Source organism: Myzus persicae, unplaced genomic scaffold (genome assembly GCF_001856785.1).
Source record: "Myzus persicae strain clone G006 unplaced genomic scaffold, MPER_G0061.0, whole genome shotgun sequence".
Classification (NCBI taxonomy): domain Eukaryota; kingdom Metazoa; phylum Arthropoda; class Insecta; order Hemiptera; family Aphididae; genus Myzus; species Myzus persicae.
This window is the reverse complement of record NW_019103990.1, coordinates 1-53,725: the sequence shown is the minus strand read 5'-3', so window position 1 is coordinate 53,725 and position 53,725 is coordinate 1. Positions and strand designations below refer to the sequence as shown.

Here is a 53,725-nt window from a genome sequence, read left to right as displayed (position 1 = left end):
AAAAAAATGTTTTGGTTATTGTGCAAATCACTATACTACGATAACACTATAACTACGTTGAATAACAATATCATACAAAATGTTAACCAGGCAGCATATTGCATGGTGGTTATCCAGATATAATAAGTCACAGAGTAAAATAATTAAACATTTTATTGAAATTATTAACTTGTATGTACAATACCTTGTATATTAGTTAATAGGTAGGTACTAGATTATTAGATGAGATCAGATTAAATAATATCGGCTTACCAACATTCACCAATATCGTTCTATAAATGTCGAAATTCGCTAGTAAATGTTTACAAACAGTACAAATTTAATTAATATGCTAACATTCACCAATGACTTTGGTGTATGACGACATTAACCGGTGACTGTCAGCACTCACCAATTGCAGACATTCACAGTAACATATACATTATATTAATATACAATGAGCACATACACTTTAAAAAACACCCAAAAATCTCAAATACACAGATCCAACATTTATTGTATAGGCATTTCAAGTACAAATTTCAAAGAAAATGGATATTTAAAAGACAAATAATGATTATAGTTTTTTTTTGTAGTACCCAAAAATTGTATTTGTACCAAAATTTCTTTCAACCCATCGTATTTACTAATAAAACATAAATTTCTAAGATTGTCTCCATTCAGAATTGTTTTTATCGTATTCAATTATTTATCATTGAATTCAAAATATGTAAATAACGCGTCGTATATAATGTTGACCGCTACTTAATGATGATGTAGACTCTACATTGTAGACCCTAAACTGTCTAAACCTACTATACAGCGAAGCGAATCCCTTGGTTTTTAAAAAAAATATTAAATCAAAAGTTATTTAAACCCAAAAATCTATCATTCAACCCAAATCATTTGTATTGCAATTTCAATCTTGATGGACAGTTTGGTATTTTTTAATTTAATATTTATTAATATAAATTGTAGTTCTAAATAATTACAATATTAATAAAAATAATGAATAGTTAACCATTTAAATATATGTATTCATTTATTTATTTATACCGACAAATGTCCAATTCACAATATATTTGAATAAATAACGATAATATAATATAATTTAAAATAATATGATGTTAAATAATAAAAGATACTAATAATAATAATAATAATAATACATACAATGATTATTTAAGTAATTGATTATTTCCAGAAGATATTAAAAAGTTTATTGGGTCGTTAGATGTGTACTTTTTAAAATGAGAAATATAAAATAAATGATTGTTGCGAGTGTAGTGTTTATTAAATTTGAAGTTTAATTTACTTAATAAAAATGAATCATCTATCTCATTACTCAGCAATATGGAAAGAAAGTTGTTGTATGATGAATTTCTACGTATTTTTAGAGTTTCTGAATTGAATAACTTTAAAATGTTTACATAACCATAGTGAGTAGTTCTTGGAATAATACATTTATGACTTATACATCTAAGAAATGTACTTGGCACTTTTTCAAGTTGCTCATTATTCCCTGCACTGTGGTGGTTCCAAATCAATGGAGAGTATTCTAATAAGGAACGAACTAATGAGGTACCTATATTAATATTTGAGAGTAGTAAGTGGACTATGAAAATCTGAGCAGTTTCTACTCCCCATACTAAATACTGGTATAAGATATGAATACAATTAATTATTGATTTTAAAATGAAAAAATGTATTATTATTTTTTTTTTTTTTATATAAAATTTTACAATTATATTGTTCTTATTCTTGTTTGTTGTCTTTCCGCCACTGATCCGTATACAATTTATCACTCTACCGCCATCTACGCACTATTTCATTTGTGTCTAGTTTGATCAGTAAAACTGTGTTTAAACTTTTAAAGTATTAAAACTAACTATATTTTTATGAAAGTCCCTTATTTTCTTACTTGTAGTTATGTTCCACAATTTATGTTGGTAATAGTTCAATAATTAATAGTTTAATATCACCATACGATAACGAAGTAATGATACACATATTTTGAAAAAACTTAATACAATTTATAATATACATTTATAATATTTTACCCGACAATCAGATATTATTTTGAATATTATAATCGCAGAAATTACATTGAAAACTACTTTTAATGGATTATTAAAACAGTTTATTAAAATAATAACAACATAAATGACATATTATGTCTTTAACATGACTTTATAAGGTGTAAAATACACCTAACGTTTACTTCCACAGTTCCACGGTAGACCTTTTTAGGTAGCTTTTTTCACATAATATTTTGGAATGGACCAGACAAAGCTTAATTTTATCAAAAAATGATTTGGACTGGATCTGACCGGGCTTGTAAAAAAATCCTTGGACTACAACTTTTTTTTTCACATCATTTTTTTAACTTGGCCTGACCGGGCTTCAGAAAAAATTAGTTTCACCTGGCTGGGCTGTAAATCGATGGCCCAGGCAATTCTATAAATTAGATGTATCCTCATAACATTTCAAACTGGGAAACTTCTCGCTGTGACGTCATATCACTTTTAATTGGGAGGTTGCAAAAGGTCTGACAATGGGCAACTTGAAAGCACATGGTCGAAGCGACTCGTAACCACATATTAATATTTCTTATTTTCCTTCACAAAACACATACATAGAAATTACAAGGTCTAAACATAAAAAAATCCAACTATAAGTTATTAATTACCAATTCATCAGTGTGTTAATAATTGGTCTATTTATTTGTGTGTGTGCTTGTCATTGCAAGGGACAGTAATAGTACTTCTATTTTCTATTTAAGCATAATTAAAAGTGAATATAGTTTGTACTTTTGGAGTTCAAAAGTTAAAAGAACACCAGTAGTTCTCAAAAGTCTCGGAAAAAACAAAAATAAACTAATGGAAAACGGAGATATTTACTTAAAAAGTTTTCGACTAAATTGATATTGTTTTTTTAGTGTAGGTAACTATTAAAAAAAACCGTATATACAAAAAACTTTTACCGAATTTTTATGCTTACATATTCTATACACCTTCCAACTTTTAAAATATTTTGACTTTTTTTGATTTATCTATAAGAACAATTTCGAATCGTATTAGTTTTTTTAAATTATCGATGAAAATAACTTTAGCCCTGTCAAAAAAATAAAAACATTAAAATTTAATTGAAGGTTTCTCGTAAGTTCTTGTTAGTGGAAATTTAAAAAAAGCTATTATATAATACAAGGATCAGCTATGGGCAGCCCACAGATGGGACTGTCAAAAATAATTCAATAATTCTGGTTTTGCCCACATTTTAGAATGCAGCATGTTTTTAAGTTTTTTTCCGGACATGGGTGAAGAATTGGTAAGCGATTCAAAGACTTTGCAGAAATTGTAAAACTGTCGTAATTTTTAAAATCCTTATAAAGTTTCTCCGACTGGAGAATGGATCTATGTAGCTACAAAATTGTTCAAAGTTCCAAAATGTTCACTTCAAATGGAAACTATTGTATTGCAAGAAGATATTTCATTGAAAATGTACAAAACTAACCTAACCTACTAAAGATTTTTGGGCAAAGCATGTTTTGGATAAGTTCATGAAATGTAAAACACTGGTCGTAAAATTATTTACCATGTTTGGCTCCACATACATAATATGTGAAACTTCATTCTCAAAATGACATTCTTAAAAAATAAATATCGTTCAAAATTAACCAATGTTCACCTTGAAAACACTGAGCATTAGTTGTTCTCCAAGGGTATAAAATCTTGAAAAACTGGCTCAAGACAAGACATGTCATTTTTCTCAATAACTTTTAAGAATACATTTGTTATTTTTAGTATGAAATACATAATTACTTTATAAATAATTAATTTTTCTTAAACTTTGATTTTAATACGAAAATAAATACATTCATTATAATTATAAAGTTTATAATGTTTAAATTTTTTTTGGCCCTCGAACATNTACATACAATGATTATTTAAGTAATTGATTATTTCCAGAAGATATTAAAAAGTTTATTGGGTCGTTAGATGTGTACTTTTTAAAATGAGAAATATAAAATAAATGATTGTTGCGAGTGTAGTGTTTATTAAATTTGAAGTTTAATTTACTTAATAAAAATGAATCATCTATCTCATTACTCAGCAATTTGGAAAGAAAGTTGTTGTATGATGAATTTCTACGTATTTTTAGAGTTTCTGAATTGAATAACTTTAAAATGTTTACATAACCATAGTGAGTAGTTCTTGGAATAATACATTTATGACTTATAGGAGGATGGAGTCCCTCTCATTTTTAGAACATATTATATGTGTACCTCTTCTAATTAAATCCTACTCAAAAAAACATTTAAATATTCAGGTACTTATTAGTGCACAAATGTGCACATTTTTTTAACACTTTTGTATCCTCCTTCTTATATACTCCCAATTTAAACACTGCTTTCATCCCTTACTAATTAACTGTCTTGTTTTTTCCATCATAAATTAAATTTAAAATAATTTAATAAGGTATAAAAACGCTTGTTAATATTTATCCAATAAAAAAGAAATCATATTTGTGATAGACAAAAACCTACACAAGAATAATTAACTATCTAATCGTTTTCTTGCGTTTTGAGAATCCATTAGTAAATTGTATACGATCTGTAATATTTTAATACATATTACTGATAGTATTGTTTAAATAATAAAATAAAAACCGATAAGACGTTTGAAACGTAATTACAATAAAAGTGTTTTCTTCCTCATGAACCTAAAGTGTGTACCTACATGAGTCATGATGTAAGAGTATGCTGTAGAAAAACTATATAAATTACCTACACCGACTATATTAATTATTATTGTGTTGCTCCACAATAAACACGTATGAACAGTAATTAAACCTTTTTTTTCATTTTTATAAAATAATAATGGTAAAATTCGTAATTTTGATATCTGTGGTATTACTGAGTGTATACCTTACAGAACAAGCACATTTCTTAAGTAAAGAGTATGTAAACAAAATTAACGAAGTTGCTAAGACTTGGAAGGTAAGATTCAAGTATTCCTATTTTAATGTACCAAAAATGTAATTGACTATCAAATATAGATTACATACATATTATTATACATAATAATAATATGTGTACGTAAATGTATAAAAAAATATTAATTTTTAAAAAGTATATAATACGTAACAGTTATTTTTTTACATCGTGTTTTAAATACAATTTAAATGGTTTTAGCTCAAGTACCTTAAATAATCTTGTAAATAAAAAAAAATGTAAATAACATAGACAATTAGGCGTGATGCATATTTGTAAACTAAATTAAATTAAAATACAACTATAGCATATTTGTAAAAATAAGATTTTGTAATACAATTTTTATAACACTAAAAAATGTATTATTAATGTTCTTTAGGCCAAACAAAATTTTCCTGAAAATACGCCAAGAGAAGATATCGTTCGGTTATTAGGCTCGAAGCGTCTCTTAGGTCTTAATAAAAGTCCAATCAAGGAAAATGATATATTGTACGTGGACAATGGCGAAGTTCCAGAATTTTTCGACTCAAGATTGGAATGGAAAAATTGCAAAACAATCGGGGAAGTCCGTAATCAAGGAAATTGTGGATCCTGTTGGGTAATGAACGAATAACGTTGTGCATAAAATATCTGTTGCACAAGTACTCACCAACTACACTCGATGTATTGTATTATATTATTACACTATGTTGTTCAATTAAATAAAATTAATGTACAGGCTCATGGTACTACCGGAGCGTTCGCTGACCGACTGTGTATAGCGACAGATGGAGAATTTAATGAACTCATATCCGCTGAAGAGCTAACGTTTTGCTGTCACACATGCGGTTTTGGATGTAACGGAGGTAACCCTTTGAAAGCTTGGAAATATTTCAAAAGACACGGCGTTGTCACCGGAGGCAACTACAACACTACCGACGTAAAATGATAAATAAATTAATAATAATAATGCCTTAATGTTTAAACTTTATCGACAATAAGTCATTTGAGCAATTTAACATAAAATATTTAAATACACATTCAAGTTTATAATGGTCTACAAATTAAAAATATCATAAATTCATAATGTATCATGTATAGGGATGCCAACCGTACAGAGTACCGCCTTGCGTGAGAGATGATGAGGGACATAATTCATGCTCGGGACAGCCAACCGAACGTAATCATAAATGTTCAAAGAAATGTTACGGTGACGAAACAATCAATTACAAGAAAAACCATTACAAAAGTAAATCGAAATGAACATATTCAAACGTTTCTTGTTAGGCCGGTCGTGTAATAGTTCACAAAATTAATTCCATTTTGTATGTTTATATAGCGAAAGACGCATACTACCTGAGCAACACTACCATGCAGAAAGACACGATGGTGTACGGACCCATTGAGGCGTCGTTCGACGTTTACGATGACTTTACGAGTTACGAATCTGGTACGTGTCTTATTTATTTATAATCTACAAACTTATTCATAACACTAACATAGACTACCATGGCTGGTAAGCTAAACTATTAATATTGTATTAATAATATGTGTAATTTTTTATAGTGGCAATTGCATGTTTGCAATATTTCCATCATGTATAATATTATAATAATATATATTTTTATAGGAGTCTACCAAAAGACCGAGAACGCATCGTACCTGGGAGGGCATGCAGTTAAAATGATCGGATGGGGCGTAGAAGAAGGTACACCGTATTGGCTGATGGTCAATTCTTGGGGTGAACAATGGGGTGACAAAGGAATGTTTAAAATTCTCAGAGGCACAGATGAATGTGGAGTTGAAAGTTCATGCACAGCAGGCGTGCCTTCAGTTTAAGATACCTACTATTTTATTGTGAATGGAAATACCCATTAATACTTCACCCACTATTCATCGATTTCATCAATATAATAAATTATACGAAATGTACACAATGTCAACCTATAATTAACCAAATACAATCTTATTAACTGAATTTAGAGTCATAAATGACAATATTATCTGGTTTTTGTCTATTTATTTATTTTTACAACATCAACTTGTAATAATAACGGGATATGGTATTTAAATGACTAATGTACAGTACGAAATTTTAAAAATAGAGTATAAATTTAAAAATTGTGTAATCATAAATAATTAATAAGTACTCAAAAAAGTTAACAAAAAGTGTTTATAACTTCTGACCCTATACAACTTTGACCATTGCCCTAAAAGTGTGTAAAATAGTAATATTTGTTAATTTCGACTTTAAAATACCTCCAAACAAATTATTATTCGTCTGTATTAAATAATAAACATATTTATTCAACTGTAGTTGCTATATTTCTCGCATTTCAACTGTTATAAGTTATAATATTTGATTAGAGGCTTAAATTTTCGATTTATTGCTCATTGATGTATAAATAAATTAAGTTATGCCTTATAATCAGTGTCGCACTACAATGATTATTTGCTATGCCGCTATGCGCCTATATGTTCACAAATACACTATCTATAACATGCCACTTGTCATATTGCCTATATTGAACTCCTGTAAATAGACGGTTAGCAATTCACACATCTAGAACTCAAAATTCATTAAATTTGTGTTATGGGTACTTTTGAATTAAACAAAAATAGCTCTATATAATATATGTAATGCAATATCCTCACATTCAATATTATTAACTGAAAATATGTGACAGTATTAAATTATACCATTTTTATTTAATTTTCAAAGCAAGATGACAGCCATATTTAGGTACTTGATGGTGGACGGTGGTGTACGAATTTTAATTTTTCCAATTAATCACTGAAGTCAAAATTCAAGACTGCCTTATTATGATTTGTGTCATTTTTTCGCTAATTAAAAACGTATTATCTTTTGATAATGTTGAATGCAAAACCTACTTAGTGTTGTGGAGATATTGCATTTTATAATTTGTGATATTGCAGTCATCTTGTATTTATAAACAGACATTTTTTACTGCCAAATTTCAAAATAAACATTGTGTTTAATTAAAAATGTGTAAAATGCTATACTTGTAAATCTAACTTTATGAGTTTATGAGAGTATTTCATGACATTTAAAAAAGTCTTATTATAAAGAGTGTTTGCAAGTATTTAAGTTTTTAGTTCTAAATGCATACTTAAAGAACTCTTTAAGATATCTTAGTTTTTTTTTTGCCCTGTTGAATTCCCTGAACAAATTAAAAATCCAAGCAACCATATTAATTATAAAGTACCTACTAAATATTTTAAATCCAATACAAAAGAAAGGTTCTATATAAAGATAATTTATAAATATTGAATAGCTATACACTATACAGTATAGCATTTGTCAACATTTTCAAGTCTCATATTTTATACAAATTTGACAACGTCAATGAATTAGTGTAAATACCGGGCAGTTCAAGTCTTCAATCAAAAACAATTTGATATAGCTTGCAAATACAAATTACAGGTTAACAACTTAGGAATATACTAATATAAAAATAAGGATTATAGTATATAATTTAATCATGTTTATTTTTGGTATCATTAACGATAAATGTATCTTAATAAATTGTGAGTTAGTAATTGAGATGTTAGCATCAATATGGACAAAAATAAAAATAATTCCATACTTTGAATAACGTATTGATGTGTGCAGGACAGTCAATGCATCATATTAAACATTTGTAATAAACTATATTAAAACTTGATTGTTTTAAAAATATTTTCCACATTTCGATATAAATATATTAATTTATGTATAAATTAATTTTTGAAATTTTATGATACTTATGATTTGCTCTAATGATACATTTTTGATAAGCAAAATAAACTATAATTTATCAATTGGCTGATAAATGAGATTTCATAAAATACAAAAGAAGTTCAGAAGAACTTTAATATGATCAATTTTAAATAATATTTGCTAAATAATACTTAAGTATGCATACACGTGCAAATTGCGAGATGAACAAACAATTAATAAGCATTAATATTCATCTGTATTTTGTAAAAATGTCTGTCATTATTTCATCCAGCATTTAAAATATGAATTGGCACAAAGTTGATATGCAAATATATTAACTTAATATTGGTGCATTTGTTTAACAATAACATAAAATAACTTATGAATATAATTTGAATATATTACTTCAATTTTTTATTCTTTATACATTTTTTTAAAAACTGCATACAAAATTTTTTTCACATTATTCCAATAAGCACAGCAAAATGTTAATGCTTCCATTTCCTGTGCTTATAGTACATACTAAAATACAAATAGTAAATGCTTCAAATTTTAAAATTATACAGGTATTATAACAATAGAATTTGGTAACTATAATGGGATATAAAACTAAAAAAAATATAATTCCCTTAACAAACAACCAATTAAACAAAATTAATTAAGGAATAATAATAAGTATTAAACACATTAATTTTAAGTAAAATAAAAAACACTAAATAAAAGCACCACAGAAACAATTGAATAGTTTATACTCTATATTTTTCTAGTACCCATCAGCTTTAAATCTAAAACAAAGATTACAATAATATTATAGGTACCTACAATAAAAGAGTTTCTCTAACCTAGCAGTTATAAATTACACCATTATCTAGTTATGATAAATCAAAATATTACTAGTTAAAAATAAGAATATTAATTATTGCTCAGGAATCATTAGGCTGGATGATGAAAAACTATAAGGGAGAAATCCTTTTTTGCATAAATCATCTGATATTTCGGATTCATCCTCAGAATCAAATTCATCCAATTGCTCGATGCCCGTTCGGTTCAAAAGATCTGCAAATAAGTACAAATTTAAAATACTAATGAAAAAAACAAATAAATTTTGTCAAAATTTGTATTATTCACCATTTGGTTCACTTCTATAAACTTCAGATCCATATATATGTCTCCATGACATTGAGAACACAAAAAATACAAAAAGAAGATTTGATCCAATTCCTAGACAAGCAGATAATATCGGCCAATGAAACATAAGGTATCGTAAGCCGCCCAAGTTAGCAATGATATTTATCTTGGCAGAATAAATTTGAATATCATGATTTAACATCTCAAAGTAAATGTCTGTAACTGGATGTAACTAATAGATAAAATTCATAATTCATAATTTATAATAAAATATTAATTCAAAACTATGCCAAAAAAAACGTATAAGTACTTGATCTTCTTCAAAATCTGTATACATTTCTAACTGGATTAATTGTTTTTCTGCGGATAATCCTGTCAAGTAAAATGGTACCATGAACAATGTATGAACAGCACGATACAGTTGGCTCTTGTACCTTAATCTACTGGACCGACAAGAAGATGATACAAGATAGCCGAATTTGTCACTCAAACGAACACAGAGCATAAACATTCCTTAAATAAAATTAAGCCAAAATTTAATAATTTTATATTGGTACTATTACACAGGACAGAATATTAAAGTGTACTGAAAAAACTTAACAACATTAGTTTTCAGTCAACTCACCGATTTCTTCATTCACTGGGGATTCTGGTAGCTCAACATAAACAGTAATTTTATATTTTTGACCAATCATTAGCAACTGGTGGTTTTTAGTTAACTGAACATGTGCTGATGGATAATCACATAAACCTTTATTGCTGTAACATGATCTGAAATCAAAATGGTACAAAAATTATTTAAAATCTAAACCATATAGAAATGCAATTACATTTTAAATTAATTTATATACATTTTCATATAAAAAATAAAAATAATAGATAAGATACCTGTTTTACATTTTTTTCTTTAGAAATCTAATTTATTTACTCTTCAATAATTTTATATAACTCTATTTCAAAAGTATTCAGATATTAAAAGTGTACCTACCTAATTCTATTCATTGTGAATAATAATCGGATTAATATTATAAATCATTTTACCAAACACTTCCATAAATAAATTATATATATATATATATATATTTACAGGAAACAAACAAAGGCTAGAGAAGCAGAAAAAATGTATGAAATAAGGATTACATATTCTTAAACATAGCCAATAGTAAAACTATATAAATAATAGTGAAATATTTTTGAATAAAGCAGCCATCCAATAGCAACACTCTCTCATTGATCGATTTTTTTTTTTTAAATGATTAATTTTACTAATGTTAGAAAATATATTAAAATTAGACATCAAGATCCATTCTGATCCATTCATTCTGTACTTCAATTATAATTTAATTATAAAACCCAATTATCAGTTAGGTATAATACAAATATAATTGTTACTATCATAGAAAGTAAAATAATCATTATTACTTTTAAATTAATTTCTCAACTAAGTATAATTAGTAACATAAAAAATAACGTATAATATAATTATTAATTACTATGATCATTAAAAGTTCATAATGATTCTTGGCTCATGGTTATTAAACAACTTTAATTTTATTTAGATACCTACCTTTTTGATAGTCTAAGCAGACCAGTCATTTAAGATAAAAACATAATAGATTGGGCTATAATAAAGCAATTATTCAGGCAGCATCTATATGTATACAGACAACAGTTACCTATCTAAAAAATGGTAAATAATTGACTAACATTAAACTTTGTATTATTATATTTTGTCCTACCCATAATTGTATAGGGGTGCAAGCTGTTTGGATGATTTTGTCCAGTTAGGTAGGTACCATACTTTTTCTACTAGAAATTTTAGTAGATTTTCAGTAATGTAAAAGCATACAGTTAATGTATAAGAATGACAAGACATTATAAGCCAATACTCACTTGAATTGCATGTGAATCGGGCGGCTGAACATGAGAGAAGGCATGTACGCATAATAGAATGCTATGTACAGAAATATGGACACCCATACTATGGTAACGATAATCATTGAGAATAATCCACCCTTGTACGTCGAGTCCAGTAAACAGTTCATAACGTCTGAAGCCATATTGACGGTTTTGTCGACCTTCTCGTCTACGATTCTCTTTAACCCAAACATTTTCATCGTATCCGACGGGTTTGTAATCTATTACTCTAGATTTCCGTTATAACTTATGATTGCAACAGGTAAAAAAAAAGCAACAAGTTATTGTACGTACTCTATGGCGTTCACGCCACACGCACTATTGTAATATTATTATTTATTATATTATTATAATATTATGGGGACTACATAATTTATAAAGGTTGGGCCACGTTAAACGATATCGGTAATAAATAATAACGATTGATGATTGATGATTAACACTATTATTCCAACTAAAATGATTAAAAACGACGAGTTTGAAAAAAAATTGATAACGGCTCAGCAGTCGGCGGGAGCTGCGAATATCGGAGATTACGACTACCGTGCTAGTGTGTGTGCGTACAGTGTAAGAGAAGGCGCTATAAAGGTTAAACGGTAAGACCGATTAAACGATAATAATAAAATAATACAGCAGCTAATGAATATTTTAATCTAAATAGGTGGTCTGCACTTTGCACCATATAACAATTATTATTTACGATAAGACATCAAGATCATCGGCCGTTGTAATAATATTATTTAGCGGCAAATGGCAATACTCGTAATAGTTAATACTACAATGATAATATTGTATAATAATATAAAGTGTTCGAATTGGAAAAAATTCAAATGTTAAGAGAAGATAAACTTACAATAGTATAATCGACAGACTTTTATAATTCACATAATAAAGCTCACATTGTATGATGAAGACGTGTATACAACCAACCTGGTTTATATAATATGTCACATCCATTTCGCGATCTGAGTTTCTGACCTGTTTTGTGAAATATATAGACATTTCATACAGTTCACGAAACGGGACTTCTTTTTTTACATATCGCGTAATTTCACAATGTGGATAACTTTTCACGAAATGGACACGAATTTTTAATAGTATGGAGCTCGTGGCATAATTTATATTACTCATCTGTAAGCAACGGAACTCATTTTATTGTATAATAATTTTAAGTATAATAATTGTAATAATCATTCATTCTAAGAAACTGATAAACTTATGTTGTGAATTATCAAAAAAAAAAAAAAATGAAAAATGTTAATAATTATAACTCAAACTGTAATAAACTTAAAGGTAAATTTATATTGTAAATTATTAATAAAAAACAATTATTATTTTTAAAAATTTAACTTAAAAGCATGCAGTTTATTATTTGTTTGAGCATGGGATAGTATATTATGACAACGGGCAACGGCTATTACATTTTAGATTTGATTTAAAACAGACACATTCTTTTGTTTCACATTTGCCCCTACAATTACAACTATGAAACCTTGCCCCCATTCACATTTCCCCCATGTCCTGTTCGCGTATGAAAATCTTTTAATTTTTTATATATTTCTAAATTTCTTCATATGGTACATAATACCTTAACAAAAAAAATTATAAAAATTTGGTAAGTGGATCTTGCTCTGCTGTACAGTATAGGTTACAAATAGGTCACTAGAATGGACGGAATTATTTTTCTGCACCCACAATTAGTACCATAAACTTTTGTACAGTTACAAAAAATCATATTTAGCAATTCTTCAGGTAATCATTTCTTAACAGGTTCCAAAATATTGTCATTCATAGCCCACCCCTACTGTTCAGGATTTAATGTGTTACCCAATACCCAGCCAAACTTGTATTTGACAATAAACACGAAAAGGATGCTGTTGGGTGGCACTAGTTGTGGGTGGAAGCGATGATAATTTGACAGGTTTATTATTTCTGCTCAATTTGGCAAAAGTCAAATACCTATAATTAATTATCAATGGAGACCTTTTGTTTTGGGCCACCATACACGACTAAAATAAATTGCAATCCATGTTTAAAAATGTCTGCGATTGGACAGTTTTTTGTTTTGAATATTGCTGCTGTTTTGGTAAGATCTGGACGTTGGTTTAATAGTTATAAATCGTTTACTTTTGCTTTATTGGAAAATTTAGACGTTGTATCACATCCAATGACAGCGTGCGAAAATAAAATTATATATCTTCCATAATTGTAGTGGTACTTGCAAACTGCAGGTGAGTATATTTTTGTTTCGACTTTTCTTTTTCCTGGTTTAAAAAAAAGTTGAAACAAAAATATATTAACTTAACTTGGTTAATATTCTAATCAACCAAATTATTTAAATTAATTTATGTTATTATATAATATTATTATGTACTCCTCAAAACTACTATTACTCTTTCTGTGTACCCAAAAACTTTAAATATAAGATTAAAAATCACACTATTGTCTTAAATACATTCAGAAATATACCTGAGATTTAAAAAATTCTAAAATATGAGTGTAAGTTGTTAAAAAACTATTTTGTAAATCAAGCATTTCGTATATGTAAATTAGCCAGCTAACTGACTGTAACAGTGCATAATTAGATGGGCGTAGGTACTATATTTATAATAATCAAATTCATTATCAGAATATAATAAATTACTTACACAATGATATAAATCATCAAATATTATTCAATTCAATTGTAATTCTACGAATGAATAAAAATATAATAATACCTAACTATTAATTAATAATTATTAATGAGTATACAAATGTGTATGGGATACTAAGTAGGCAAAATATTAAATAGTTATTATGTACTTTTTTGGAATGATTTGGTGGCCCTTAAATTTTTTTTGTTTAAAATAAAAATATATTATATAATTATTATATTCCTTGAGTATGCATTGTTATAAGCAATAAACATTATTATAAACGGTTATTTATTACTTATAATATTTATAAATAATATTTGATAGATCCGATGGATGTTACTTTTTTTCATAAAATTAATTTTACAAAGAAGAATGTATTAAAAATTTGAGGTTTTAGGAAAAAAATCAACTTAGCGTTGCAATAAAATGAATTAACTTATAAGTGACTTTATAATATGAAAACAATTTTAACTTGTTATGGCGTTAGAAGTTACAGTAGAACTCCGATTATCCGGACTAATTAATATCAATGGTGGTCCGAATAAGACATAAGTAAATGTCCAGATGATTGGTATATGACATATCAAAAGTTATATTGTAATATTATATGTATTTATCATTTATATGTATGTAATATAATTTGAAATTTGTAACAATAAACAAATAATTGCATAGTAATTTTTAACTGAAAACGGAACAACGAAATACGATTACGATTAATTACAATTTACGAGTTATTAAAAGACCAATCTTTTTTTTTCGTCCGGTTAATTTTATCTCCGGTTGATTGGCATTCGGATAATCGGAGCTTTACTGTAATTCTAAAAAAAGTAAATCGTTGTGTAACTTGATTAAAAGTAACTTAACTTTAACTTTCTAACTGGTTAGTGCCCAGCCTAGCAGGTACCTACCTAATATTCTACAGAATGTGATCTTTTATTCTTATTCGTCATCGTCGTCCCTCCTCTTTTTCTTCCTTTTTTGATGTCATTCTCCACCCCTATGACCATCGTCATTGCAACTGTCTTCCTATAGTTTTTTTCCGTATACATCTGCATCACTTTCAAAATACGCAAATATTCCCCCCCCTCACTTTGCCATAACCAAGGTCGTGGTTTCTTTGTGACACCACCCACCTGCACACACCTCAACGCGATAATATTACAATCTGCAAGGAAGCCACTTGGGGGTGGGAGGGCCCATGGCCTCAGTAGCCATAAATGTTTGTAGGTGCGTGCGCATGCTGGTGTGATCACCGTCGTACGGGGGTAGTCACCAGGGGGTGGGTGCGCTCATGCACAGTAAACCACCGAAACCACCGACGGGTGGGCGTCCGACGCAGAGTGGCCATGGACGTCGTGAACTACGAAGTGACCGATGCCGGTACCGTAGCCTCGGCGCTGTCTCTACTGCTGATCGTCCTAATTCTGTTGCAAGTGACCGCCTTCGCCTTTGGTTGTGGTCCCTGGATCACACGTCGACAACCGGTCCCTGCCAAGCTGGACGGCCCGACGTCGTTTCCAGTCATCGGGGCGCTGCACGCCATGAACGGACACCGCGACAGGCCGTTCCGCAGGTTCACTGAGCTGGCACGTCAGTACGGGCCCGTGTACGCCATGACCATGGGATCGATGCCATGCGTGATCGTCAACGATTATCCGTCCATCAAGGAGGTGCTCATCACCAACGGCTCCAAGTTCGGTGGACGGCCCGACTTTTTCCGGTACAACGTGCTTTTCTCCGGTGACCGGAACAATTGTGAGTATACTATATTATACCGACGACAATCTTCCTCTTCGACAACATTATAAACATGGTTCTGGATATCGGATTTGAATGCAAACGATTTTTATTTTTTATTTAATAATAGAAAAATAATATATCTATAAAAATGTGGTTCATTTAATATCCAAGATAATGGATGAATATTTGTTTAGCCCTTTTTTGATATTTTTACTTATAAATGCTTTTTTGTGTTTAACTTTAAATTCCTCTGCTAATTTTATATACGAATTAGTACATACGTGCTTATTAACATCAGTAGATGATAAAAAATCATACTAAAAATACAAAAATATTTTAACTCCAAACGGTTGAGGTTTTTTAAAAGAAAATGTATGTAAGTCTATGGTTTTTTTTCTACATAAACTAGTAAAATATGACATCACCTTTTACGTATTTGCATTGTTCTTTTTTTAATTGCTGTTTTTACAGATTAAAGTTTTTTTGATTTTTTTACTTTTTAAGTACTTTTTTATAGTTTATATTGCCTTTAAATCCGAGCCCTACAAAACCCTATACATCCGTCCCAATTAAGTTACTTTTTCAATGCGTTCTACATTCCTATATTGTTGAAGAATTGTTAAAAACGTTGATACAAATACCGATGTATCTGTCCAGTGTACATAATTACTAATTAGTTTTCTAGAAAGTTTATTAATGATCATCATTAAATACATAAATATTTAATAATAATTCAAATATATACATATTATTTCAAGTACTTTTTTAAAAAAGTTCTATATTAACGTAAATTGTAAACACAAAATGTAATATTGCTTTCATTATTAGTGGCGTTATTTACTATAGGTATGATATATTATTGGCCCCCGTAAAAATGTAGGGCTTAGTATAATGGTTTGTTTTAATGACATGAATAAGCCCATTCAAATATAAAATAATAATTAACATTCCAATAGGTATCAATATTTTATGGTAGATTTTACAGTTAGTTTTTTTTCTCCCCGTGGTAATACACTTGCTTATACAAGTTAAGAAGATATGTGCCTATATTTCAAAGAATATTTTTTTATATTTTATTAAATATTTATTTTTGATATTTTTATAATTATACTGTAATTCCAGTAAGGATATCTTATGTGAAATACTTAAAAGATAGAGTTAAATAGTGAATTTTTTGCATATAGAAATTTAAATCAAATTTAATAGTCTTTTCATTTATGATAATCGGACTAATCACGATGTGTACCCATATATAAATATTTTTTCAGCGTTGGCTCTGTGCGATTGGTCGTGGCTTCAAGAAACTAGGAGAAAAATTGCTCGAATATACTGTTCACCCAAAGTATGTTCAACCAACTACGGTATGCTGGATTCTATTGCGTCTGAAGAGCTGGAAGTGTTTTTGGAATCGTTGGCCGTGATCACCGTTCATGGTTTCGAGCATGAGGTGCAAATTAAGCCGCCTTTGTTGATGGCTTGCGCCAACATGTTCATGCGGTTCATGTGTTCGACGCAGTTTGATTATGATTACCACAAGTTCCAGACTATGGTCAGGACGTTTGACGAAATATTTTGGGACATCAACCAAGGTTACGTGGTAGACTTTTTACCGTGGCTGACGCCATTCTACAGAGGCCATATGCGAAAGCTGTCAGCGTGGTCGGCATACATTAGACAATTCATGATGGACGAGGTCGTGTCAAAGAGGAGCAGCTACGTGAAAGTTGTGGAGGCAGAGATCATTGGTGGCTACAAAAGCTATGACAAAGAAGATGATGATGAGGAAAACTCCATAGACTTTACAGACGCCTTGCTTATGAACCTGCGCTATGATCCCAGGCTCAAAATGGACCACGTGCTTTTCGAGTTGGAAGACTTCATTGGTGGGCATTCGGCCGTTGGTAACATGGTCATGCTCACCCTATCAATGGTGGCCACAAGACCACACGTGGCCCAAGCAATACGGGATGAGGCCGAACAAGTCACTGGTAGCCAACGTTTGGTACGCCTCTACGACAAGCCAGACATGCCGTACACCGAGGCTACTTTGTTAGAGACTCTGCGCATCATTTCGTCGCCCATTGTGCCCCGTGTTGCAACCGAAGACACTACCATCAAAGGTGAGAAAAACGATAGTCTTGAATAATTTGAGCAAAAATTACCTTAGAGACTCTTTCTAAACTTGAAAATGCTATAGAAAGGGGGGGTTTCTGTGAAAAGTCTGCTGAAATTATATAAATATATAATATAATTTATATTATATAAAACCCAAGTAGGACTGTTCCGAAAATTAAAAAAGTAGATAGTGTTGATTTACTAAATATTATGTACTGTAAACTCAGTTAGGATCAATAATAAAAAATAAACTTTTAATATTACATTCTTCCAATTTCATTGGCGACGTCGAAGCTTTTTGACCAAAAATGTGTCGATCATAATAATTACATTACAGTGATTAAATAAATAACCATAATATCAGACATAAAAATATAAAATGTCAATATGCCACTTTAAGAAATTATGAAAAACCCTTACAAAAATTGAATCTTGGTACCGCACTGCCGAGCACGTAATTTAGGAGAGTGAGTGGTGGATGCAATCGCCCCCCCCCCCCCAAAAAAAAAAATAAATAAGGAACTATCACGTGCCAGCGCACTTACGGTTAAATAATATATTATATTTATAGGTGAATATGGTGTTTTATTATAATATATATTCGTATAGGATTCAAAATATCAAAAGGCACGTGCATTATAATCAACAACTACGAAATAAACACCAGTCCAGCCTACTGGGACGATCCGAACGTGTTCGACCCCAATCGTTTCATACACTGCAGACCCGGCTCAAAGCCGAGCATTCGAAAACCTGAATACTTTCTGCCCTTCAGCACTGGTAAAAGGACGTGCATTGGACAGCAATTGGTTTCTGGAATCGGGTTTGTACTGCTGGCCGGCATACTACAGAGGTACAAAGTAAAGGCCACTCCTCAATTGGCGATACCCGAGGCCCGTCTGGCTCTCCCACCTGACACGTACCCGTTGATATTGATACCGCTCGACGGACCTCAATACAATCGAGTGTGATAGGTATATATGAATATTGAATAATATGGTATTCATCGTCGACATTAGGTTAAAATGACATTCATAATCACTACAAATTGAATTAATTAGTTTTTTTTTTTATACCCAAACAATATGTTGCATAGGTAGCCAGGTGGCAGGTAGGTAAACTGTTTCACAAAACTGTTTGATTTACAGTTTATTAGGAACTTCACAATATTTTTTCCACGTTGATGTTCGATTAAATTGCGTATTAATAGTTATATTATTTAAATAAAATTAAACTTATCATTTAAGATAAATTATTGACATTCGGTCCAAAATTGTTTGTACCTATAATGTACCTAACATGATAAAATTACAAGTATTTATACGAATTTGATTTAATTTTCATTTAAATACAATTTTTTTGTAAAATTTTATTTTATTTTATATTATTTTAAGTGACCACCAATAAAGAATTAAAAATAAACGTGTATAACAATTCAAATATATCCTTTTCTAAATACTATGTACAAATTGCAAAATCCATGGTCCCTGCAACAAACTAGTCTACAGAATACAATATACAAAGAAAAAATAGTGGACGGTGATTTTACACAAACGTATGATATGACACAAATGCGTAACGTGAACACAATTACGCACGTCATACCCGAATACATTTATCATGTCGATAGTATAGGTAATACTGTACAATACAAGTGGTTTGACGATTCGAAATCCAATTTTAAGTTGGTCAGTACTCAGTGGCACTAGTCACTGCCATGGCGCCATGCCTTTTAATAAATTATGTACCTATACAACAACTGAACAACGTGTCCTTAGTATTGACGCCTAAAATATAATATAAGCTTCCTGCAGTGCAAATCTGTGGACCACCTGAGAAGATTACAAAGAATTCTACTGTAGCTGTTTGTGTTCTGTATAGGTAGTTTTTGGCTCGAGGGATATATTTTACTTTACAAAACTAAATCGGCAATTGCGGGGTTCATAAAAATTTATTTTAAAATACATTGAATTCCAAACACATTTTATCATACTGTGTATATATTATTGATTATTTTATTAAGAGAAATAAACTAAATTTGAACAATACCTAATTATTGTAATATAATTTGTGTTTTGTATACATGTACAGAGTGATTCACTAGCCATTTTTTGTTTTATTAATAAGTAATAAGAATAACTAATTTATTCAAATTCTGATTATTGGAATTTTAAATTATTTTTCAATAGTTATATTTAAATAGTGGCGGTGCCAGGATTCTTTTCTAGGTATAGCCAATGAGAAGCAAACAATTTTAAGATATAGGGTTACAAACAATGAGATTTTAACAATAAATAAATAAATACATTTAAAAAAAACAATTAATACGAACTAATTACTATAATATTTTAAAACATTGAATGATTACAATACTATAACAATGTCGATATAGGGCCAAACAAGTATCTAACATTCTAACCTATGGCTAAAGATTTCAATGACGGGCATTGACGCATTGTAGAAACGAACGCACTTCTAAATACGTAGTTTGATTTCAATATATTTCATAGGTACAATATTATTTGTGTAAGTACCGTGTAGGAGATTAAAAAGGAGTTTGGCCCCTGTGGGCGGTGGGCAGTTACAAGACTACAAGAGTATAATAGTAAGTAGTTAGATCAGAGGCGAAACATAAATACCCTATTAAATACCTATGAGCCGGTTGTCGTTTTTGCTCATCACTATTGTTAATTGTGTAATGTAAGATGGTTGTGCATTGTTCGATTTTTTGGGTTATGAAATCGTTTTTGCATCGACCAAATTTTTACCTTACGTCAAAATGTCGTATATGATTTATTTAATGCATCAATATTATTTAACAATAGAGCTGAAAAAAGTTTTATCTATGTATGTTTTTATACAATTCATTTCAAACTAATTTTTACACGAAATTTATGTTTATCTGTATAACAACAACTATGACTATTATACGCCTAATTGAAGGAATGAAGACATGAACCAGCATGTACCCATTTCTCCTAGGTTCTCCTAACCTTAGACATTAAAATAATGTACCTACATTTGTTTGAAATGATCAATGTGTAAAATCAATAACACTTCATAACACTTTATACTAACTTGACAAGTTAAGACAGGTGTTTCTTAACGTCACTTGAGCTAGACAGTTCAATTAAAACCACCACAAAAATGTATTATTTTAACTGCTCACTGTTTTATTTTTTTTTAAGTTTAAGTTTAAAACTTTAAAAATATATAACAAAACGTTTAGAGATCAACATTTTTTGTAAGCAATCATATTATTATTTATGTGTGATGAATTCAAATTCCGATTTATGGCTTTTTTGGCATGTTAAAAAATAAAAATATATGACTCTAATCTGTGTGTTGTAGTAGCCAATAGGATAATATTAAATATACAGTATTTTAAAATCTGTTTGTGGTTTTATCCAATGCATTTTTGCACATTTGTGAGGTAATAGGCTACATATTTTGGAAGAATTAGCTCAATCTCAAATAGGGGAGGGGCGCCAGTGTTAACAGTTCGTTAAATAAAATTTTAAAAAAATTCTATGCGTCGTAGGCTATGACTATTTTTTTCAAATGCATCGAGTATCTAAATATTTAAAATGTAAGTATCGAGTATTCAGTATCTAAACACTTAAAATGTAAGTATCGAGTATCTAGTATTTCGATACTCCAAATCCAAGTATCTAGTATTGCGATACTGATTTTTGAGTATCTTGCCTATCCCTGATTATATTATAGAAACAACTTATAAGCAGTAGTAGACTGTAGTTGTAGTTGTAGTTAATATTATAGTATATGCTATAATATTTAGGAATCACGGAAAAAAGGACTATTAAAAAAAATTTTAAATATATTAATTGATTATGAAAATTAAAAAAAATATATACAAATATATAAAAGTGATCACCTACTACACACACATTTACACTGGCCGAATGCACATAGAAATTGCCTACATTGAACTCCTTCAAAACGGTTGGTTTCAAATCGCCTAAAGAAAATGTATATTTAATTTAAAATTTAAAAATATTGAAGTATAAAAAATTAATTTCTTTTTAAAAATCTTGTTTTTATTTCATAAAAACAGTGAAAAAAAAATAAATCTTTCATTCTTAATTTTTATAAAGGTAGTATATTATATTACCTAATTTATTATATTAAATATAATATAACTTGTGGTACAATACAGAGTAAAATACACTTTTATTAGGTACTGGAAATTCCCTATGTAAAATATTTTGTATTGTATGTTACAATGCATTTATGTGATTTATGCATTTTGCATTTTTGCTTTAATAATTTATAATTTTTTTAAAATGCGTTCATAACAAGTGATCACTTTACGTCTTTACCATTGATTACAAATGTGTTATTGTTTTAATTTTCATAATCAATTAGTATTATATTGTTAATTTTTAAGAATGTTTTATTACCTTATTATTCTTTTATGTTATTTTTTCCTTGGTCTTTTTTACCGATTACCATTGTTTAGTTTACTTTCGATTTCTGACCATTATCATTTGTCGGGTCCTTATCATTTTTTGAGCAAGTGCTTATCACTAATTTTGTATTAAGTAACGTACTTATTGTAAAATATGATTAAGCTTACATTAACTTATTAACATTAATTAATATTTACTTGAAATGTTCGAATAGTCATACAAATATAATTTCATTGTTTTATTAAATAAATCAGTTTAGTTCAATATGACTGATCTGAGTATGCTGGAGAACTTTTCATTGTTGATTCCAAGCAAAAATTATAAATCTTGGAAAGGATATATATCGCTAAATGTAAGTTAATTGATATGTATTTGACAATTCATAATTCAATGGTAGCCATAATGTTCTTTGAATGTGGAATATTTTATTTACTGTAATAAATACTTATAGGCGTACAGTGTTTACATAGAGATATCTTGCCCTAATATACCACTACTAGACAATTTAAAAGTTCAAATTCCAGAACTTGATGCCTTCAACTTCCATCAATTTGATTTGAAGGAAACAGTAGAAATAGTGAGTTATACAAATAATGTTGTCTATCTGTATATTAATTACAAACTTTTAACTTACGATATAAAGTAGAAATCGCTACAACTAGCAGTGGTTAGAATGAGATATATACTGCTTAAAACAAGTAAAACTAGACCATATATTTTTGGTATTTTCTTGCTATCCATTTTACAACAAAGACTTGTTTTAACAGTATAGAACTAAAAAAATCTTGCTTGCACTTGGAACTGTTTGAAATTGATTTCTATTCTATAGATATGGTTTGTAGTTTTGTACTCAAAATCATGTGTTGATATTTCCTTAAAACTTTAATATATTTTTTGTTTTTAGATTAAACAAAAAACTCATTCATTGCCAGAGTTTTTAAAGGAATTAATTCCAGTTTTGGTAATATAATTTCTAAATATTTTGTTTAATAAATTATGATATTATATTTATTATTTACTCTATTCACGTTTAGAAGAAGGTGACCAGTTTCCATCTGGCGGCCAACAGGAAACGCTAGTTTGTCACCTTTATCCAAGTTAATCATTTACACCTACTGTGTAGTAAAAACATACAAAGTTGGTCGCCAAGGTTCCTAATCGTGAATGGAGTTACGTTCTAAACACTTAAAAATTGTGTGAATACTTCCAACAAATATTGTTTATATAATATGTGGTTCACTGTTTGTGGCCTTTTACATAAATATTATACTAGATAGTATATGCCCTTTACAAGGAGGTAGTCCATTTAAAACAAGTTTTTTTTATGATGAAACTGTTTGACTTTTTTTTAAATTTGGACATTACTAATTGATTAAAAAAATATAAATTTTAAGTAGTAAAAGCTATAAGTAATAATTTATTATTATATTTAGTTAAATTAGTGAAATAGGAAATTAAATTTTATTTATTTATTTTGTATATTTTAATGGATTAAAATTTGTTAACTTCATCATTTTTTTATTTACGAAACAAATAATATTAGTACTTATATTGTCCAAAAAAAAAATGTTACCTAACATTTACCGGACAACCTTTTTTGTATCGTCAAATCTCTTATCTCTAACAAACACACTACCCCTAATATCAAACTCCTCATCTACAAACACTACAGAAACCAATCTGGACATACAGTATCAATAGTATCATCTATCTATGAGGAAGCGCAAAAAAACCAAACTTAAATAAAAATCTAGCATTCCAAAACATTGCTCTAAAACAGCGTTTCCCAAACTCTTGTTTGCGCTGGCCCGGTAATTTATATTTTTCACCTTCATGACCCACCAAAATATTTTACATTTATCATTATATAATAAAAGGCAAAATAAAACACTTTTGAATCATCTCTCCCATCTATTTGACTTCTTCATACTTAATAGTTTAAATTATCAAACAAAAATGATAAATAACAAAGGTAATATGAGAATTTCATTAAATTATGCGACCCGGTATTTAATTTTGATGGCCCGGTAGTGGGTCGCGACCCACTATTTGGGAAACGCTGCTCTAAAAAATTAAAATATGCTTTTGGAAAAATGATTAAATTCTCAAATAGACTGATATTAATTATTTTTATTATTCAGGTAATAGTTTGGAAACAAGATTCTTCTACAAACTTGTCAAATTTGAGCTATGTATATGCTGATGAAAAGTTCCATTCTGTGATTGAGGAAGTCAATTTATATGGTCAATATGTACATAAAATTGACGAAAACCTAAAACATATAACTTTTAATGTTTTGGATACGTGCAAACACAGCCATTTTATTAAAATTTTTATACCTGATGAATATCCCAAGATTAAAAAACAACCATTATGTTTTGAAACTATGGTACCATCAGTTAGCTTGAACTTGTTTTTGAAGGTAAATATTTGATTTATAATAAATGTAAGAATTTGTTAGTATTTATTGTGTGATCCAATCACCAGAAATAAATAAAATAATGTAAAAAATATTGCAAAAATGATCACATTGGATAAAATGCTATACAAAACCACACACTTTTTTAAGGTTAATGTATGAAAATTTGTTCACTTTATTATTACACTTTTGGTTAGCTTAGTACACGTTTTCAACATTTGTCATATTATGTATTATCTGTTTTGTATATTAAAAAGCGGGCAAGTGGATGTCGCTCTACTGAACAATAGGCTACTAGTGGGTCACTGAAATGGATGGTGTTAAAATTAAATTAAATGATTTAAAATCATTGTGTAAGAAAAACTATTCTGAGCGACAATCTGTCAGCCTAAAATATCAATTAGTAATTTAGTAAATTTGATGATATTATTGTGATTAAAGAAATTTATTTTCCTATTATTAATTAGTACTACTTAAGGTAAAATCCAATTTGCCAAAAAATTACATTTGAAAAGTCATTGTGTGTATGAAATATAATAACATAAATCATTATTCTTGGTTATATAATTATGTAATTTCGTCCATAATTGAAAATAAAAAACTGTGATTACATATTTTTAGAATTTTTGGTTACAGAAAAACCTATTTGAGTGGAACTTTGTTTTTAATTTTCAACTATTAGCTATAGCAGTTGAACATTTTATTTATTTTCAACTATAAAATTATTTATACATTTTGAGTGATATTAAATATTTTCAAAATTTGAACTTATAATGCTTATAAAAAAAATGGTGCCTATATATTTTTAATATTTTTCAACTGATGTTATAAATATATATCAGGAATCTTGTATTACATTTTAAAGCTTTTTGACTTAACAAATAAAATTTTATTGACAATTATAGAAAAAAAAAACTAAAAAAATTGAAAATTGAAAATATCCTTAAACAGCTAAAAACGAATCAAAATATTGTGTACATTTCAAGCATCTGCAGTTATTCGTTTTTGAATTTCAACAAAATAAGAAAATTTCTGTATGAGAATTGGAGTGAGTATCGTATGTTGTAAAAATGTCAACTTCAAACTCTCATAAACATTTATTTTGACTTTCCAGTAAAATTTTTTTTTGATAAAGGTAGACAAACTTATAAGAAATCATGTATTAAATTTTAAAATCGTTGATATAAAATGAAAAATTGTTAACTAAAAAAATATGGTTCTTATGAATTCTGTCAAAATTCTAAATTTAAACGCTTATAAAAAAATATTGTTTGTTTACGCCCAATTTTTCTGACTTTCCAGAAACAACAACTTATGTAGAACTTTGTATTATATTTTCAAGTTTTTTGACTGAGCACAACATTTTTATTGACATTATAGTTAAATAAAAACTATTAATAATTGAAAATTTCATATGCCTATAAATAGTTCAACACGAGTCAAAATATGTTGAAAATTGTATGGTGTATAGAAATGCAGATACAAACATTCAGCTGAAAATTCTTGTATCTATGATATTTTTTTTTACATAAAAAACCAAATTTATTTTGTTGAAAACCAAGTTTCCGTAAAAAATTTCTGTTTTTTCTGCCGCTTTTGAAAGTTATTATAGTACCAACTAGTTTCACTTTCCTACCAGAAAAGATGCTTTTGAAGGAAATCCAATAACTTTTATTGCCCCAAAATGTGATTGACATGAAACGTGAAAAAAAAACAAAAACACACATCTTTGTAAAATTAACCTCTCAGAATCTTTAATAGTTTGAAGTTTTTGTCTATTGGCTGTTTTCGATTCAAAATAATGAGTGTGCAGATTTACATGCAAATATACTATCTTGTCTTTTAGTTTTTGCTTCTAAATGATTTTTACATAATATTATATTAAGTACATCACAATTGTATTTTTCTTCAGATGAACACAATTTCAAACTTATTTGAAGCGTTTAAGAATGTTGTTAATGAATTAAATAACTTTTGGAACGTGCACAACGAAATTACTAGCACTTGTAATACCATAGGATCATATACGTTTAAAGATGTTAATTATAGAATACCTATTGGTAAGTGAGAATAACTGTTTTTATTTCTAAATGTGTTGGGTTATTATGTTCAATCATTTTTTTTAGGAAACCTCAAAATATAACTAATTGAAATAGAAATTGGTGTCAGTTAATGAAAATTAATATGTTATCATATTTTGTATATTTTGGAAATTTTTAATATTGCTGTATATTTCGATGCCATGAAATTTTTAGATCATATTTTTGAGTTTATTTGTACAATTTTCTATTACTTCTATCTCAATTTATTTTATTTTATTTGTCTATATTATTGTCTATTACTTATCATTAGGGCTGTGAATTTAATGCACTAAAGAACCTTAAAAAGTGCATTAAAAATGTCAAAAAAATGCAATAAAATATTCATTTAAAATGCAATATAAAATGCCAAAATCTATAGTATGAAATTCATTTAAAATGGTTTTTAATTTAATTTTTATATTTATATTAATATTAGGTACAGGATATTATACATTAGTACATTACATGCATAAAAAAGTTTTTATTTAATAAAAAAAAAAATAAATAAATAAAAATTTTGATTGAATTTGAATTTTCTATACTTAATGCTATTCACCTGAAACAGTTTTTAAAAATGTTAGAAATAAATAACCTGCAAATAACTTATGTAGTTATCTAGTAATTGCCTTATTTTATCTACGTATATACAACCTGTGTATAAAAACAAATTTTTTTTTCAAATATTTTTTCCGTCAATTGACAAAATTCGATTACAAATACTAGAAAATGAAGTAAAAGCGGAAAATATGACCTATAAATGAAAAAAAATGCAAAATAAAAGTTGCATAAATGGATTTGTAGTTTCATAATTAAAATTATGTCCTTACAAAGATGCGCATCATAATAACTAAAAAAAATTAACTTTCCTACAAATTCACATCCTTATCATTTATTAGCTAACATGATTATTTTTTTTGTATAACAAATACATAACACAATATTTTTAAAAACATATTATTGAACATATCATCATTTTTATATTTTTTAAAACATAAATCCTAACCACAACATAAGTCTAATTTAGATTAATCAGCTATAAAGTTATCTTAAAAACACTGTAATATTAGGTCTACAATCTATTTTTTGTTTCAGATATTCATGTATGTGTTGAAGTTGAAGTTGATCCATTAAATCCTTTGAACTGTCCAAAATTTCATCTCCATGGTTGCCCGGCTTCTACAGAAAAGTTTCAAAAAAGATTAAATGAAATCAATCCAGTTGGTACATTTTTTTTTGAACTTAATTAGTTTAACATAAAAGGGGTATTTTATGTAAACTGATTAATTTTTGTTTTTCTTATTATTGCTCTTTATTTGTATACTTGGCAATAATTCTGATAGTATTCTTTACTACTTTGGTCTATGATATTTATATACATATTATATATGTTCGGTAATAGAATAAATAATAGAAATCGATGTAATTGCTGATCTAAAAATATATTGTGCAAATAGAGTTATTACAGTACCCTAACCTACAAAAATAAAAAATAATTTTTGTAATAAAAATTAAAAATATACTTAATTTATAAAAATAATTTCAATTTTTTTAGAAACATAAAATAATATAAATCTGTTGTAGTATATAATAATATTATAAATTTTCAATGCTGGGATTGATAATAATTTTTTTTTTAATCTCGTTAAGAAAATTAATTTATAAAAATGTGAGTTAAGTTTGAAGTTAAAAGTTACTTTCTATTTGTATTAAACTTGTTAATGTTACAAGTTAACTAGAAACTAAAAGGAACTTAGCTTAGATAACAATTAGTTACTTTTTTTTCACATAAAATTAATAATCATAGGTACTTTTTTTTAAAACTTACAAATAACGTTATTTAATAGAGGTCTTAAAGTTTTAAATAAATGTATGTATTAAAATGATTTGCTGTAGGTACTTTAATACTTGGATTAATAATGAAAGCCAACAAAATAATTTGATTTTTTATATATTTGTTCACCTAAGAGTCCACAGCTGTACTAAATTATGATAATCAAAAAGACCCATGACATGAGTGCCACGGACCTTATTTTAAGAACTGCTGTTCTAGTATACTAGAAGTAGCTAATATGATACTTAATATTATATTTAAATAGAAATTTTTTTTTTTTAAGTTAGTGTATAGAATTGTAGTTGCATATCAATATAAAGCTAGAGAAAATGTATTACACAATCAGTAATCATTTTTGAACTTTACAAAATTGTGAATTCGGACATTTATCTGTAAATCCTAGGATTCACAGGTATTGGTACTTTTACCGCAATATATATATATTATAAACAATTAATATACTATGTGTAATAATATGAATTATGATTATTATTTTAAAATTGTTATGTCAAAAATCATATAAATATTTATTTTTTATAATATACTTAACTTTATGTATAACAATAAACATAATTGTTGCACATTTGCTATTTATGTATAGATTTTGATTTGGAGTACCGAAAACAGTTTTAGAGAAAATATTCTGAATGTATTTGAAGTTCCTACTCTTCAGTCACAATATGAAGAAGAAAAATCAGAACATTATGTTGCAAGTCAAAATGATTTAAATTGTTGCTGTATATGTTATGATCAATTAGACATAGCTATAAAAAACCAAACCAAATCATGTGTTAATACAAAATGTGATGCATTGTATCATATGTCATGCATTTGTGAGGTATTATTGATACTATTTGTTTGATTTTAATAGGTAAAATATTAAAAAAATTGTATTTTTTTAGTGGTTTCTGAATTCTGGTAGTACACCTATGTTTGAACATTTACAAGGAAAATGTCCTCAATGTGAAGAAGTGAGCTTAAATAAAAACTATTTTATAGTTCTCAACTTATAATAAATATCTTTAAACTGAATTTATCTAACTAATAATTTAATCCGATCAAAACAATGTTAATGATTCTTTTATAATGTAAAAACATGTTGATACATTTTGAAAATAATAATAAAAATATGAGATGGATAATAAAGTTGAATGTTGCTTATTTTTAGGACATGCTGGTAGCTCTGGAAAATTTTGATTTGATTAAGACATGAATATTTGCTACATTATATGTGAATTGAAAATATTCTAAGAAAAAAATTAAAACAGTTTTACTATCCAAATTATCAGCCAAAGAACATGTTAATGTGTCATTACCATTTAGCAAACCAAGCTACTTTATTCAATAATGTATAAGACGCGTTCATTTTTATGTATATTTTTTTTATTTTTTTATATCTATTATATTTATTAAAAATAAATAGGGTATTATTTAAAAAAAAAACGTTTGTAAAAATTAATTCTGTATATTACTTCAAAGTTGTATACTTGTTCCTTGTGAAACGGTTGCTAAAGACTTATGGATAAAAATATTTAATGTACTAAATATTGTATTTGACATGTTATTAAAGTCATCTGAGCCAGTGCCTTTTTTTTACAAAACTCGCATGCCTGTAGAAAACTTGAATTTTGTTAATTTTTTGTTGGTTTAAAAGAAGAAAACATTCAGGATTGATCAAAGTTTGGTTTTCAAAATTATAACTATAGGAGCTAAAATATGCATTTGAATAATGCACAATACTTATTATTTTTTTTACAACTTTTATTGTAAAATAAAAATTTAAGCTTTGATTTTACCTAAACAAACCTCATCTTTAAAAAAAAAAAAAAATTGACATAAAACAGGGCGTGAGAGTTTGTCCTGTGAAGTAATTTTTTGTTGATATTACTGTATCTGGCCATAGATAGACTCTTTATTTAACCTGTCATTAGGTTAGCTGTGGTCAAAATAGCCACACTTAAATATCTTCAATTATTTTTTCTTTAATTTATTTATTGCAAAGAAAGTATAAAAAAAACAAATTACATTATATTTAAATTTTACAATAAATTATCTACCTCCTTTAAGCACAATGCTTGTGATGGTGGTAGAGAGTTACATTATATAATCATAAATACAAATAAATATTATTAAATATTAAAACTAAATTTAAAGATTATTACATAGAAAAACACGAAACAGTAAAAAATAAATTTAAGAATGTTACATTTATATTATCATTAAAGAACTGATATTCATTTTTACTTACTATTTAATAAAGAGAATAACCATACATTAATTAATTTTTTTGTACTAATAATTCTAAGATTCCCAGTTAAAGAGTTAATTAGTTTTTTATATTTAGTGGCATTGTATTATAATATTTTGTACCTAAATAATTAATGTATTTTTGACCGGATGATTTTCTGCAGTAACTTATATTCACATCAAATGCCCTTACTTCTCTTTTTTTTTTTAATATTTTCCACATCCACAAATGTTTCATAATTTTGTATTACATATAAAATAGTTACTTTCTTATACACACTCTCGAATGGTAACACATTGAACAATTTAACATTTTCTCCTGTTGACTGTTGAGCCCACTGAAGTATTTTTGCATAAACATCCTATCTAATGATTTTTCTCTGTAGTATTTTTAGTGGTCTATTCATTCATTGATACCCCCATAGCCAACAAACCATATTGAAATATTGCTTGGAATAACAATAAATAAATTATACCCATAGTTTGCACAGGTGGAAAGTCCCAATTCTATAGTTCTATTAATCATATATTTTTAAAGCTAGACAACTGGACAAGTTAATTAATTTATTTAACTCGTTATGTTCAGTTAATATTAAGGTTCATTGTAGACATTCAGTAACGAAAATTCAACCGATTTTTAACCAAGTAAAGTTACTTTTTCATACTATTTAACTAGTAAACTTTTTTAGTGATGCAGCTTACCAAGTACCCCTCCTCCGTTACCTATCTCATTTTTTGTACCCGATTGGTACCTATTTGTACCCTCCTTAAAAATTGTTATCTCTCTCTCTTTAACGCAAAACTGAATCCGTCCTTTTGCTGTAACGACGTCGTCATGGTCTACCTATCATATATTAATGTGAGTCGTCTTGGCACCCCGTAACCCCTAAGTCATCATTACAGCGTCTAGGCTCTAACCAATTTTATATTTTTCTAGTAAGCAGTAATAAATACCTAAAATATTGATTTAATCTTTAACTTTGCCAACACGGAACCTTAAAAAATGTAGTTATTACTTCTCAGTTCTTGATAAATTTGTTTTATAAATGACCCCTCGTCAAATACACGCAGCCATTGATTATTGCGGTCTTTGACGATTAAAAAGTTATCCATGGAATTAAACAATTTTTAAAATTTAAAATTGATTGTTAACTTAAAGACAAAGGGTGTCAGTAATCCGTATACTGAACTGGTAATGTTTATTAGTAATTACCTACTTATTACCTATGCCTACTTGATAATTTTTAAAGATTCTATCGTAAACATAAGATGTTGTGTACCTACATCTTATGTACGACTTTACAGTTCACCTAGACTACATTATAATTTATAACTTACATAACTGTAATAATTTATAATGGAATTTAAATTCCAAATTTAAACATGACTTATTATGAGTTAGATATCAATTAAAAATATCACTTCGAAGAAATATTATGTATAAACATCGTAACACATATTCGTATTGTAAATTTGGAAAACCAAAATATTTAGTAAAAATAATACTTATAAATACTACACTACAAAAACGAGTTTGTGGATGTCATTTTGCTGTGATGCTCGGAATATTGGTACGGTCCAAACAATAAATAACAAAAAAAAAAAAAACCGTGGAAAACTGGTACTGTTCAAAATTTAATTGTCAGGGCTCCTAAAATATTTACAATGTTTATAATATAATTTTGATAAATCACCATCGTCAACAAGTTAAAGTTAAATAATACTTAAAAGGAATCTTGCAATGAATTTTAAAAAGAAAAATTATATTTATGTATAATTATTTTATTATCATAAATTATTGTATGATTTTTTAACTCAGATAATTTACACAAGTTGGTGATTTTTAGGTATTTTATCTTAATTTGAACTTTAAATGATAAAAAAAAATGTTGACTATGTATTTTTAATGTTTTTAACTGTTATTGAAACAATAACAATACATGGAGTATATGGAGCCTTGTATTACATTTTCAAGCTTTTTGACGTAACGAATAATATTTTATCGATGACAAAGATTAAAAGAAAACTAATAAATCTCCAATTTTTCCCCAATCTACAAATAGCTCAAAAATAGTCGCATAAAAATTACGAAAATGTTAAAGTACATATATAACTTGCTAATATAAACATTCAGGGAAAATTTCATCTACATCGAATTGATTTTTAGAGTTACACCAAAAATCAAAATCCATATTGTCAAAAACAGATTTTGAGTAATAATTGCCTTTTTTATTGTTTCTCCTTGCTCTTTTAAAAACTTTTTTGAATTTTTAACTTTGACCCCCCCCCCCCCGTGATTTACTTTCACACCGGAACAGATACTGAAGTTGAAAATCGAAGCATTATTTCGACTACTTATCGTGTATACAGACGCAAATAAAAAAATAAAGAAACACATTGTTGTAAAATCAATGTCGGAATGTAAAATACATAAAATACATTTTTATGTGATGATTATCGTCTCATCTCTTGAGCCTTGAGACGTTGAACTGAATTATCCGATAGTGCTGCGGTCAGCTAGTGAACATTAAAATATAACTTCAGCATTCCCCATAGTTGGACTCTACTCTAGTTACGTCTATTGTATTACGACAATAATATGTAGTTATTAGTATGTTTATTGTTTATAGTACATTGACACACTGTACATAATTTCATTTTCTTTTAAAGGCTTGAAAAATACCTGGTTCTTGGGTCTGAATTCGGTTTTGTTTTGTACTGAAATTACATTTGAATCACTGTTAAAAATCATGGATGTTTAATTGTTATTGATAACTGATAATTGTATAAAATATTACCATTTAAAAATGTCCGTAAAGTCATAACTCGCTTACAAATTTAATATCGCAAAAAATCAATGTAGGTTTGCCAGGCCCTGATTTACGCATGTGCAGGCGGTGCACTAGCACAGGGCCCCCAAATTTGAAAGGCCCCTTCAGCCTTCCTATTCTATACTTTGCTACCACAAATAAAAGATATTTTTAATAAGATTTAGTAAGTAGTAACTACATAATTGCTGAATTTGCAAAAAACAAGAAAAAAATGTCTATTATAATTAAAGAAATGAATTGAACTTTTTATTGTTATATATGTACCTATTATTATTTTTTACAATTTTTGTTAAAAAAGGCCCCCAAAGTTTATAGTGCACAGTGCCCTCATTTCACTAAATCAGGGCCTGAGGTTTGCCTACAAATGCTGCGCAGCTATATGTTCTATAACTTCTATTAGTTTTAATAATATTATAATATAGGTAAATTCAGTATAATGTTAAAGCTGACTGAGACACCATGTTGGATCTGCTGAACGAAAATCTTCTTTATAAACAACAAAAATAATAACTCATATTTTTGATGTGGCTATTGTTGTTGAAGAAGATAATAGTTATACACCACATACGTACCTACTCCAGTAAGTATCATATTGTTTATATTATGCGTATAATTACAAGCGAGGGTATGTGTATAATTTAATTTGACGAAAACTATACCTATGCTGTTCTTACATACTATAATACTTATAGCTAAATAATTAGTATGGGCTAGTATGTGTAGTATAGCAACTTATTGTAGGTCTAGTAAACTTTCGTAGTAGCGCTTGAGTAGTATATTATATGGGTATATAGGTATGTAATGATCCATGATATTGTATACTGTATAGGTATATACCTTGTTAACTGTTGGTTTGATAAATACCAGTTTGCTTCCAAGGTGTTCACATACGTTAGCTATGGAGAGGTACAACTAATAATAATTATAAGTTGTTTTTATACCGTTTCAGATGGTTTTTAGTACGTACCTACACACGTTTAAGTGTATGATTGTATAACACACAGTTGTGGGTATATCATGTGTGTATTTTAATATATTATAACCATAAAAGTACGTCATTATCTTCATCATATCACTCCTACTGCTCGCGAAATGTACACGTAGTGACTATCAATATTGTATTGCACAACATAAGAATAATAATATTGTATCAAACGATTCGTGTATATCGTATATTATGTTGTATCACAATAACAATAATTATAAAATGTATTCAAGGTCGTGTTCTGGGGAATCGCATCTGTGATGAAATGTGAGGTATAACTGGTCGTATCCGGAAAGTCAATACAGGTCAAAGAGATCAAAATGTAACATTTCCAAGTTTTGGTTGTTCGCGTATTAGTTTTGTTGGCTACATACCTATTATTAAATATCCTGAGGCTGAGCGTCGAATCTTTTAATCGAAGAATTTATGTAGTTGGGTATTTGAGTGTAAGCTTATAGAGCTACTGCAGACGTAGTGGACACGAGTCAGTGAAATTTCGATAGAACAAACTTCCATTTAACGAAATTTTCTGTTTTACATATTATTTTTGAGAACAATGACCTGTACTGTTAATCATGTGTGAATTCTACTTAACGAATACCTCCATATTACGAATTTTTTTTGTTTAACTTCGTCATAATATGGAAGTTGCACTGTATATGCTAATAATAATTAATATACTTTATATAGAACTTTTAAAGTGTAAACAATGTACAAACCTATATTATGACGATACTCGATAGCAGGTTTAATTTACACCTTGCTATTAGCAGATTAACAAAAACAATAATTTTGGTCCATTACCGTTTTTATCATTTAAAATTATCTAATAGCATACCCATATTATTAGTATATCAAATATAGTTCTTATAGGCATCCTATTATAAGTATACAACCATACTAGGTATAATAGGTATGGCGTATGTAGGTATAATGTAGGTAGATATACCTATTAGGTACCTACATTGGTTAATGTTAATTTGCTTAGGTATATAGGGACTTGTGCTGCGATGTAAACTCACACCTATATGACTGTATAATATATCTAGTCGTATTTGGGTATTTTAAAAAATAATTTCTTAAAGTTTCCTGAATGGGCATAAGCCATACTAAATACATTTTAATAAATCAACATATACTAGCCTATTAAAATGTACTTCGTCAAACTTTATTTCTAAAATAAAAACTTCGCACTAAAATAGGTATGCGAATACGAGTATTATACTTATACATTTTTGAATTTTGTACGCGGCCAACAATATAATAAGCATTAATACGTAGTATTTATTATAGAAAAACTTTGCAAGTGAAAAATGAAAAACTAATACTAGATAATACGTATGAAAAAAAAATTAAAATTCTATGGATAGCAAATAATTTGAGTGTTACTGATATTTGAAAATTCTCAAAAATAATATTTTTCAAAATATTATTACGTTTTGAATTAGTTTACTCCAACGAAATTTTTCGTATGTATTAAAAATTGTAAGTTACTTGACTTAAAAATACGTTTTTACCATTAAATGAAAGTGATGAATTTTTCCAAAAGAATTTAATTTATTTTAAATGTTTTATTTTCAGTATTTAAAGTGGTACCTACTTGAAGGATCGTGTAGTATGTTATCTATCTATAAAAGCTACCTTCCAAAAAAACTTAACGATTGTATTTATCCACTAAAAACAGTATATTTCACCCATTAGTTATTAATTATAATTTATCAAACGAAAACTTACCAACTTAATGTATTGCTGATGATCATTATTGCTAAGTGTATTAATATGTTATTTATTTATTTGTTATTAAACGGGCAAGGCCCTATTACATATAGTTGTAATATATATATCGTCATCCAAGCTAAATTAAGTTATCGTTGTCTTGATGGGTATTTACCACATAATAGTTATCATAATGGTTAATAATGAGTGTTATAATATTTCATGACTATAAAAAATCTATAACTTTTTTTAGAATATGACAGGTATTATCATATTTTTCGGTAGGTACAAAATTTACAGGCATAGGTAGCATAAACTATCCGTCAACGCAATAACGGAATAAAACATACTATAAAGTAACTTAAAAATAAAAAGTAAAAATATATTCTATATAATTGTATATAAAGTATAAATTGTATACAAAAAAAAAAATATTTTTAAATTTCGTTTAGAACTAAAGAGTAATTGTCATGTGTCATGTTATTCTGTTACACCTTGTATGTATATTATTATACTCAATTGTTATTGTATTTATCTTGAACTTCATGTTTGGAAACAAATTAAAATTAAATGTTTAACGAACAAGCTGTATAGTATCAAGGTACAAGTTTGTAGCCTAGCCGCCTAGGGTTAAAGTTGAACCAAAAAGAAGATGTAAACTTGCAAAATATGCAGCTACTCACTTTAAGTTTTAACAAACAATTAACCAACTTTAATTTCACAATGACGTAATCGTAATTTTATAATCGGTGCATAATTATAACAAACAATCTTGCCATCTCGTCGGTAATCCCCATGAATAATGTTTTTGAATTGTCTACGACAAAATAACTCACGTTATTATTCTTCGTTTAAATAAGTTATTTCGTAAAATAAAAATAAATTGTGGATGTGAATTTCTTAGGATTTTTAGTATTAGTATGAAATGCTCATGGGGACCCTTGTATACATGAAGTAATTTGATAGAGAGAAACTTTTGATTTTATCAACATTATTGGGAAAATAACTAAAAGCAATCCAAAATGTCAATAAACAGTTAAAAGTGTCAAAATATTTTAAAACATATAAGTACCATGAATAGAAAATGGTCATGTAAATATTTAGTGCAAATGTCGAGTATCTACAGTTACTCGTATTTGGGTTAAAACAAAATATCAAAAATCAATTGAAGAGAAACAGCTAGTTATTTTATAGGTGAATATTATATTCAATGTCAACATGTCATATATTTTAGTCGTAAGAGTTTGAACTTCAGACGCCCATAAAAGATTATTTTCAATTTACGTTCAACTACTTTTTTTTTAATTACACTTATAACATGATGAACCTTGTATTGAATTCTCAAGACTCTCATGAGAACAATTATTAATTGACAATAAATGAAAAAAAACTACGAATAAAATGAACTTGTTTAATGCCTACAAATGGTTTAAAAGAGTCAAAATATTTTCAAAACTTTATCGTGTATTTCTATAACTTTATCTTATATTTTATGATCTAAAATGATAACATAAATATTTAGTGAAAATTACAAGTATCTACGGTTATTTGATTTTGAGTAACAACAAAAAACTAAATCGATTTTGTCAAAAACTGGTTTTGCTTAAAAATTTCCGTTTTTCTCTCTCCCGATATCATTTTGAAAATTATTGATCCCCCACAGTGTTGTGCCTATTCTGAGTGCAAGAAGCATAAAACTATTTTAAACAATTATTCTTCTATAAACTGTGTAGGTACAATTAGGGCCCCAGATTTACCGTTTCATCGGAGTCCAAAAATCCTAGTTTCACCACTGATGAGTGTTAAATTTGAATTTAACGATACATCATTAAATAAATAAATAATATTGAGCGGAGACCGTACAACACTGGTGCGAGTATGTGACGGTTCGTATTTCAAAGGAGTTTTTATAATATCTTCATATAATTATAAGATATTTATTTTTCTCTTATAGAACTACAGTAAGTTGAACACACCTATTTTTTTTTAATAGTTTATATGATTGTCAGTACCTTGCCGATTGATGCTGGCATACCATAGTGTTATTTAAATACTTTTGTGGTATAAATAACTTAAAATTATTAGATTAAATTTTTTTAAATTTTTATTGCTCATAGAAACTAATAATATTTTAATATACGTGACCGTTAAAAGTTTAAGTCTCCACAGTTAATTATATTCGAATCATAACAAAACAACACTTTTGTCCAACACTGGTATAGCATAATTTTTTTTTAGTTTTCCTAATTTTTTTTAAAAGTACTGGAACTATTTGTACTTTTGACCTTTAGGTACTAAGTTCCAACTAAATTTTCTATTAGATACCACTCTCTAAATTGAAACTATTGTTCTGCTCCAAAACCTGACGACAAACATTAAAGTAACAAAAAAAAATAATTATCATTGAAAAACCAATAAATACATCGCTCAATTCAGAATCGAAAATGTAAAAAAGAAAAGAATTGACATAAATCAAAGTCGAATTGATCAATTTAAACCTGATTTTAAATGTCTTATATAATAAATAGGTAACTGTCATAGTGTCATTATAGACAAGTGTCAGGTACATAAATTTAGTGGAAAAAAGGGTTTTTTGCCTTTTGGGCGCGACATTGATATACTGTCGTGAGTGCTTTTATAAATTATTAGGTGTAGGTAAACCATTCTTGTATGATGTATTCAAATAAAAGTATTTGAATAGATACTGTTCTAAATAATTCAAAAAATAATATTCAAATTACAGTGACGGATATAATGTACAATAATATATAACTTATAACTTTTGGTACGTGGGCATGTGATTGCTAGTTTTGTGATTAATAATTATTACTTACTAAATAACTCTTTTATAATATAGAGTGTAATATATTTTTTTTAATAATTTACACTAAAATCACCCAATATAACATAAAACGATACTAAAAAAACTAGAATATTTTAAATACTTACATATAACTACAAGTAAGTATCACAAAACGAGCTGAAATATTTTGAAAACTATTTCATGTCTATAGTAATTGCAAGTATAAGTATTCGATGAAAATGTGGAGTCTCCACCAATTTTGAGTTCAGTCAAAAATAAATGGATTTTGTCAAAAACTAAATTTTGATTAGAAATTAGTTTTTTTTGTTTTCCTGACTATTTTTAAAATTACATACTAGATAATTTTGACTTTTGACCCACAGAATACCAATTTTAGATTCAATTTTCTACAAAGAACCCGCATTAAAATAGAAGTTAGAATATTTTTTCTTCTATAAAGTACCAGACTAATTTTTATAAATTATTATACAAATAATCTTTCGATTGTGATCATCCAAATACAAAATTGAATACTTATATAGTTGACCCTAAGATTAAATACTGGTGATGTATTTTGTTGTTGATAAAGTTTTTATATTTTCAACCTAATTCAGTCATCCTATGTAGATAGGTGGATCCTCAGAACTATCCTCAGTAATTCATAATTTTAGGGATAACGGCCACTGTTGAAAGAAGTATGCTAAATATGTTTTTTTAGTATTTTATAATACTTTTTTCGGGAAAAAATTAATTAGTGTTTATAAATCTTAAACCTGGTTAATGGTCATTAAATACGTAGTTAGAATTTAGTATGAACTCGAAAAACCCGATACCTAATAGTCTTAGCCCTTAGGTATATATAAATAAAACGCATCTGACCGGATGACCTTTAAAATTTAATTTTGATATTTTAGAGAGGGACTGGAAATTAAATTGGCAATTAAATGTCAGTAAATTAATTTTGTGTCTAGTTAACTGGTTTTCTTCAAATACTACCTCTCTCACTGCATTTTCACTTTCCTATATGATGTTTATATACTCTATAGTTCTACAATTTTACAATCAACTGGCGTCTACTTTTTTATTTTTTACTATCAACATTACACAGTATTTTATCAACAGTTGAAAATTTTGATGACTACACTTACTTAATTTATAAAACCACCAAGAACATCAGTGGCACCATTGTCTGTGTAAAGATGCATTGACGTGAATTTGCATAATTTTTTTTAAATAATTATATTTTATGTATTAAACTGTGTATAAATACATAGTGCACCTAATACCTTTCGTGAACTTGCGAAAAATTAGCATTCGGTTATGGTACCAGCATATTATTTATATTTTGTGACCCATATAGAATAACGTGAAAATACATCACTGTGCAGTATCTGGAAACGTATTATACTAAAGTCTATGTACTCTGCGAAGACACCATCGGCGCATACCTACATAATTGCAGCAGTATAACTATACATCGAGTTCGACCCTTGCACACTGGAAAATGGTATCTAGGTACAGCTATATGATGCGAACGCCACTGTGCATATTCTTAGACAATATTATATACACACATAAGTAGTGTCAAGTGGTGACACCGCGGTTTGGTATAATAATGTAATTATGTGTAGTTTAACCGCGGTATATATAATTACCTACTCTCAGAGCTCGGTATAACATACAGCGGCTGCAGTGGTGCAGTGGGTACACGCGTCATTACAACAGGAAATGACTGGCACGAAACACGCATATTATACGACTGCCATTATCATACGATTATTATTATACGTAATATATTTTATGTTATTAAATGGCGTATGATATGTATACATCGGTACACGTCGAGTGTGGTGTACTCGTACTTACCTATACCTGTGTTTGTCAGCCGCGTACAGCACGTCCATTAATATTCATAGTATAATGTTACTATCGACATTATCGCGTATAAATATGCCTACTAAATAGTGTCGCCGCGATTAATGATTATATTTGAAGCGTGATAAACGATTTATACTTGCCGTAATGACCGCACCACTTATATAGGTATCTATATGAAGCAATGGAGGCATAAATTGTTGTATATATAGGTATAAGCGTATCGAGACCAGAGTCCTGTGAAACTCGGGACGCGCATGTTACTATGATATATAGTATAAAGACTAATGAGTTATAATATTATTAATATACAATTACTCAACAAAGATAATTGTGTATAATGCATATTACTAATATAATTTACAATGGGTTTTTTCAATTTAAATACACCTGATTTTACCTTAGTGTCGTGTGGTTTTTTTTTTTTATAAACGTATTTCCCATTACTTTTTTTAGTCATCATTCGTCCTTCCCTTTCGCTTTCCCTATATGACACCGTACAATGTAGTTCAACTGCAGTAGTTAATAACTATTCACAATTGTGTATTTGTGTCATCGTCATCAATCGGATAATATTATGAAAATATATTCCATATTTCTATAGAATAAAATATATTACGTTCCAATTATAATGTATCACTATAACTATCACTCGTTCAGTTCCAGCAGAAGGCATAACATACAGACGTAGGGGGTACCTATATAATGATATGTACATCGTACATGAGATCTTCTGTACATGGGCGTGAAGCTGTGTGATGGGATTTAAAAGTTACAGGGACCAGAGCCCTGCTGGCTGCTGCTGCGATACAAAAACTGATTGAGACCAATAGCGTAGCTAATGGGGGTTTTCCGGGTGCTGTAACCAACCGTTCGTTTTTATGAAAAAAAATTAATACGATTGATATGCTTGAGGTATTAAAAAATTTACACGGTGTCATGTGGTTGGTTCTATCATATATATTTGATATTATTTATAAGAAGATCGATTAATTCAAATATACAATTACATCCCCTCCCCCCTAAAAAAGAATCCTGGCTACGTGCCTGTTTGAAAGACAATCGACTAATTATATACGGCGCGATCGAGCGATAAAAAATTCTATACATTTTCCAAACTTTAGCGAGCCCGCAAATAGACGTTCCTTTTTGGCGATGGGAGGGGGAGCTAGAAATACCCCTCCTCGCACATCGCAACAGCGAGACGTCGTTAGCGTTTACTCACTATTTTTTCCTCGTCTCATTCCCTCTCGTTTTCGTCATGACGTCTCTCTTTCGTTCTGTCGCGCCGATGACGCGCCGCGCGAAAACGCGCGCCCACCCGCGGTCGAGCGCGCAAAACGTTACGCGCGCGCGCACGCCAACAGTTACACGAGACAATATTGTACGCTCACCGCCTAGACGATAACCACATACGTCTTCGCTCTCCGACCGAGTGGTCCGCAAACACGTGCAGCGAATGATGATTTCACTGGAAAAGATACCGTCGGGTACGTACACTACACATACCTATATATGCATAATGTAATAACAATAATAAATAATAATTATAATTATAATATTAAGATATTAAACACCGTTCACGTTGCGCACTGAACCACTGTGGGGGCAATATTTTCTGATACACAAATATTGTAAATAATTGTACAATATTATTGGGTATTTGGGTGGGTAGGTTTATAATACAGTATCGTTTGTAATAAGATTAAATATAAGTAGGTATACCTATTTATTTATTATAAATTTATAATACACCACAATTTTGTGTTTGTTATCCGGTATACGATATAGTACTTAAATAATATTATGTACAGGACCGGATCAAATCATTCACGGTGGAGATAGACAAATTTTTCGACGATATAAGAGGTGAAAAGGATAAGAGGAAATGATAATTTAGATATCTATACTTACTAAATGCGTGTAGGTTACTGTATGGTTTACTGTAGGTACTGTAATGTTTTTTTTAAAAATTATTATTATTCGCGGGCTTGAGACTTAGTTGCTTTATAGATGATATTGATATAGGTACTCTTTATACTTTATAATATTATAGGTTATACAATATACATATATTGAGCGCGGGTAGGCCCTGCAGTGTTTTTTCCTGGACACTGTGACTTCAGTGACTGATGGTAAATCCTGCCTAGAAGAAAAAAAACAGTACAAGATTAGACGTGCTGTATGATGGCGTACCCAAATTGAACAGTATAAAAACACTAAGCTTACCTACAGTTGACTTACTGACTTTATATATTCTCTTCATTTGCAATTTCCAAAGTTATTAAAATCCATCCTACAGAAAATATTTTCATAGAATTAATATGAGTGTGAAACATCAACATCATCCTGCTTTGGACAACAGAGGAACATTTTTAAAATCGGAATGACTTATGAAGCCTGTATAGGTGATTTAAGCTGCACGTTTATAGGCTTATAGCACAGGGTTTTACAGCTCTGTCGTAATAATTTTACCATGCAGACCAAACATATATTAAGTAGTTGGGGAGGGGGGGGGCTAAGAATTTAGAGGAGCGTGTATAAACAACAAAATTATAATTAATAATAATACATATAAGCAGTTGGTGTTCATAATATAATATCAATAGGTATATCATATTATGTAATATCTCACGATGGTGATTTATATATTTTTATAAAATATAGTTTCTACATAGGTATTTGTCAATATAATTTTTGATGGAAAGTTGGTAGACCACTGAATTATTTATCTCGTGAAATATGATAACTGTAGTTTTCCATTGAATTTGTTGTTTTTATATACTTAATATTGACGTGTAAAAATTGAATCATGATACATGAAACCCGAATGCCCGTTTGCACGATAATATTCAATTACTATCGTCTAAACGTATTTCTACATTTTGAACTTAGAATAGGCTTGTAGCAATTTATTAGATTTGTTTGTTTTAATAACTAATTTAACTGTTTCCGATAATTATAAACTAATATGATACATATTTTATAATCATACTATAACTATTAACTATATATTAAAATATATGCATATAAATATATATTATATTACTTAAATACAATCAAAGTACATAGAATACCACGCACATTATTATTTTAACTTATAACACTACAACATAGGTATAGCCGTATAGGCATTATGCGCTGACGTGTAATGCGTTTAATAGTGTATTGTGTATTTATTGTGCTGTTCAAATCATGTGTGGTGTGTGTCACAACTGTTTATTAACTACAACTCAAAAACAATAACTGATATTTTTTTAGTACCTACTGCACCAATCAAGGGCGATTTCTTCAAAAATTAAATATTTAATAGGTGATTAATAATTACAATATAATATTAGGTATAAATATAGACATTAACAACGCTAGACTACCGATAGGTACTATGGACATTATTGTTGTAGTATCTATAACTTGCCACTTGTGTCAAACTGTGAGAGAAACTAAAAAAAAATCTATCTTGTTTATATCGTATTGTTAAATGGAGATGTAGGTATGTGATTTAATAGAAATTCAAACTAAATTTATTATTAGTATTGATTATTCAATTTGTACATGAAATATGTTTTAAAATAGGGAACTGTTTTTTTTTGTCAAGGACAAAATGTGAGAAGTTATGGTATTTAATACAAATTAACATAATGTGCACAGTACATTACTATAAAAAAATATCATTATAATATGTCAATAGTATTTTGATTTAGTTCATACTTGACATTTACATTTGTGTGATACCACATGTTATACTGATAATATGAGTTTTCCTCTATTACTTACGATAAGCCATATAGTATATACTAAATATTATAAAATATATAGTGATACTGTGTGTGTCTAGTACCAAAAGTGTCATATTATTATGATTAACATATTTTGATAATATTATAAAACAGTATAAAAATAATATTGTAAAATATCTTGTACAATTTTTGTTATAAAATATTGTTGTGTATTACAAATTATTTGTTAGAATAAATATATATTATATATATATAACATAAAATAAAATACTTAAATACAGAAATCAAGACATGAACATTATGTTAAGCACAATATTTATGAAACCAGATTGGATACTTATATGAAAAATATTATCGATAATGTATTAATATAAATATTAGTTTTTAATAAAGGTAAAGTTAAGACTTAAAAGGAACTTGCTGAGAAGGTGACCGGGAATTGGGCCACAATGTACCTTTTTTTAAAAAAGTAAATGGTAATTGAGCCACTATAATTTTAAATGTATATTACAGGTAGACCCGATAATTGGGGTACTATTTAAAAGGATTTTCATTATTGAATCTGTTTATCAAAAGTTTATATTAAAATAAGAAGCGTGGGAATATTAAAACCTAGGAAACAAAATGTTATCCAAATTAATTTTATTCTTAATGACATTTTAAAAAAGACCAATTTTGAATTTGTGAAATCTAAACAAATTGTGTGTAAGTTACTAGTTTCATATTTTATATATATTAAAAAAAAAATGTTAAATTTATAATTAGGTAGTTTGTAGGTATTGTATTTAATAAATATTATATTATATCCTTATTTTTTTGTGTTAAACCAACATTTGTGGCCAAATTTCCGGGTACCCTTTAAAAATATAAATTTTAATTGCGGTCCAATAACTTGCTAATTAAGTGTAAAAAAATATTGTATAAGAAATAGGTAGATTAAATGTGGCTCAATTGCCAAGCCTGCTGGGTAGCTACATAACTATCGTTAAAAAATAAGCAAATTGAACTCTATATTGAATATAGCCCTCTATATTGTGTAATTTAAATAATTTCTCATTATTAGTTTAAAATAAAAGGGGAAGACGAGGGGAAGGACTCTCAAAAGGGCGTAATACCTTCTCGTAGCTCCACGATTCAAAAGCACACAAAAAAGGTAAAGTTCAGACTAGTATCTAATTTAATTTATTTTAAAATTGGCTGTACGAATAAAAAACTATTTGTATGAAATAAAAATACCTTTACTGTAAATCATATTTGTAAATATAATACATTGTTTTGACGTAGATATACGCTTTTATACTACAGTAAAATTAATGGTTATTATTAGATGTTATTGTAGATAATAATTATAATAGTAGGTATTATATGTTTCAACATATTATTACGACAAAATCATATGTTTCATTGAATAAACAGGGAGCACTCAAAAAGTCAAAAATACAATACCTAGTACATAGAAATATGATCTAGCTATTCATTGGATCGGCTGATAGTAAATTGAAACACAAGTTAGGGTACTAATGTTACACTGCAGACACAGTTTGAATGTATATCAACAAACGTGTACTTTTGGACGATCGTTGATCACTGAACCGGAGTACAAAATTTAAGTGGTTGAGTAGTTACTTACCATTAATTTATTTGACAACGAAACGAACCTTAAGAGGATGCTACTCCCGCATGCGTTGTCTCAGTCTCACAAACCAATAACATGGCAAATTGGACGTTGTGAATAATCCATTTAACTCCGTTATGATGAATATTTGGGTGACTTGACTATATTATCAAATTCAATAATAAGAATATTATGATCTAGCGAATCTCGTACAGTTTTTTTTGTATATTTTAATTTTAAAACGAGTTATGAAAATTTTAAAATGTACAAACAATTTACAGTTCTAAAATAATCAACTCACACAAGCTTAGTGACGATGTGGTATAAAGATCAGGAGCTTGTTGGAAGATTAATGTTCAACTACTGTATCAGTGTATCACCGCTCACGTGGGTAAAATTTTTTAGGTATAATGTAAAACTAATCGTTTACCGTTCTTCCACTTTTCACTACCTGACTATCTTGTTATAAAACCAACACAAATAATTATGTAGTGAAATATTTTTAAATTTAATAAATAATTTCATTTTCTGTTTATATCAACTCTAAGTAAATGGTTTCAATACTAAATATGTCTGAAAAAGCTTTGACGTATAAATTGACAAAAAAAACCATATAAAAAATCGCAGATATTCTGTTTAGGTATCTACTTATAAACTACTATTCTAAGATTTTAGAATAATTATATTTGGACTTATTATATTGTAATAATAATAACTGTTTGTAAATTGTTACAAGTTTATAAAATACTATTAAATATAGAATAGGTAGGTAAAAAATGTGTACCTACAGTTATAGTTTCAAAAGGTAATATTGAATTTTGAGTCACGATGATAAGAATAATTAAAACAATAATTTCGGATATCATTTGTTTTCTTTCGTACTGTTTCCCGGAGTGCAGATTCATTTAAAACTATTTAAGAATAAAGTATTAAAAATATTGGCATTTGGTCGATTTGTTATTGGAAATTTAGTCTAACATTGTATCATCTAAAAGATTCTCCCCGAAAAATTGCTGTTAAACATTAACTTTCAATTTTTTTTAGCTGTTTATAATAGGTATCTTAATTGTTTTCTGGTTTTTTGAATTCGTAAAATATTTCCTTCTTATTTTTTTTTTTGTTTGTCATTAGATAGTCATTACTCATTAGTCATTACAATTAAAAAGAGTTTACATCGTATAAATATGTCGTAATAAGTAATTTCAAACGCTTTATTGCTTATGAGTTATTTTTATTATAAGCTTTAATGAAAAGTCATGTATGAGTAATATATACGAACATTCAGACTTACAATGATACAAAAACTTGACGAAACAATACTTTTACTTTCCAGCATTGCATATGATATTACGGACGTATTTACGGCTTTAATTTTATTGTACAATAAAAATACGGAGTATGTAAGGCAAAATTATATAAACAAGAATTGCAACAACAATTAACTATCAATCTTTGTAATCTATAGGTATCCAATGAAAAACATATTTTTATTGTGTAAATGCTATAAAAAGTATTTATTATTTTAATATGTTTTACAAATATTTCACAAGTATATTATAATAAAAATATCATCTATGCGGCCTTTATAAAATATAAAAAAAAATTTTTTGAGAACAATGAAAGATTTTTGTACTTAATAATTTATGAAATTATGAATCATATAATTATGACACGGATCGTTGATTAGTGTAATATGTTCTTAAGATGCTTATTTCAGATGAATATCACTCGGTTTCTAAATAGAAATTTTAAAAAACTAGTAGGTAGATGCCATTTGTTCTCACATTGATAAGTGGTTGAGATATAGTTAATAATGGCATCAGTTTACAATAATAACTCCACTAAATTTTTAACACCGAATAATAATGAAAAAAATTACACGACAATTAAACGATATAAGATGAGTTGAAAATCAGTAATTGTCTTACACACTCGAAGAACAATAATTGGCCAATTTATTGTCAATTACTGTTTATTAAATAAAAATATTTAACATTGTCTAGAATTAGAAGAATGTCAAGATAATATTATAAATAGCTTTGTGCCAATGTGGATACATTTTATGTTTATAGTTGTGTAAGGAAACAATTTCAATGGAAAAGATATAAGCGTGAAATTGTATAAAATGTTTAAATTTATCATGTATTCTCAAAGTCAACTCTGTACCTGGCAACAACAAATTTCTTTTGTTGATAGTAATTTAGTAAATTGTGTTATTATATTACTTAGTACCTACATATTTTGTTATTGTTTCGATTTAAATAACTTGTTAATATGCGTATAATAGATTATATATATTTATAGAATACCTATATTCGTATATATTATGTTTACTTTACCTTCAACCTTATTTTTTTTTATCATCCGTTAATATTCAAATTAGTCATTAGAAACATAAGTAATGTTAAATGGCTCAGTATTCGATTGAATTTCGATAAATTATGTAAAATTAATTCAATTTTGATTATTATATACGTCTTATATATAACTACAATATAGTTTCGGTGATAGAAAAAATTGCCATGATTTTCTACTAGCAAATAAAACAATCACGGATACTGTAGCAATCGACATTGAAACGTTAATATTACAAACCGCAGAACTTGCTCTGCTGTATAAAAGGTTTTGAGTGTACTTTATCATTGAGTAGATCATTGTAATATTAAAGGTATGTGTTTATTTGGATTCAATGATAAATCATTGTGTATAAAAAATGATTCTAGACATAAAGTCTGTTTCTATTTCTAAATATATCTTTAAAATGATTTTTATTACGCGATGCGTATTTTTATTTTTTACATTTGGTCCATAATTATTTTTTATATTATTTTTTAATTGCTATAAGAAAAACTATTGAAAAATTTTGTATTAAATGTTTAAGTTTTTTACTTACAAACAACAATTGTATCACACATAAAACATTAAAAAAAAAAATTTAAGGTTGAATATTTCAAATTACTTTAAATATTTCATGAAGAGCTTAAACATTTAAACAATTTTTCAATATGTATAGAAATTTTTTTTATTGATAAAATTACCCTCGGTGACATCTAGAAATTATTATTAGTGATGTATTAAGTTGGTACATATTTGTATAGAATTCATCGATTTTTTTTTTGATTTTGTTTCGAAGCTTTGCTTTTCTGATAAATTCGATGGTGGCTTCGAGTGAGGATCTGTTGTATCCGAATGATTCTGCAAGGCGTTCAGGAAGTTTTGTGATTGATCTTGTTTCGGAAAAAGAACGACATTCCGTTATTATGTGCTTAATTGTGAAACCGGTGCCGCATGATAGGCAAGTTGTAGGGTCATTTTTATTCATTAGATGACTCAGCAGATTTGTCTGGAAAATAATACCTATGAATATTTGGAAAAACATTTTAAGTATATTTTCATGATCATTCATTTTTGAATTTCAACACCATTAAAATTAATATTGCGGAGACTTACTTATGTATACAATTATTACTATCTATTGAGTTATTAAAAATGATAAGTTTTTAAAGACTTATGAAAGGATTTATCACACAATAAGAATGTACAGATGAGCAAGAATCAATTACTATGTTACATTTTTTGTTATTTATATTATCGAAAAAAAACTGCAGTTGATGGTATTTTCATCATAGTTTTTGCTTTACCAATATTAAAATTGTTAGCAATCTATAGAATAGATAAAATAATAATTTCAGTGTGGGTATTGGGTAGATTATGTGTTAGGTAGTGTACCTTTTTATGTATTGTTATCACGCCACCGTTAAATTTTCAAATGGGTATTCAATATTCATATTATAATATACATTATAATTTTATTTATAATAATGTATAGTTTTACTAAATGTTTATAAAATAAATTGATTTTAATTATGAACTACATCGATTCATGGTGTGTACTATGTATTAGTAGCACATTATTGCCCTATAAGTAAGTTATAACTAATGTAGTTCAATCGGTTAGCAACAATTACATTATGACATCTGTTAATTTTCTTATGTACTTTTTGGATTTTTCATACCTATTTTTATAGTTCTATTAGGTATTATACTATCACCATTGATTATAAATATTAGTATTTATGTTTGTAATACTCAGATTTTTTGTATCTATATAATATTTTACTACCTGTTGTCATGTATAGAGTAGTAGGTATACCTACTTTTATAGTTAGGAAATAATGATTTTTTTTACATAATTACTAATCATTTGAAAAATATGATACTGATATATTAAATCCAAAACACAGTGTTAACCACAACAAAATAGTTTCGAAATTAATATCAGTAACGAAAATATCTAGCCAATTAAGTATAAAATAATTATACAGCCAATTTTATAGAACCATATTTGATTCGAATATAATATGTACCTAGTATTTTAGACTGTATTATTGTAAGCGACAAAAATGTATATAATAATAATTATACATGATACTTCTACTCTATAGGTATATTATGTAAATAACTGTGGTAAGTGGCAACATCTCCCCGCCAACTTTAAATTTAAAAAAAAAATGAAAGGCACAAATTATTTTAGTGAGCAAGGCGGCAGCCTAATGGATACATCTGACACTAATTCATTGATCTCGAAATAATAATACATTATATACCCATAAAAATTATAAATAAGCAATATACTATGTAACTGAAATGCTTATTATTATCGAATCAAATTTCGAAAGTGTAGTTAATTAGTTATAGCTTATAAGTATTTGGAGTTTAGATGGATGAGCAGAATGACAAACCTACTCCGCTCATACAAACTTTAGATACGTAAAACAGTTATAATTATTTTTAAATTTAATGTTTTTACTTAACATTTACCTAAAATACTTGACATATGAATTTCAAAATGTGCATTACATTTCCAAAAACTAAAAAACTTAAATGAATATTATAATATATTTATAATATAATTATGTATTAATAAATACTTTATCTAATCAATATGATTATTATTATTTCAACATATTTATTTTATCTCGTTTTCCTCTTAACTTAATTTCAATAGTACCTATGAAGTATGAATTAAATAATGTTTTGCATTTTTATATTTGTACGTCTAATAAGTAATAACTATAAATATTAAATCGTGTAGGTATTTTTATATGTATATACCTAGTTTACTTACTGTGGATAGTAGGTACATATCTACTGTCCAATTATTTTACTGTACCTAATGGTAAATAATGATTGTTATTACTTATTTTTTTAAAGTTTTATAAATTTTAAATGTCATAACTTGCTTCAAAATACATATTTTGGGCCTTGGATAATATTCTTAAATTATTTATTCTAAAATAATATAAATCATTCTTAATTGTATATTATTTTTTCTTATAATAAAAAAATTCTTTTAAACGTAAAATTTCTTGTGTTATGCATTAGTAAGATCGCTAAATCAATCCTCTCTTAATGCTTTTTGAAATTAATAAGTGATAATCACCTGATATTGTTATTTTGGCCGTATTGCGTTATAAATGTTGATAGCCGCCTGTACTCTGTAGACTAAAATAATAATTCCCAAATTAGTTCTAGTATCTCTGAGGAATATAACTTCGTAATTTTTAAATAATTCGTATTATATTCAGTACGACATTAAGGTGTATCCATAATGAATAGATTTCTTGTGTATGAACACAGTTCTTTGAGGAATAGGCAACTAAAACTACAACATGTTAATTACATACATAATACCCCGTATTAGCCATCAGTTATCAATAATTATTATCAACATATTATTATAATATCATGACGTGTTCAATAATAAACAATCCATTTTTTACTGTTCCATCCAATGGGTCATTTGTATACAACAATATTTTAGATTACAGACGACAGAAAAGCCATTTTCATGACGTATTAACAATAAATAAGACAAACAACTAAATATTATGCGTAGTAAATGCACACAATATTTTCGAATAAATAATGATGAAATTAATCATGTCCTTCATAACGTTTTATATTGTATTATTCATTATTTGTATTACTTTATACAAATTAAATCGAATGCTTTTTGTGTATAAATGCCGATACAGTATTAAATGCTAGATGCTGTAATTTTGAAACAATTAATGATCGATGTAGACTATACACGAACAATGCAGCACAGATATTTTACATTTACAAAAACGAAAATGAGTCAAGTTATTTTTATATAGGCTTAAAGCAAATAAAAAACTCGGACCCATAAAATATGTCTTACGAAACATATTATTTGGAAAGGCATGGAAAAAATCAATACGTTAAAATAAAAGAAAAATAATAACATAATAATATTTCCTTATATAACTGTTGAGCTGTAATAGTAAGACTAAAAGCTAATGAAAAAAAAAAATAATAATAATATTGTCTATACGAATGAATTAACCGAATGCGTAAAATAATAAATTATTTAAGTAAATATATTTAATGCCTCTCTACATTTTATATAGAACTGTATTATAACCTGAAGGTTATCCTTTATTGGAATGACTTTTTCAATATATTAATATTAACATTTAGTTATTGTTTATGAATATTCGACGTTTTGTTTTTTTTATGTGTTTTTTGTGTCTACTTACTTACATACAGTACAAACTTACTACAGTACCTACTTATGCTATTAATTGAATTGTTTGTACTATTTGAACGTTAATAGAACAAAGTCCATTTATCCGCGTTTAAATAATATTGCGTATCTATATAAATCGAATTCTATGAAAAAAAATGCATTAGGCAATAGCAAATTAATAAATAATAATAGTTTTATTTTTTTTTAAACTACAGTTATTTTTGTTTAAGTGAAATTAATAATGTTATCTACTTATTTTTTTTATTCATACCTACGGCAAACTTGCATTTTGATATTAACTAACGAATGAAAATCGAAATAACAAATGTATGAATATTGTATATTGTTAAGCCGTTAAAGTATTCAACAATCTATTTTATTTCT

The 53,725-nt window shown here is 27.9% G+C and overlaps 4 protein-coding genes across 10 annotated transcripts; 3 read left to right on the top strand and 1 right to left on the bottom strand.

The window, feature by feature from the left end:
* Positions 1-4,857: 4,857 nt before the first annotated feature.
* Positions 4,858-6,951, top strand: LOC111037328 (cathepsin B-like cysteine proteinase 3; the record flags this gene model as incomplete). Its single annotated transcript, XM_022319849.1, is given in 6 exon segments — positions 4,858-4,978; positions 5,352-5,570; positions 5,691-5,891; positions 6,053-6,200; positions 6,291-6,401; positions 6,582-6,951. Coding segments are annotated over 6 exon segments (1,008 nt in total). The 3' UTR covers positions 6,791-6,951.
* A 2,111-nt stretch (positions 6,952-9,062) lies between these two features.
* Positions 9,063-12,033, bottom strand: LOC111037332 (seipin). Of its 2 annotated transcripts, XM_022319858.1 has the most exons (6): positions 11,694-12,033; positions 10,426-10,571; positions 10,111-10,313; positions 9,801-10,032; positions 9,567-9,728; positions 9,063-9,457 (listed from the first exon to the last, which is right to left on the bottom strand). In XM_022319858.1, exons 1-5 carry the CDS (start codon positions 11,915-11,917, stop codon positions 9,589-9,591), a joined length of 945 nt encoding a protein of 314 aa, XP_022175550.1. In that variant the 5' UTR covers positions 11,918-12,033; the 3' UTR covers positions 9,063-9,457; positions 9,567-9,588. The 2 variants fall into 2 exon arrangements, with proteins under 2 accessions (XP_022175550.1, XP_022175549.1); XM_022319857.1 differs by having other exon boundaries at positions 9,063-9,728.
* Positions 12,034-15,705: 3,672 nt separating this feature from the next.
* LOC111037335 (cytochrome P450 307a1-like) lies at positions 15,706-19,474 on the top strand. The gene is made up of 3 exons (XM_022319860.1): positions 15,706-16,114; positions 17,368-18,219; positions 18,824-19,474. The coding sequence occupies exons 1-3, from the start codon at positions 15,706-15,708 to the stop codon at positions 19,183-19,185; spliced, it is 1,623 nt and encodes a 540-aa protein (XP_022175552.1). The 3' UTR covers positions 19,186-19,474.
* Positions 19,475-22,805: 3,331 nt separating this feature from the next.
* Positions 22,806-30,701, top strand: LOC111037330 (E3 ubiquitin-protein ligase FANCL-like). 6 transcript variants are annotated; one of them, XM_022319851.1, is made up of 9 exons: positions 22,806-22,996; positions 23,096-23,221; positions 23,549-23,605; positions 24,786-25,067; positions 26,977-27,124; positions 28,238-28,362; positions 29,578-29,814; positions 29,879-29,947; positions 30,145-30,699. In XM_022319851.1, exons 1-9 carry the CDS (start codon positions 22,910-22,912, stop codon positions 30,187-30,189), a joined length of 1,176 nt encoding a protein of 391 aa, XP_022175543.1. In that variant the 5' UTR covers positions 22,806-22,909; the 3' UTR covers positions 30,190-30,699. The 6 variants fall into 6 exon arrangements, with proteins under 6 accessions (XP_022175543.1, XP_022175545.1, XP_022175544.1 ...); XM_022319856.1 differs by lacking the exon at positions 22,806-22,996 and adding an exon at positions 23,291-23,478 and having other exon boundaries at positions 23,105-23,221; positions 30,145-30,700; XM_022319855.1 differs by lacking the exon at positions 22,806-22,996 and adding an exon at positions 23,288-23,478 and having other exon boundaries at positions 23,106-23,221; positions 30,145-30,700.
* The last annotated feature ends 23,024 nt before the right edge of the window (positions 30,702-53,725 follow it).

Excerpts from the sequence above, each read along its gene's own strand:
- LOC111037332 (XM_022319857.1), bottom strand. The coding sequence starts at position 11,917 with ATGAAAATGTTTGGGTTAAAGAGAATCGTAGACGAGAAGGTCGACAAA. Across the intron at positions 10,572-11,693 it reads CCGATTCACATGCAATTCAA|ATCATGTTACAGCAATAAAG; the intron begins GTGAGTATTGGC and ends TTTTGATTTCAG. Across the intron at positions 10,314-10,425 it reads CCCAGTGAATGAAGAAATCG|GAATGTTTATGCTCTGTGTT; the intron begins GTGAGTTGACTG and ends ATTTTATTTAAG.
- LOC111037335 (XM_022319860.1), top strand. The coding sequence starts at position 15,706 with ATGGACGTCGTGAACTACGAAGTGACCGATGCCGGTACCGTAGCCTCG. Across the intron at positions 16,115-17,367 it reads CTCCGGTGACCGGAACAATT|CGTTGGCTCTGTGCGATTGG; the intron begins GTGAGTATACTA and ends ATATTTTTTCAG. Across the intron at positions 18,220-18,823 it reads CGAAGACACTACCATCAAAG|GATTCAAAATATCAAAAGGC; the intron begins GTGAGAAAAACG and ends ATATTCGTATAG.
- LOC111037330 (XM_022319851.1), top strand. The coding sequence starts at position 22,910 with ATGACTGATCTGAGTATGCTGGAGAACTTTTCATTGTTGATTCCAAGC. Across the intron at positions 23,606-24,785 it reads AGGAATTAATTCCAGTTTTG|GTAATAGTTTGGAAACAAGA; the intron begins GTAATATAATTT and ends TTTATTATTCAG. Across the intron at positions 27,125-28,237 it reads TAATTATAGAATACCTATTG|ATATTCATGTATGTGTTGAA; the intron begins GTAAGTGAGAAT and ends TTTTTGTTTCAG.